This window comes from Quercus lobata, chromosome 5 (assembly GCF_001633185.2).
Source record: "Quercus lobata isolate SW786 chromosome 5, ValleyOak3.0 Primary Assembly, whole genome shotgun sequence".
Taxonomy (NCBI): Eukaryota; Viridiplantae; Streptophyta; class Magnoliopsida; order Fagales; family Fagaceae; genus Quercus; species Quercus lobata.
The window spans coordinates 256,440-328,528 of record NC_044908.1 but is presented as its reverse complement, the minus strand read 5'-3'; the positions used below and the strand labels follow the sequence as shown (position 1 = coordinate 328,528).

The following is a 72,089-nucleotide window of genomic DNA, read 5'->3' as shown; positions in this document are numbered from 1 at the left end:
GTCTTACCGGCCTTGGGAGAGCAAAAACCTTGCAAAAAGAATGGACGAAAACGACAAAAATTTGAGATTAAGCCTTGACCGAGTCGTATGGAGAGAGAAAAGGTAAAGAACTTTTTGAAAAAGTGTTTGTCTCAACTGAAAATCAGTTTTTAAAAAACTTCCCTTACGATTTTCGATTGATCGAAGTATTAGGTTTGATCGATCAAAACAAACAGAGGCTCACCTAAATTTTTAAAACCAATTTCGATTGATCAAAAAACAGACTCGATCAATCGAAACAGACAGAGACTCACAAATTTTTGAGAAAACACAGTTTTTGAAAAAGTTTTAGAAACATCTCAAAGCATTGAAATTAAGGAACAAAATGCATGAGTATGTGATGATATGATTTTCAAAAACAAGAATTGAAGCCCAATTTTCCCAAATTTAAAATTTCTTACATTCTCCATAAATTTTCAAGCATCAAATCAGTTTTGCATAAAACTCAAAGTATTTGCAAAAAAACTCAAAGTACTTGCAAACTTGGTTGGTCAGACCAAAGACACACACAATAACATGTACAATGTTTAGCAAAGAGTAACTTGTGTAGTGTGTGCAACTAGCAAAAGCTTGAGATACATGTGAGGTGATACGTAAATAGAAATCAATTACAAAGTCTACAAAATTCATCACATTGAATTTAAAAGAGACTATCACCTAAAGAGTTACATCATACAACTCCCACATCTCCTAGATCATAATCTTGCAATCATATAAGTTTCTTGAGTTTGCCTCATATTGTACACACAAATTTTAATTATTCAGAAACTTATTAAAATAGCCGGGATAATGTACACACCAATTTTAGTTGATAGATGTAATCATTAAGTCCAATAATGTACACACCAATTTTACCATTTAAACCGAGACTACACCTTATGTTCTTTTTGTGCATGTGCTACACTTTATCGAGCACAAAATCTTACAATATGTACTAAGGTGTTCATGATTAGCTAGTGAACAGTGGTGAGATTGTTATTTATGCCTTTCTCTAAAAGTTCAAGTTCGACAGTCAAAAAACATGTGACTTCAAGATCAAGACAAAGTGATCAAAACCATAAACATCTTTCCCACACAACATGCACTACAAAGCTTCAACTAGTAAAGTGCAATAAGTAAGCTCATCAAAACTAAACAAGATACAAAAGACATGATATGTGAAAATAAATTGATCAACCTTGTTCTCAAAAACCAAGAAAATAGTGCAAAACACAATTTGCTTCCTTTTTATTCTCCTTTTTTTTTTTTAATTAAAAAAAACACCTAGAATGAAATGCATGAATGTTATGCAATGCAAATCATAGAAATAAAGAAGAAAAAAACACAGAACCAAAGAACAAAAGATCACAAAGAGTAGAGTAACGAAGCACAAGGACCAGTAAGACTCAATTAGTTCAAGTCTTTTACATCCAAAACCTTTTAGATGCACCATGAGCATTGGAGTTCTTATTTACTTGGGAATGATTACCAACTCTAGGATTGGAATAAAGGTTTAAAGCCTTTACCAATTCACCAATGAGTACCATAGGATCTTGTGCTTGAGGCACAGGTACTTTTGGTTTGTTTGCTCTCTTTGCAGCTTGTAGCTTGCAGCTTGTAACAGTTTGGACGAATGTGTCCAGACTTTCCACAAAAATGACAAACCCATGCAGGTTTATCATGTGACTTGTCCTTAGACAGGGTTGGCTTCTTAGGTTTAGACTCTTTCAGATCAACCCTAATCTTCCTAGATGGTGAAACTTCTACGGGTTTGACAACCTCACTCACAGGGGGTTTGACAGTTTCACACAAAATCTCACTCACAGAAGGTTCATTATAAGATGAAGGGACAAAGTTTGTGGAATGGGGAGCAGTCACAGAGATGCTTTCAACAAAACCTAATCCAGATTGGTCAGAAGGAGATTTTTGAACACTCAGCATTTGATCAAGTTTAGAACTAGCAGATCTAGCAACAGATAAATCAAGTTCCAAAGATTTAACTTTATCAAGTAATAGCATATTCTCAGTTTTCACATTGTTCAAAAGTATTTGCATCAAACAGTTTTACAAGCAAATTCTTCTTATCAAGCTCAAGAGATTCAATTTTCTTCAGGCCAAGTTCAATATTCATAGCATCCTTTGCAGCAATTTTCCAAAGTTTATTGTAGGTCTCTTGAAGATTTGTATCCTCAGAGAGTTCCCCATCAGAAGGGTTCTTTTCAGCAGATATGCTTTCATTGACTACAGCCGTAGCAGTGAAAGCAATGAAGTTTCTATCCTCGTCACAATTAGACTTATCATCAGAAACTTCACCATCACTAAGGGTTACGGCCATAGCCTTACCCTTAGACTTCAAATAGGTAGGACATTCAGATTTCATGTGACCATCCCCTTGACAACCAAAACACTGAGGACCCATAGAATTATTTGAAGATTGACCTACTTTTTCTCTAGGTTTATCATTATTGTTAACCTTAGTGAGATCATTCTTCCTAAAGTTTCTAGGTTCAACAGTGTTCGTACCTCTTGCCTTTCTATTACTATTCCTGAGAAAGTTTCTAAAATTCTTGGTAAGGTAAGTAATCTCTGTAGCAGAGAGCTCATCATCAAATCCACCAATCTCAAGATCATCAACTGACTTAAGAGCCATTGATTTGGATTTGTTAGTTTTGGGTAGGTCCAACTCATAAGATTGAAGTGATCCTACAAGTTCATCAACAGGGATGGAGTCCACATCCTTACTCTCAGTAATAGCAGTCACCTTGGGTTTAAAGTCTTCAGTTAACGATCTAAGAATCGTCCTAACAATTTTAGGTTGATCATAAATTTCATCCAAGTTAAATGTAAAATTAACAATATCATTAAGTTTAGCATAGAATTCATCAAAAGATTCATTATCAAACATCCTAATGCTTTCAAACTTAGAAGTTAACTGCTACAATTTGTTGATTTTGACAGCCTTTGTGCCTTCATGCACAGTCTAGAGGATATTCCAAGCAGTATGAGCAACCTCAACATTAGAGATTCTCTTAAATTCCTCCATAGAAACATTGTTAAAGATAGCATTCATAGCCTTGCTATTGAATGCGGCTGCTTCTTTTTGAGAAGTTTGCCACTCACTAACAGGAGTAGTGGGCTTCTCCCATTCGTATTCAACGGAGTTCCAGACTCTCTCATCAATCGATTTCAGGAATCCTTTCATCCTTAATTTTCAATAAGCATAATTATTCCCATCAAAGTGAGGAGGAATAACAAGAAAGTGTCCGTGTTCCATGACAACAGGGGTCAAGGATTAGCTCAGTGATCAACAGATCAACAACAAGAGAGCAACCTGCTTTGATACCACTTGATAGTTTTTAGACCCCTTAAAAACTCAATTGGATTAACCTAGGTAATTAGCCAAGTTGTTACTTAGTCCAATTTAACAAATCTAGGTTATCACAATCACAACAATCATATCATGCATAGCAGCGGAAAGATAAATAACACAAAGCTATGATCACCCAGGAAACCAAACCGGTAAAAACCTGGAGAGAATTTAACCTAGCTATCCTCAAGGTAAACCTGAATCCACTATCTGGAAAGAATCGAAGTTCATACAATAAGAATTACAAGCCCCCATGCTCGACTTCTTATAGCTACCCACCAGTAGAACTTACTGACACGACCACGTGCAAGCTCCGAATCCACAGACTCCTTCTTTCTTGGATTCACCACCAGATACAGGCACACCTGCTTGTGTTTCTTTAAACTTCAATGGTAGCAACTAAATTGATAATCAAGGTGTAGATAATATCTCTTCCTTGAAAACCCTAAGTTTGTGTAAAGGAAAGTTCTTCTAGATCTCACAAGAGATTTACACAAACAGCAATATGAGCAACACTAAAATGTGGTTAGGGTTTGCCTTTTATACCTAGGACAAATTTAAAAACCCTAAACGTTTTAAACAAACTAGGGCTAAGTTGGAACTTTGCAGAAAAACGCCTCTGACCCAATTTTCAATTGATTGAGCCTAAGCTTCAATCGATCGAATCAGGCCGAGAAGCTTAAATGGTTCCTGCATCAACTTATTCCAACTTTACATAAGCAAACCAACTTTGAGCAAGTCTAAACATGACTAAACATATTGTTTTGATCATGGTTTGCCAACAATACACATTAGAGTTCTAAATACATAAAAACCTAAGTCTTTAGAACCTAACAGAAGTCGTTAATAGAGATGAAAGTTGGCAAATACAAGTAGTTACTAAACTGGTGTTAAAGTATATGATAAATTATTGTGGGAAAAAAAAATAACCAATAATGGAAAAGGTCCTCAGTAAGCTGACGAGAGTGTACAATGAGAACTTGTTAACTTATGAGAGTGTACAAAGAGATGAAGAGCTTAACTAGTGACTTACTATCTCATGGCTTTGAGATCAAGAGTGCAACTTCTTAGATGGGTTGCCAATTATCCAAGTTCCCTCTATGTGAAGCCACTTTGACACTAAGCCCCTCTTTTATACATGCATAAAAAAACAAATAACAATAACAATAACAATATTAATATCAATAAAAATAATAATAATAATAGTAATAGTAGTTGTAAGAACAAAGTTTGGCTACAAATTTGGCTGCAGCTTAAGGCTACAACTTCACCTAATATCTTTCTATTTTATGTGAATTCTAACAAATCCACCATTGTTTTACATTTTTTTCTTTTATCTTCCATACTTACAAAAATTCCAAAAGATCAAACATCCATAGTTATGTCATTAATTAAATGTTTAAATTTCAAGTTTTTGTAGTCTAAAATTATGTATAAAAAATAAGTTTATAAATTGAATAACAAAATAATATCCGATTGATACAAAATTTGATATGTGTGTTAACAACATTAAAAAAAAAAAAAAAATGCAATCTAATGGTTATATTTTCAAAATATGTATTTATGTTAATTTTTTTAGTGGGTTACAATTAAGTTTGTAGTTAAACTTTGTCCTAATAATAAAATGATTATATTGTCTTTATCTTCCTTTAATTACAAATAAAAAAACAAACAATAAAATTAACCCAAAAGAAAAGTTAAATGACGTATAAATTCTTTAGATTGCACGATCCATAGTTCACTGTCATCAGAAAAGAATGAAAAATAAACTATGTCATGGACCATAATTATATATTTACTAGTCGCTAACCCGTGTATTGCACGGGAAAGTTTTTAGTAACTATAAGATTTTAGCAAATCAAATACTTTAAAATTTGAAAATCTTAAAGAACTTATATTAGCACTCATCAATTTGTTTACAAAGCCAACACTAAATAGATCTACAAATTGTATTCTCATATCCTCTATCATTTGTAAGGTGACAGGACTCTTTTCATTACTGTTTGCATCCTTCTATCCTTCAAAAACTTTAAGAAGTGCCATGTGGTCACTACATAAGAATGTGTATAAGGTTATACAAAATTCTGTCATTATAATCAACATCCTAAAGCTAATATCCAATCCAAAATTTGCACATAGATTCTTTAAATTGTATATCAAATTAGAAGGAAGAAATTACATTTAAAAGCCAATTCAATAGAGAGATCTATCACACACAGTGATCAATAGTTTTTTTTTAAAAAAGCCTTGTAATGTATCTGCCGTATAGTGTAATCATAGAAATATTGTAAGGTTGAATTTAATCAACCATGTGTTGGCTTTATTCCATGACAAATTTGCTTGTAATATAACACTTAGAAACCTTGTATTTAGGTGGGAATCATGTAAGGGTAGTGTGTGAGAGAGTGTGAAGAAATGCTCAAGACAGTGCAGTGAAGCAGAGACTCGCGGCTAGGACTCGCGGGTGGCTCGCGGCTTGCAAGCCGCCAAAAGTTGCTCACGTGCTGAGCATGCAGGGGAGCTGAACAGTCACGCCACCTGGAGCACTACACGACAAAAATCCAGACTGGCCATTAAGTTAGCTCGCGACTTGAACTCGCGACTCAGTCAAGTCGCCAGCCAGCCCTGTTTTTGGAAAAACTGACTCTTCGTATTCCATTCTCACACCAGTATAAATACCCCTCATTCCCACAAGATATGTGTGGCTATTCAGAAAGAAAAACCCTAAGAGAGGTTTCTTCAAAACACCCACCCAATTAGAGAGAGCTACTCATTCTTAGAGAGAAATCTTTGTAGTCTCTTCTCATTCCCTCTCTCATTGTCATATGTATTGAGAGGAGATTTCTATCCAAACACTACCCACACCCATTTAGAGTGTTGAGTGTTCTTGGAGTTTTGGGAAGCATTGGAAGATGCCAAGGATGGCGGATGCTATGGTTTAGTAGCGGAATCCGGTAAGCTAGAAAAGAAAAAGGTTCGGCGCAACCTCGTTGGAGCAAGAAGCTTGGAGGGCTTAGGTGCACTGGGTAGATTAGGCTTGGAGGGTCTATTGCTGTCCTTGTATCCCAACTATATTTTCTAGTGGATTGATTACCGCTTGGAGGGCGGCGGAGAGGTTTTTCGCCGAGGGCTTCGGTTTCCTCTTCGATAACACATCGCGTGCTGTCTTTGTGTTTGCATCTTCCTTCCTCTCTATCTTTGCCTTTTTATTTATCTGCTGTGGATATTAATCTGTTATGGCTTAGATAGTATTTAATCAATTTCGTTTGATAGCATATGTTAAGTTTCCGCACACTAGTTGTTTGACATATTGCTTGAATTGATTAAATTGTTATTTGGGGGTCTAAACGTTCAAAGGTGTTTTTGTACACGTTTTTGAACTTTCAATTGGTATCAGAGCGGGTACACTTGTTGTGGTTTAAATACCTAAGTGTGATCCTTGACCCCTTGTGTTTATTTGCCATGGATTGTGCTTTGTATGACTCTTTGCATGATTTGGTTGGTGATGAATGTAACATGCCACGTGTTTGTGAAAATGCCTCTATGAGTGTTAATCCTCATAAGTGTGATGACATGTTATTTGAATCTATGGGTGTTGTTGACAAACTCTTAAAGAAAAATGCTAAGAAGTTTCAAAAGAATTTGAGCAAGTTATTTTGTGAAAATGATGATTTGATTGCTAAGCTCAATGAATCCAACAAATTGGTTGAGAAATATAAAAAACTTGTTGAAATTTCTCATGAAAAGCTTCAATCTTATGTAATCATTTTCTTGTGGGAGGTCATATATGTTCATTTCTATAATTGAGATAGACCACTTGACTTAGTACTAGTTGTGTATGACTTGATTGAATTGATCATTGAAGCTTCACTCTAGACTAAGGACTATTCCACATTTGATACACACACACAACACACATGTCTAATGTTCAATGAATGTCTTATTCATTTGTTAGATTGTACTTGTCTAAATGTGATGTGTGTGTGCTCAATCTTATATGGATTAATCCAAAAAGTTTTTTGATCATTTTATATGTTTTTGGAAGTGATTTTTATCACTCTTTGTGTTCATGTTTAGTGTTTACTTTGTTTTTCAATGTTTAAACATGTTCTGGTTTGAAAAACAAGTGTCAGATTTTTTGGCCACTCATTTTGGCTACTTGCGTGAGCTGCCAGCAAGCTGCCAGTTTTGGCTACTCGGTTTGGCGGCTTGCAAGCCGCGAGTCTAAGCCGCGAGTTCATACAGAGAGGTTTCACGGCTCACTCGCGACTTGGCTCGCGACTCGCCAGTCGCGAGTCGCCCAGAATCAACTTTTTAAAGAGCTTTTTCGTGGGAAACTTGTTTTAAACCTCTCCCATCCTCTCTAAAACCCCTCTTTCAATATTTTTACATCAAAACCCAACCAATTTGAATGGTTTTTCAATCCATTAACATTTCTAAGGTAATTATAAACTCTTTTAATTGATTTTGATCCTTAGATTATGTTTTGGAGAGTTTTGTGCTCTTGGTTGGGATTTTCATCATAGGGGTTGGGAAAACTTATTTTTTTGTCAATTTTCTTCATGGGATTAGTTTCTTTTGTTGATATGCATTGGATGTTGGCCCCTTGTGGCAGAAAGAACATGTATTAAGGGTGGATTTCATGATGTTCATGCATTGTATCACATTTTTATTCATAGTGTGCATGCTAGGTGTTTGATAAAATGCCTCTTAGACATTTTCTCGCTTGTTTGGACTCCAATGAGTATCAAACTTTGGGGTTTCTCATGTTTCCTCATTAGGAACATGTTTAGTTCATTGGTTGTGTATTTTGCACACTTTGCCCCACATGTGCATTTTTCATGCATTGGTCATGCATTGCACTTAGCCACCTCTTGCACACACTTTTGCTACCCTTGTCATGCATTGGTCTAGACCTTACTTCTTCATCCTAGCATGTCATGTTTATCTTATACTTTGTAGCATTTTACTTTGTCTTAGGTTTGAGCTTCATTTTCTCATTTATCTTGCACCCCTCATGCATCATTAGCATTGTTCATACCTTCATCTCTTGCCCTCGTTTCTTCTTGACCCTTTGTCTATTCCTGACAAAAAGGGGGAGAGTATATTCTAGAGTATGTTTCAGAGTATTTTGTCATTTCTATATGACTGTTGTGCACATCCTTAGGGGGAGAAATTCTATTTCTCATGCACATTTGTAGGGGGAGAGATATTCCATAGGGGAGATGCATATACCAAGGGGGAGAAGACATTGTGTTAACTAGAAAACCTTGTTCTGTTTGTTTTCTTGTTGGCTTTATGGTGCTTTGTGTTATGCTTTGGTGTTCTCATTGCATCATGTTTGTGCTTTGGACATGCATGTATCCCTATGTTACTATGCTTCATTGAATGCATGTTCAGATGATCATTTGCTTTGCTATGTGATCATTGTAGTCATTTCTATACTTGTTATATTATACTTGTCATTTATTACTTGCTTTACCTTGAGGGTCTAATGTGTTTTGTGCAAGTGTTTCAGGGTACATGTATATATATGTTCCAAGTGCATCATAGCTTCTCATCACTTTGAAGGGGAGAAATTTTAAGCACTTTTAGTTTATATTGTTTAAATTTTTATTCAATATAATGTGTTTGTACCCATGTGCTTTTGTAAGCTTTTAGGGTTTTGTTTTTATGCATATCTGTAGGCTTTATGGTTTGTACCATGCTTTATGCAGCCTTTAATGTTTTGTTCAAATCAGTACTTCTATCTAAATGTCTTGCATTTTCTTTTAAGTACTGTCACTCTTGTGCCCTTGTAGGATTGTTCCTAGATGCATATACTTAGTATATTATGCATTGGTTGAGTGTTTGGCATGCAAGAGACTTGCATTGAGCTTGTTAGCTTGTATGTCCTAGTGTTCATTCCAAGTGTGAATGAGCATTGTGGTCACTACCTTGTAGTGATTACTTCGTTGATCAAGTCATGATTTGTTTCTTAACTCCATCTTTGCTTGATCACATATTGCTTGCTTCATATGCATTTCATACTTTTCTGCATACAATGATCATGGTGTATTGTTGTGTTTCAGGAGATTCATGTTCATATGATTCAAGAGCTGCACTGCTTCTAGATTTAGGTGTGAGTGAGTTTTGCCATTGTTCCCAAACTCACGTTTAAGTCTAGAGTCTGTTTTAGGGTGTTTTGTCATGGAATAGCCAAAGGGGGAGATTGTAAGGTTGAATTTAATCAACCATGTGTTGGCTTTATTCCATGACAAATTTGCTTGTAATATAACACTTAGAAACCTTGTATTTAGGTGGGAATCATGTAAGGGTAGTGTGTGAGAGAGTGTGAAGAAATGCTCAAGACAGTGCAGTGAAGCAGAGACTCGCGGCTAGGACTCGCGGGTGGCTCGCGGCTTGCAAGCCGCCAAAAGTTGCTCACGTGCTGAGCATGCAGGGGAGCTGAACAGTCACGCCACCTGGAGCACTACACGACAAAAATCCAGACTGGCCATTAAGTTAGCTCGCGACTTGAACTCGCGACTCAGTCAAGTCGCCAGCCAGCCCTGTTTTTGGAAAAACTGACTCTTCGTATTCCATTCTCACACCAGTATAAATACCCCTCATTCCCACAAGATATGTGTGGCTATTCAGAAAGAAAAACCCTAAGAGAGGTTTCTTCAAAACACCCACCCAATTAGAGAGAGCTACTCATTCTTAGAGAGAAATCTTTGTAGTCTCTTCTCATTCCCTCTCTCATTGTCATATCTATTGAGAGGAGATTTCTATCCAAACACTACCCACACCCATTTAGAGTGTTGAGTGTTCTTGGAGTTTTGGGAAGCATTGGAAGATGCCAAGGATGGCGGATGCTATGGTTTAGTAGCGGAATCCGGGAAGCTAGAAAAGAAAAAGGTTCGGCGCAACCTCGTTGGAGCAAGAAGCTTGGAGGGCTTAGGTGCACTGGGTAGATTAGGCTTGGAGGGTCTATTGCTGTCCTTGTATCCCAACTATATTTTCTAGTGGATTGATTACCGCTTGGAGGGCGGCGGAGAGGTTTTTCGCCGAGGGCTTCGGTTTCCTCTTCGATAACACATCGCGTGTTGTCTTTGTGTTTGCATCTTCCTTCCTCTCTATCTTTGCCTTTTTATTTATCTGCTGTGGATATTAATCTGTTATGGCTTAGATAGTATTTAATCAATTTCGTTTGATAGCATATGTTAAGTTTCCGCACACTAGTTGTTTGACATATTGCTTGAATTGATTAAGTTGTTATTTGGGGGTCTAAACGTTCAAAGGTGTTTTTGTACACGTTTTTGAACTTTCATGTGCTTATCTAAGAATATTTCCATAACATAATTACCCTTATTTGAATTTGAAGAAGAGTGTGATCTTTTTGCCACTCAATTATTCAACCACATAAAAAACCATAATCATAATAGCAAAACTGGTCACTGTATTAAAATCCTATTTTTAGCTTCAAACCACCTTGCATCCCTAGTCCATCTCTCATTTCTGACCAATTTTTTCAGCATAGTCCAATTCAAAATGTTTTTCTTCTTCTATTCTTTTTATTTTATAAGTACTCCAATTTTCACTACAGTCCAATTAAACTATAATTAACTCAAAGATCATACGTTGACTACAAAATTGGTTCTACAAATACAAAATTTGTTATTAAAGCAACATAAAAGACAATTCAAGCCAAATGAAACAGTCAAAACTAACACAGTAAGAGGCTAGAGCTATTAAAGATGCAATTCAAAAGCTATAAACTGATCTGATTCAGGTAATAAAGAAGTTAAAGCATAAAGCTGGTGGTTTATAATCTATACAAAATTATAATAAACCAAGTGGGCCTTGGCAAATCTCTCACGTATTAGAATAACATACCTTAGATCTTTAGAACTCAAGCATTACACAATACATTATTCACACACACACACACACACAACTCAAGCATTACACAATACATTATTCACACGCACACACACACACACGCACACACACACACACACACACACACACACACACACACATAAACAGTAAAGGGATTCATACTTTGATCTTAATCAATTATTATTTAATACTGCATCAATTCGAGGGGATTCTAAAGTAGGAAGCAATTTGACACCCATTGATTTTAAAACTCCAAAAGCTGTTTAGGTAGCTTCCCTAGTGAATTAGGCTGCAATGACCTGCACAAACTGGCCTTGATACCAATTGTGCTTTTAGTGTTAGATGCTCAGGTCTTTTTGAGAAATTACACTGCCTCTTTTAGGTTTTTAACTTTGATGTAAATCTTTCTTCTTCTTTTTATTTTATTTATTTATTTTTTTATTTTTATAAATAATTACGATAGGATTTTTTTATTTAAAATTATGACATTAGTTTCATGATTATAACCCTTATCATCAGGCCAAGATATCAATTAATTTTTTGTTTAGGTAGGATTTGAATTCAAGTTCCTTGTCTAAGGACTAAAAAATTATGAGTTGAATTAATGGGAGCCCACAACTTTGATCTAAAAGTTATTTTAGAACAATAGAAACTAAAAGACAGAAGAAAAACAGAAGCTTTCTTCTCCATTTTCTGACAGAATTAGGCCCATGTAAAGGTTCTTTTGCCTTCTTCAGCTTGGAACAATTTGGTAATCTACCATTAAGGCTGAAGAGCTTACAATTTAGAGACATCCTAACCAAGACCCACCTATATATCTTCACAAAGAGGCTTGAAAGCTTGAGAAAAACCCTAGCTCTAGCAGCCTCAACACCTAAATTTTCTCCCCCAGTCCCTCTTCACCAACAAAAGATAAACATAATAAAAGTTTTCTGTTTTCAATTAAGTCTTTTTGGGCCCCATACCAGCTCCCACTCCAAAATTTTCAAATTCACAAATAATAATAAAAATTTCCAACCAAATTCAAAATTATAAAATCTACAGGGCATTCAATAATCAAATAGAAAATAAAAAACTAAATCTGAGTTTCTAGCTAGTTATACAACTTCTTAATTGGATGCTTACATAATAATTCAGCCAAAATACTTTGTATTTCAAACAATTGGATGATTTCTCATGTAGTTCAAAATGGTTTTTTGTCTTCAAGGATTGGGTGCATAATTACTTATAAAGAGAAATAGAAAAAAGAAATGAACTTGCCTTTAAAAGTCTTGACAATCAAACATGTAGCTATTATGATAAAAGGGCCTGGATTTTCAGTAAAGAAGCTCTCAACTTGATTTGCAACTGATCCCCAAAGTGTAAGCTTTATTTCATTTCCTCTATTCAATTTTTCCAATGTTACAGTGTAAATTCATATAATATAAGTGCATGTATTGGCTTATCAAAAAAAAAAAAAAAAAAACACATGTATTGAAAATATATATGTATTTATATATATATATATATATATATTTATTTATTTATTTAAAAGACATACTCTATAGTCATGACATTTATGTTTCTCATCGAGACATTTGATTCTTTGATCATTTTGACTTTTACAAAACCATCTCAAGCAAGGTGGTTCCAACAATTTTCTTGACTTTCTCATGAATCTAGTTGCTAAGATAGGATGGTATTAGACATCCAATTAAATGAGCAAAAACCCAAAATCAGTGTCATTGTCAACATGAATTACCAAGAATTATAAAAACTCACCAAAAAATTAAGATTATTTAAATAGGTAACTGATTTAGTGATATATTCTAAATGCGTTTTTGCTTATGTTCACTTACAGAGAAATTATAATCAACATTAACAGTTGTAAAGACAAAATAATAAACCAAAACTACATCAAATAGAATGGAATGATGCAAGGAAAGCCACGCGCATAAAATTGTAGAGATAACAGTTGATGATCAAGAGAGAAATCTGCTCCTGTCAGCACCACTTCAAACACAGTTTTTTGAGGCATCAATCAAGAAATTTGCACTTGAGAAAGAACTCCAATTTCTCCTTTCACTTACAAAGTACAATATGTACCTTCCAAAATGTACATAAGGTTATCAACGTGATATTGAAACAGATGTTCTCAATTCTATTACTACAATATTCAAATACCCTACTTGTTTGATCTTAATTCTTCCTTTCTTTTTTAATCTCCTTCATATCATCAAACAATTTGATTGTGAGAGCAGGCAACTTACCCTCATAAAAAAAATGAGAACTCTTCCTATATATGTTATTTTCTTCAAGAATTAAAGAGATTAGCATAAAAATTTCAATGTTTCTATCCAATGAAAAAACAATCACCTGCATCACCATAGTTGCTGCTTTCAACTAACTTCAACTCATGTTTTCCATAGTGACCATTAATTTATAGAGGCAAAGGAACCCAAATATTAAAAGCAAAAGCCTAAACTAAATCCTCTAATTGATTTAAGAATTCCATTTTGTTTTACGCAGTTACTTTCAGTTATAGTCTTGCAGCCTTGCAAGTATTTGAATGTATCTTATCTAATCAATGTGTCAGCTGCATCATACCTTGCATGTCCATACGTTCATGTGTTTGAAGACAAAAATAATGTTGTTGAGCAATATAATATTCAAATCTGAAAAACTAAACAACACTGTGCTCAAGGGCATTTCTAAAATTTTAACAATGTTAAGCTACACTCTACAATTTTCTGTTTGTGTTGAAAATTATTTTAAACACTTGGGTCACATGGGCTACAAAAAATCTACCCACACCAATTTCGCTAAGGTAGCATAGCATCCTCAACATATAAAATTTAGATTGTGTTGCAACACACAATTTGAACAATGTAATGAATGTCTAACCTCAACGTACTCCACACCAATTTCGCTAAGATTATCAAGAATGTTGTGTGATGAAAGCAAGCTGATAACTCCACCAGAGCCAAAAATGTACTCCACACCAATTCAATCAACTCTAGAATACAAAACAGAACTCAATGAAGCTGTGTTACTCTAAAACTGTGACTTAGAATAGCTAAAAAATTCAATCAATGAAGCTATGTTTCAAACCCATAGCTCAGTTTCCATAAAGAAAAAAAAAATTCAATGAAGCTGGGGTAAAAAATGAAGCTGTGTTTCTACAGATACATAGCTCCACAGCTAAAAAATTCTACAGATACAAAGAGAAACACAGCTAAAACTACAATTCAATCAACTCTAGAATACAAAACAGAAATCAATGAAGCTAGGGTAAAAAATCTTAGAAGGGTTGGCTACATGGGTTTGCTAAACCATGAAGCTGTATTTTTTTTGCGAAAACTGATATAACTACACTAAAATTCAAAAAAAGTTAAGAAATCCAAACTATTCTAAGTCACAGTCACAACATAAACCATGAAGCTGTATTTTTTCTACAAAAACTAATATAAGTACACTAAAATTCAAAAAAAAAAAAATTATTTATACATGATAAGTTACAATTCAAATTGAGTTTCATGAGTTCTTTAAATGTAAAGAGAACACTAAAATAGTTAGAAATTAGATGTACATAGATTATCACAGAGGCAAACGTTACACCAAATGTAACTTCAACTAAGTTTTAATACCTACCAAATAATTTTAATGTTTACCAAACTTAAGAGTAGCATTATGTACAAGATTAGATCACATAATTATCCAGTAAATTTTCTCTCCAAAAAGAAAATTTTCAAATAAATTAATGAACTACTATATCATCAGAATAGCTTGCTTGCAAACTCTTCAATGGCCTCCTCCCCATTTCTTGAAGAAGATAATGCAGCAAGATGCTTGAGTTCTGAAAGACTCCTGCCAAGCTGTAGTGCCACCTTTATCTTAAATAGTTCCCCGTTCTCTCTTCTCTCAACTTCTCTCAAACTTATATTTGATTCTATAATCTCTTGCATGAGCCTAAAGAAACCAGCATTGCTCCTATACATCTCAAACACCATCCCAACTTGCCATCCATGCTCCAATGTGTTTACCACGCTTGCCAAAACTCCTGCAATGACTGCAAGCATCACAGCCCATGCCCCATGAGTAGTGCCCAAAAAACTAGACCCCAAACCCGCAAGGCCAGTCAATAAAGGGCCAGAAATTGCTAAGATCTTGTTAACTTTCAAGGCTTTTTGACTCAACCTCAAGTACTCAGCCGCATCCTTCCTCTTCAAAACCTCAACAATCTCTCTCATTTCCTCTTCTGACTTTCCATCCCAGCCATTCCCATCTATTTCTTCACCAAGTCTCTCTAATCTTCTGTGTCTTTTTGGAGGCCACCACACTGTAGGTTCCACAGTTTTTGGAAATTTCTCAATCATCGCACCTAGTAAAGGAAGTGGGTATGCCTTATCTAATGCCAAAACTTTCTCCATTGCTTCATTGATCACATCTATATTAGTCACCTTGTAGAGAGACATAGTTGTTTGCATCTCTCTATAAAGCTGCTTAAATAATCTAGCAGCATTGCGCTGTTCTTCACCTAGTTGTGAAGGCTGTATCTTGTTCATCACCACTGACATGGCAGTGGCTGATAAATATAGCAGGGTAGAAGATACCTTTAGTGCCACAAGAGGTGCACCAGTGCCCCCAGTTGTTGCTAGTCCAGCCATGGTTGCAGCAGTCAGAGTTATTGAATTTATAGATGTTAGCAACAGGTGGTTCCAGTTGTCACGTTGTGCTCCAATATTCTTATGCATCTCCACTCTATCAGCAACAACATCCATGATTGCATAAAACTTAGCAACCACCAATGCTTCCGGAGGACTCATCTGGGTTTTGGGTGCATTGGCTGTGGCTCTAATACTTCTTCTACAACTACATGGTGAAAATGGACCCGTTGAGTACAAGAATATTGGAGCTTGAAGGATTGACATGCTCACAATCTAATAATGGTCTTTTATTGAGTTCTTCTCCAGGCTTTGATGGTGTTGTGAATGGTTTTGACTAGCGGATGAATATGGTGAATTGGGGTGGAGTTGTCCTTTGGCCTTGTTATATATAAAGATTAAAGAGCATTATACAATTTTTTTCACAACTTGTTAAGATGACAGGTGTGGACGACTAAATTTCTAGTTTGAAATAGAGTCAAAGAAGTAAAAATAGTTTCACAAATGCGAATTTGTTTTGATGAATATGTGGTATAATTCTCTGTGATTACAAAAGAGTGATCCCTTGATTCGATCCCCTTGAAAGATTTGTTAATTGGAATTGTGGTGATGTGATTTTGATTTGAACACAAGATATCCTTCAATTTGGCTAAGGAATGGATCGAAGATCTTTGAAACGGAATTATATTGAATCTCTGACTATGAGCTTGTTAGAAATTCTTTGTTCTTCACGTTCTTCGTGCGTTCTTCTTTTTTGAAGGTTTGTGATGGAAGTTCTTTGGTGCTTTAGAGGCTTAAATTCGTAGAACTTCGCTGATTTATGGTTTGTTGAGGTTTCTGGAGGCTTTCGAGCTTGATTCCTGTGAATTTCGAGATTTAGGAAGATGATTTGGATGATTCCTCTTCGAATGTTCTTCGTATTCGAAGGTTTGTAGTGGAAGTTCTTCGGGGCTTTGGAGACTTGAATCTGTAGAGTTTCACCAATTTGTGGTTTCTTGAAGTTTCTGAAGGCTTTTGGGCTTGATTTCAGCAAACTTTAAGATCTAGGCAAGTAGTTTGGATGATTCTGCTACGAATGTTCTTCACATTCGAGGTTGAAGTTCTTGAAGTTCTTGGATGCTTCAGGGCTTGATTCCAGCAGAGCTTCTGTACTTCTAAATCTTCTTTGATGTCTTCTTGGTCCTTCCTAAGATGTCTTGGTGTGTGTAGAAATGCCTTAGGAAGACTTCTATTTATAGGAGCTTAGGGGGTGGGTGACACGTGGCAAAACTTGATTGGTGACATGTGTCAATCTGATTGGAGGAGCTTTAAGACTTTTTCTCCAAGACATGTGGCATCTTTTGATTGGCCGAAATGTTTTGATTTTCAAGGTGACACATGTCAACACCCGATTGGATTGCATGCGTCATCGCTTACACGTGCCGGGTTGCTTACGTCATCGCTTACACATGCTGGACTGCTTACGTCATCGCTTACACATGCTGGACTGCTTACGTAATCGCTTACACGCGCTGATGTGCGATTAGTATTTTGTATGCTTTTCATGTTTTTACCTTAATGAAACTTGGCAAATTTCTCGTAACTGTACATGATGCTTTGTAATTAGGTATACTTTGTGGACTTGGTAACATGATGTTTTAGCTTGTGATAAGTCAGGAATTTTCCCTCTCTACAAATGCCCCCTCGAGACTTGTTCACGCACACAGTTTCGAGTGTGGTGCAGGAATGAGTTTCGAAAAAGGATTTTTACACTTGACTCTTCAAGTGAAATAGTTGAAGGTGGTGAAGCTTTCAACAGGATGAAGTAATTTCAGAAGAGTAGACCCACCCATATGAAAGGCTTTGATGAGACCGAAAAGGGGTCTGCAAGTATTTGGATGTACTTGCATGACCGAGCCTTCTTAGCAGAGGTTAAGTTGAAGTAATTTCAAAAGAGTGTTCCATGGTATTTGAAATGAGTCAGTGGGACAAAAAGTCATTTTCAAGTAATTGAATGTACTTGGTGATTGAATCATATCGGCAGGGATTAAGCTGAGGTAATTTCAGATGAGTATTTTGGGTCATTGGTGGCGATCACAAGGTATAGAAGATGGGGAAGAGGCAAGGATGTTGGCTGGGTATAGCATGCAGAGCTAAGGGGCTAGCCTCGTGTTTTAAAGAACTCCTGGTGAAGTTATCTCAGAAGAATATACTTTGGATTACGAAGGGGACATGTGGGAAAGTGGTTGAGTGTGCGTGTGTCATTGTATCGCTCAAGTTAAGTTGAGGTAATTTTAGAAGCTTATGGATTTTTGGTCTACTAGTGGTGCTTGTAAAGAAGATGGAGATGAAGCAAAGTGAATGGGTGAAACATACAACACCCCTGTACGTCGGGGACTTTCTGGTGTAGATGTTTCTGGGGAGTATACTTTGGAATACGGGACTGATTGCATGTTGAATGAGGTCCGGTGGCAAGTTGTCAAATGTGCCTATGTGATGGGACCATGCCGACGGAAGTTAAGTTGAGGTAATTTCAGAAGAGTACTTTCTGAAATACATCAAACATAATTTAAGTTGGAGTAATTCCAAAAAAGTGTGTTCTGAGGTACCAGCAATGATGACCTTTGGGTCCCACACTGGTGGGAACATGGAATGAGGCTTTGGCGACCATTTACCGACACCAGAGGCTGATTTCTGATGAGTTGGGACCGGGAAGATTGCTATGAGTGTTGGATGGGAGAAAAGTTTTAGGATGCTCTAACACCTTTCATGTTGGGCTTTGTGGAGCCTAGTTTTGTTTGATCCGGTTTGATAACCCAACCCGACCCGAATAATATTGCGTGGTTTTTTAACGAGAAGTTTACTGAGGCTTAGTCCATGGAGCGGAGGCTTGGGCCTCCGGAGTGCTCATGGACAAGCCTCTTGGGGGTTCGAGGGCAACGCCCTCGTGAAAATTTTTTTGGCCAGTTTAGCCCATTATGGAACCGCCTTTTGTAATTAGGGTTTTTTAGTGTGGTGTTGTTGCCGTGTTTTATATAGAGAGAAAATATTGTAGCCACAAGTTGTACTCTGTATTCTTCCTTGATAATAGTGAAATCCCTGCAACTCCATAGACGTAGGCAAATTGCCGAACCACGTAAATATTGTCTTGTGCATTTGATTGCTTTCTTTGGCGTGTGTTTTCTCTATTTTTTGTTTCTCATAGGTTGGGATTTCGGCTTAATTCCCTTCATTTCATCCCTTAACCAACGAAACTTGTTGAAAGATATGAACAAAGTCAGGAGGTCAGCTGAGAGATATGGAGTTCTAGTCTTGCAACAAGTTGGAAAAGCACAGAAAATGAAAGATGGAGCTAACTTGTGATCTTGGTTTTAGAAACCAGTCAAGTTGCTGTTTGTTCCGAACCTCTGCTTCCGTAGTAAGACCAAGGAATTGGAGAGACACTATGAGGTCCTCAAAGCAATTAGGAGGCTTCTTGAGCTTAGAAACAAGCGATTTAGTTGGCCTTAGATCTTCTAGCTAGGTAGATCTGAGGCTGCACAAGGTCATGATGTGGCTTAGGTTATGTGAAATTTTATGGACAAATGTGGTCATTAAGTGGAGAAACAAAGTTTGTTTGGATCTCAAAACTACAATGATGTTGTGAAAAGGGTTTCTATTGAATCATGAGAAGGCTAAGTTCAAGCTGATTATGAAGCAATATTGGTTGCTACGTATTGAGAATGATGCAGCTATAGCGAGAAATGGCCGTGAGAAGGAGGATTTGAAAATTTGAAATAAGCAAATCTTCATTTCATGATTCAGTGTGTTTTTCTTGATGAGCTTCAATGAACCCAAACCTTCTATTTATAGTGGGGAGATGAAGAATGGTAGATGGGTATGTTAGATGAGAATGGCGGATGAGAATTTTATTTTTGGTGAGAATGGTAGATTAGAATGGTAGGCATCGAACGAGAATGGTGGATTGAACTAGTAATCCAATGTAATTTCAAGTTTAAGGCACACTTGTGAGAGTTCATCTGTTCTTTGAAAGGAAAGCTTTTACGAAGTCTGGAGGATAACCTTGAGAGAATTCAAACTAAATGGATGAATCTCAAATTTTGATTTTGGGAGCTTGAGTTTTGGACACTGCCAATACTTTGGAGAAGTAGGTCAAATGGGTGGTTTCCAAGTCCTAAACAAATAAATGGATTTCAAAATCAGAATCTTCGTGAAAAATTGAGTGGGACAAGCTTTGCTCAGACATAGGGGTGTGCGCGGTTCGGTCGGTACGGTTTTTTTCCAAATTTATTATTAAACCGATAGAAATCGGTTTTTTCATAGTTGGAACCGAAGCACACCGCCTAGGGTCGGTTTTTCGACCTATAGCGGTGCGGTTTTTTGCGGTCGGTTTAGTCGGTTTGGTCAGTTTGAAATATTAAAAAAAAAACTGTTTTTTTTAATAATAAAAAAATTGGGCTTTCAAGCCCAATATCAATATATCAACCTGTTCAAGATTTCAAGTAAATACAAACAATTTTTTTTATTTAGCAAGCCATCAAAAATCTAGTCTCACATAAACTAGAAGCAAAAGAAAAGTCAAATAAAAATTAAAAAAGTAAAAATGCCCAATAATATTTTTCTACATCCAGCCAACACCCAAAAGCATATTCCAACTCATACTTATACCATAATTACTCATTACTCAATCAGACACTAACAATATACATTACTCAATCTCAATATATATCAACTCAATAGAGAGGTAGAACCTAAACAACTAAAATCAGAATGTAATGCAAAAAAAATTAATATCGACTTCCATGTAAAAATAAATAAATCAATAATTTTTTTGACCAAAGAAATGCTTTACAATGAACATATATCATAACAAATAAACAAAAGCCAATGCCTAATAGGTAGTATGGCAGTACCATAGTAGTTCCACTAAGTAGCTCAAAATCCCCAAGTCAAAAAATATAAAAATAAAAATGCAAAAATACTGAAAAGAAAAATATTGAAAATACTAAGCAATATTTTGAATCATTAGTGATTATAGCTCAAAATCCTTCTCAGTGAATGATTGAAGAGTGATAGCTCTCTCAGTCTCCCTCAAAATCAAATTGTTGGAAAAAAAAAATAAATAAAAAAGGATGTCAGTACTCGTGGACTTAGAGTATAGAGAGAGAGAAGAAACGAATTAATTGTTTGTGACTATGAAACTCACCAACAGTATTGCGGCGGACTGGCAGGGGGTGAGCATGAGCAGCATCTTCAGTGTTGCAGTAGCAAGGAGGCGAGAGAGAAAGAGAGAGTTAAAGGATTCTAAGACAAAAAGAATGAATTTATACTAGTTGCAGAATCTGAAAACCTAGCATAAAACGCACCATTTTGCTTCTTTTTTTTTTTTTTTTTTTTTTTTTTTTAACCCCCCATATGACGGCGTTTATTAATAAAAAAAAAAAAAAAAAAAAATCAGAACATGTACCAATTACCAAACTTGGGGAGAGAACGAAGAACTTTTTTTGACTGAAAGGGTAGAGGGAGAACGAAGAACTGAAGAACGTATAGCTTAGCTGCCCTTAATCGGTTCGGTTCGGCATATATCGATTTCGGATTTCTAGCTCCGACAACTGCACCGCACCAGCATCGGAACTACCTTTGCGCTCCGATCGCCGACATCAGCTTCGTCGGTCGGTTGCAGTGGCGGTGCAGGACGATCGGTGCCGATTGGTTGGATCGGTACCGGTGACTTTCTACTCACCCCTACTCGGACATCTTGATTCTTAGTCAAAGTTCATATCAAAGTCAACAGCTGTAGAATCACACTATTTGAGCACTTTTGGATTCTCAAATGAAAAAATAGATCTCAAAATTGGAATCTACTCGAAAAATTGAGCAAGACAGGTCCTTGAAAATTTTGACTTTCGATCAAGATTTATGCAAAAGTTAACTTTCTGAAACTTTGATGTTTGCGCAATTTTTGAGTTTTGGATGAAGAAACGGATCCCAAAATCGGGATGTACTCGAAAAACTAAGTGAAACAGGTCCGTTTTGAAAATTTTGACTTTTTAGTCAAAGTCAAAGTTCAACCATGGTCAAAGACTCAAAGCTTTTTTCTTTTTTTTTTTTTTTTTTTTTTTTTACAGGAGGTTCGGATCCGGGTCAAGATGAACGGGTCCAACCAGGTCTACCAGCACAAACGAGTCAAACCACGGTAGTGAGAGATGACGTCATGGCACTGAAGGGCGCAAGTCAGCGGTTGGCGCGTGTAAAGGCGTGAGGGAATGCCGGCGCGTGTGAGAGCGTGGGTAGTTAAATGGCGCGTGCTTTTGAAGGCAGTGACGTCGAATTTTCTAGCGGCGCGTGGGTGTTATTTTGGACCCAAAATTTTCAGGTTTTGCGGATCGGGGCCTTCTGGATCGACTGGTAATGCCACTTTCTTGAACTGACGTATGGATTTGTACGAATATGAAAGAGTAGGCCGCGATCTCCGAAGTTTTAGCGGCGCGTGAAGGAGCGTGGTGGCTCCGTTGAGACCGACTTTTCTGGGTAATGGAGGTCGAAGTCCGTTTAAGATCATTGTGGGTTCATTTTTGTGAAATGATGTCAGGATTTTTACAAATCTGAAAGAGAAGGCCGTAGGTGACCATTTGTCTTGTATTGGCTTTTCTAGTTGGACTTATGCCCTTCTAGTCTACTTTGGCTGTGGCCGTTCTGTCAGGGCGGCACCTGAGTTTAGAGTTGTAGGTCATGAGGTGGATGATGAGCCACAGGGCCGGGAGGCCCCAAAATTTTAGAAAAAAAAATGGTTGAAGATGAATCTAACAAAATCCGGAACATGCTTATGACAAAAAAACAAAATTTCTGTTATACCCAGTTAAACAGCAAAAAAAAAAAAAAAAAATGTTCTAAATAAAATTAATTGTCCCAAAAATAACATTATCATCTTCTAGATAAACTAAAATTCAACAAGATAAACTATAAATTCGGTTTAAGAAATTAATCACAAAACAATCAATAATCAAAACAAATAAAAAAACCTTAAATCTCTAAAAATTTTACCGTCTCTTTCTCATTTTTCTTTCTCTCAACTCTTGCTCTCCGCCTCTCTCATTCTCTCTCCACTGTTGTTGGGCCTGGCTGCCTGGCTCAAGCTTCATTTCCTCCGATCTAATCTAGATCATCCGACTGCCTGGCTGCTGGCTCAAGCTTCCTTTCCTCCGCCGACTGCCTTTTTTTTTTTTCGCTGTAGCCGTTAGTGCCGTGCTGCGTTTTGATTCTGGCTGGGTAATGGGTAATGGGTTTTGATTCTGGCGCGTGAAGGCTTAGGCTTGCTTTCTATTCTACTTTAGATTTGTTAAGAGGGTTGGGCCGTGCTGCTGCTTTTTTTTTTTGGTTATAGGTGTAAATGTAATAGGATTTGTTTTATGTTTTGTATGGGTGGTTCTTGGCTGGGCTGGGCTTGTTTTTGTTATGGCTGTGATTTTTTTTTTTTTTTTTTAAATTTTAATCTTGTGTTTTTATATATATATTTTAGTGATCGGTAATATAATGAATAAATTTTTATTTATGTAGGTTGAGATTGCTAAAATCTTATTATTATTCGGTGAAACTACAACAATACTTTTTATATAAATTATGTTATATTTCTCATTTGCTCTACACTTGAAAGTTATTTTTTATTTTAGTCTTTATAAATATATTGTTTGATTAAAAATGTCTATTAGAAAATATGCATCTGGATATGAAAAACTTTTAAAAAAAAATTAATTGAGTCTAAAAAATGATCAATAGATAAATTTGTTATTAGTAATAAATAAAATATAACACAAAATTTAGATAAAAGTATCACAAATGAACAAGAAATTCACCAAAAAGAGTTAGAAGATAATGAAATGATACAATTGCAAGATAACAATGATGTTCAATTTTGCAATACAACAAATCTTAATAATGAACTTCAAAAGAATTTAGAAGAAAATGAAAATAATGATGAAAATGTCACAAATGAATAAGTTCACCATAATGATGTTCAACTAGAAGAAAATGAAAATAATAATGACATGTTGAATCATATTCCTTCAAATATTTATGATCCAGGTAATTGGAAAAACATTGAAGAACAAGTTCTTATGTTCTTAGATCTGTAATTTTTTGTTTTTAATTTTTTTTATTTAATTAAAATTAATTTAGGGTTATCAACTTTCCCCATGTCTTCTAGTTGCTTGCATTCTGGTAGTTCAATTAGCTTCATTTGCAGTAGTTGGACATACCTTATTTGGATATAGACTATTGTAGTTCATTTTTTGTCATTTCTAAAAAATAAAGGTAGGATATTTAACCCAAGGTGAGATTTTATTCCTCAATTTTCTTCTTTCTAAACCCTAGAACCTGCACCTTTTATGGTTTCTAGACCTTTCCCTTCCCTTTAAAAGACCCAATTCTTGCTTTAACTCTCTGCATCTTTATTTATTTATTTAGGGTTGTTTTTTAGTTTGGAAGACCACACAGATTTTCACTTTTTTTTCCCTTTTGGATAGTTTTTTTGTTTGGAAGACTGCATAAATTTTGACAACACTACCAAGCCACAAAGCCTTTTTGAACTGCAATCAAGCATGCCTTTAGTTTTTGTAAGGACACGATTTGGTGACGAACCTAAACAGTATTGGGTTCGTACGTAAAAGGCCCAGACAATATGATTTGTAGAGCGTGGGTGTAAAGAGCTAGGTTAACTGTGGTATCTACCTCCAAGATTTTCTCTCAAACCCATACCATGTTTTCCTTCTTTTTTGTTGGTATAATCAACGTCTTTTCTTAAGTCCCTAGTGTTACTCTCTCTCTCTCTCTTCTTCCTTCTTTCTCTTCAGTTTTATGTGTGTTCTCCTTTTTTCTCCATCCCCTTCTTCATGTTCCTCTTTTAGTTTATATACTCCCCTTCGCGATCCATCTTCACCGAACACGTGTAGATTGTGTCTGGGGGATTTCTTTCTGTCCCATCTGGCGCCTCCTGGAACTTCCTATGGGCAGCTGTAAGGCTGCTTCCCTACTGCTCAGGTATCACCTCCACATTAATGCGGCCAGAAAGTTGGTTGAGAGGTCATTAATGCGGAGGCAGCTATAGTTTCAGATATTTGTTTGCCTTATCTCTTTCATCTTTAGTCGGCTACTCTACCCCTTGAGATGACCTACTTCTGAGATCTGATCGTGGTGATACCACGTCCTGGTCGTCTTCGGACGCGATCGTCCTCGGACGCATACTGCCGAGGAGCATGGCGTCCTCGGACGGGTGCACGACCTCGGATGGGCCACTGGCCCAACAATCCTCAACCGATTCTGAATCCTATGGGCCTATCAACCGAATGATCCCCACAGTTTTGGTATGGCATAAACTTGAAACAAATGCCATAAATATCTAGATTTTTGGCTTTTGTATTCTTAATGTTTGAATAAAACCATATAGTACAATTTAAACATGTTCCACCTTAGCACAATTCGTACTGGTATTTTATTTATAACTTGGATATATTGAAGTTTTTTTGTGTGTGAATAATCTATTTATAACTTATTTTCATGAAGATTATAGAAATGTTGAACTTTTTCAATAATTCAATAGTTGGGGTGGGGTTATTATGAAATTTATTGACATTAAGAGTGTTTGGTTTTGCATTGTAAATCTTTGATGAATTGGTATAATTTAGTATTATACTTGATACTAATTTGGCGAAAAATTAAGTAGCTTGAAGAAGTTGAGAAAAGAAAAGAGCCTACGAAAGGGAGGAAATACATTCTTGAAAAGTATTTGATAAAGCTTGAAGACGTAAGCACAATTGTATATTTATTCTATTTACTGGTTTTTTTGTAATACTTATTAAACCAAATGTAAAAGCACATTATGATTATTGTAATATATTACTTCATAATATTTGTATTTATCTCATTTTTAATATTACTTCATAATATTACATGTTTCATCTTATATTAGAGCCAATTTAGCTTTCAATAATTAAATTTGAGAAATGTTTAAACTTGAACATGTTAACATTTGATTTAAAACAATCACGTGCAATGCACGAGTTAACGACTAGTATTATATATATATATATATATATATATGCATGGGTTGGACCTCAAAATCAATGAAGAGAGCTTCCCTTAACTAAGGCAATCCACACTCTGAATAAAATATTTAAATCTTATTCTTCTTGCTAGTCTCGGTACCAGTAGTCCAAGCTAGGCTAAACAGGATTTGTTCTTTTTATTGACAATGCATTGCCCTTTCTGCTATAGAAAATTTGGTTTGATAAGTAGGTGATTATAACGGTTCCTTTTATCACTGACTGTGGAAAGCTAAAAGCTCCTCTGCTTTTGGAGTTTTTTTGAAAGTGGACTGACTTTTATTAAATTTTAAGCATATCCAGATACAAAGCTTCCCGTGCAGGAGGAGGGGATTCCTCCAGCCAAACACTCTCATCAACTAACCCTCTAGCATGCTTTGCCAAACAATAAGCCACTTCATTGGTTGTACGGCTAACCCACTCAACAGACACAACACATAGACCAGCACACAAACATTTTATATCTTCATACAAGTGCCCAAGCCATGACCCATTAGGCTGAGACCGTAAAATCCTCTGCATAACTGAGACATTATCTCCCTCTACCAGCAGCTCGGTGAAACCCGCATCCACAGCGAACTCCAAGGCGTTGCGGCATGCCAGCACCTCAGCCTCCTCACTACCCGAGACCGGTGGTCCTTTCGCTGCCATGGCTGCCATTACTTCTCCTTCCCCATTGCGAATTACTGCTCCGAAACCCGTCGCATTTAGTTCATCGAAAATGGCTGCATCAAAGTTTAGTTTAAACCCATTTCTTGGCGATGGCCTCCACTGAACTTCTCTGGCAACTTGTCTTCGTGTAACCAAGTGTTGTTGGGCTTCTCTAAATTCTTTCAAGAAGTCAGCTGCTCTCTTGTTTAGCCGAGATGGGTCCTGCAAGCAGGGCCGGCTCAATGAATTTGGGGGCCCTAGGCGAATACTTTAAATGGGGCCTTTTATTTAATTTAATTATAAATTGATATATTTTTTTCAATTAAAATTTATTTTTCTTGCTTTTTGAGAGGCAAAATTACTAATTAAATTTTTGTATTCAAGTTCCGCTAACATTTCCTTTTCAATTGATAATATGGCTAATCCACTTAATCTTTCTTGTGACATAGTTGATCTTAAATAGGATTTTATTAGTTTTAATTTTGAAAAACTTCTTTCTGCAGAAGCAACTGTAATAGGTATAGTTAGTAATATTCTAAAAGCAATACATGCATTTGGAAAAGATTCTAACTTCTTTATATAATTTAGTACATTAATTGGAGAGTTATCATTTATTTGCAAAACTTCTTTTAAAACTTTTAGTTCTGAAAATAAATCTAAGCCATCAATATCTGAATAAGTTTCATGTGTAAGAAAACATTCAAGATTAAGACAATTTTTTTTCAAACTATCATTATCTAGTGATTTTAGTTTTTCAAAATTAAATAAAAAACCAAAAATATTTTCATATATTTGAAATTGTTCAAACCTACTTTCAATTGAAGAAATAGCTTGATCTACTATATATAAAAAATAATTAATTCTAAAATATTCTTCAACGGATTGTGTTGTCTCATCATTGAAATTCTCATCAAACTGTTTCTTCCTACGAATTATACGTTTTTCACGAAATATAGGCTCTATTTCCATTTTAGTTGCAATTTCTTTGGATGAATTCATAGCAGATGTAAATCCATCTTCTCTATATTTTTTTAGAAAAGACATGAGACCTTTTAATTGATCTATAGCAACATCAATATGCATGTCTTTCGATTGTAAATTTTTACTAACAGAGTTAACAGCAAATAATACGTCATACCAAATAGTCATAGCTAGCAAAAACTCAAAACTTTCAATCTCATATGTTGCTAAACAATTAGCTTCACTTTTTGTTTTTGGATCTTCACTTGTGTTTGCCAATTGTAACAAAGCATCTCTTATTTCTAGAACTTGAAATTTTATTGCTTTCACACTTTCAATTCGACTTTCCCAACGCGTTTGTGACAATGGCTTAAGAGTTAAACCTGTCACATTATCTTGTAAAATTTTCCATCGCTTTGTGGAAGAAGAAAATAGTGTGTATATACGTTGTACTACTCCAAAAAAAGATATAGCTTTAGGACAAGAATTAGCCATATCACATAAGACAAGGTTGAGATTATGACAACCACATCATGTGTAAAATGCTTTAGGATTTATATCAAGAATTCTTTTTTGTACCCCTTGTTTTTTCCCTTTCATATTAGACCCATTATCATATCCTTGTCCACGTACATCATTAATATCAAGTTCAAGATTTTCTATTGCACTTATAATTTCATTGAAAAGACCTTTTCCAGAAGTATCATCTACCTTTAAAAATTCCACAAAATGTTCATCTATTTTTATCGGACTTACTGAAATATCCACACATCTTAGTATGAGAGTCATTTGTTCTTGATGACTTACATCGGGGGTACAATCAAGTATAATTGAAAAGTATTTTGCTTCTTTAATCTTTTTTATAATTTTACTTTTAATTTCATTTGCTAATAATTGTATCACTTCATTTTGTATATTATGTCCAAGATAATGATTATGGATTGCACCATGTTGAATACGATGAACATGTTCTTGCATTATTGGATCAAATTCTGCAATCATTTCAATTATACTTAAAAAATTTCCATTATTTTCTTGATAGATCTTTTCATTTTTTCCTCGGAATGCCAAATTATTTCTACCAAGATTTTTTACCACCGCTATTATTCTTAGTAACACTTTTTTCCAATGATCTTTCTCTTTCTTAATTTGTTCTTGGACATTTTTATCAATTGTTTTATTCTTCAATAATCTTAGTTCTAAATCAATCCAAGTATTCATATTAGTAATATGCTCATTGGTTGTTTCGTGATTTTTAAGAATAGAACTAATATTTTTCCAATCCTTAGTTCCTCCATTAGCTAGTTGATTTGTATTAGATTTTGAATTAAACAACTTGCAACAAAAACAAAATACTTTATCTAGATCTTTCGAATACACTAACCATTTTCTATCATGTTTCTCTCCATTTGGTAATTTTCGAATATAATGCGTAGTAGAAAAATGTCTAGAGTTCTTATCTATAGGAAAGTTTAGATCATCAACTCTTATTGGACCATTTTCTACTAACAAATCTCTCAATTTTATATCAATAGTTTTCCATTGACTTGGATCAAAAATATTTGTAGGAATATAATTAGGTTGATCATTAATATTTTCACTCTCCTCTAAATTATTTTGAGCTTCATTATCAAGAATGGTAACATTACATGTTTGAACATTATCATGACTATATTGGTTATTATCATTTTGTTGTATATTTTCATTATCTTCCAACTCTTTTTGATGAATTTCTTGTTCATTTATGAAACCTTCACTCAAATTTTCTACAAAATTTTGTTTTTTACTAGTAATAAATTTGTCCATAGCTCCTTTTTGAGATTCAATTAATTCTTCTCTTTGTCTTTTTTTTTTTAGTTTTTCATATCCAGATGGATATTTTCTAGTAGACATTTGTAATTAAAAAATATTTATGAATAAATGAAACACAATCTATAATAAAAAAAAATAACAATTTAACTAGAATAATATAAATTTAATGTATAAAACAATAGAACCTGGTTTATCAAAAGCACAATTGTAGCTCTACTTAATATGATCACTTTACAATTTAAACCTGCATAAAAAAAAAAGATTAAAATTAATATTAATACAAAGTAAATTATTCTAAATTTATAATTTTGTTATCACTTATCAATACTCTTTTTTTGTGTAGCATTAAACTTTTTTTTTTGCAAAAGATTGAATCTATTAAGACCAACCCACTAGCAAAATGTGTAAAACCCAACTTGATCCACGCTAAAACTGAGACCATCCTACTATCCTAGAGCCCACTATCCCTCATGGTTCCATCCCACTAAATCTGATTTCTTAAAAAAAAAAAAAAAAAAAAAAAGGTGTAAAGCCAAAAAGAAGAATAGAACAAAACGTGTAAAGCAAAAGCAAAAAAAGCAAAGCAAAAGCAAATACCTGATTTCTTAAAAAAAAAAAAAAAAAAAAACGTGTAAAGCCAAAAAAAGAATAAAACAAAACGTGTAAAGCCAAAAGCTTTCTATCCCTCTACCTTATCAAAAGCTAGAGACCACTATCCCTCTGCCTTAGTCTTTCTTTTAATGTATCCGTTTGACCAAAAAAAAAGAAAGCAAAACAATACTTCACATCTTTAAGGGCTCTGACCCTTCCATAGAGAGATAGGTTTCTAGAGAAATCTGTAGCCAAAAAGAAAGAGCAAAAACCCAGCAGCTTCTCTTCCAAAAAAAAAACTCAGACACCCATCAGCTGAAGAAGATCTAAAGCCAAAAAGAAAGAGCAAAAACCCAGCCTGGTTACCCAGCCGCTCCTCTTCAAAAAAAAAAAAAAACTCAGACACCCATCAGCTAAAGAAGATCTAAAGCAAAAAAAGAAAGAGTAAAACCCAGCAGCTCCTCAAAAAAAAAAAAAAAAAATACTCAAACACCCAGCAGCTGAAGAAGACGAAAGAGGCAAAGGAAGAGAAAGCAGAAAAGAACCTGAAATGAAGCTCTTTGAACACACCAAGTCTATTGCTAACACCGATTGATGAGTAAGTTAACTAAAAACAGTGTTTTTTTTTTAGAATCAAGATGGAGAGAGAGTCAGAGAGTGAGAGTTTTTTTTTTTTCTTCTTTCTTTTTTCTGCCTTTTCTTATCTGTTTCTTCTTTCTGCGGATTTGCTTATAAGCTAAAGATTTCTGCCATTTGCAATCTTTTTTTCTGCAAGCAAAAGATTTGGGAATGGGAATAGTGTCACTTCAGTGTGAGAAACGGCACTTTTTTTTATTTATTTTTATTTTTTTCAGATGATGGGAATTGGGATTGTCAGTTCATTGTGAGAAACGGCTATTGGGATTAGCCTTCACGTCAATTCACAGGCCTCTTTTTTTTTTTTTTTTTTTAATGGGAGCTGGGATTAGCATTCAATCTTCACAGGCTCCTTCTTTTTTTTTTTTTTTTTTTTGCCTTCATGTTAGGTTCAGAGTGAGAAACGGGGCCATTTAAAAAAAAATGAGAAATTAATATTATATAATATATTATATTACTATTTGGGGGCCCTATTAGAAGTTGGGGCCTTAGGCGGTTGCCTAGCTCGCCTATAGCTTCAGCCGGCCCTGCCTGCAAGCTCCCCCCGTGGAAAACTGTATTCCGTTGGTTCCAAATCATCCAAGCCTGGACGAAGAAAAACTCGAGCTCCTCGGTATTTAATTTTTCCATTAGCTTCTCCACAAGCTGCAGCATATCAAACTGTACTCTCCCACATTTTTGCAACCGTCTCGCACACCCCGCCCACACGTCCTGAGCCACACTACACTCCCACAAGGCATGGATTGCAGATTCCAAGCCTCTTTTGCAAAGTCTACACCTGCCATCGATGACAATTTGACGTCGAGCTAGCTTCTCACAAGTTGGCAGGATATCATGGCAAGCTCGCCATGCAAAAATCCGGACCTTATTTGGTATATGGAGTTTCCAGAGCTTGCCCCACACCTTGCTGCACTCCCCCGACGAAGAACTCTCTCCATTTACATCATGCTCCCTTCTAAGCTCTCTAGCCAAATGGTACCCTGTTTTGACCGAATATTCCCCCTCTGTTGAGTGTAGCCAAAACAGAGTATCATCATTTTGTCTACGGCTCAATGGAATCCGAAGTATAGCATCCGCATCTTCATGGTGAAAACTCCTCTCAATTAAGCCTCTATCCCACAACTTGAGTGACCAGTCAATTAACTCCGAAACACGCCATTCCCATTCTTCTTCCTCTGGTGGATGCAACACCCTATTTGTGGGGTGGTTCGGAATCCATTTGTCTTTAAGCACCCGAATTCCAGAACCATCACCCACCCTCCAGCAGCAACCTTTCTTCAGAATTGGTTGAGCCGCAATAATGCTCTTCCACACATAAGAGCTATTATTCACGTCCCTTGCCTCCAAAAAATTACACCGTGGGAAGTACTTTGCTTTGAAACACCTGTAGAGCAGAGTATCCTTTTCCTTCAGTAACCTCCATCCTTGCTTGGCCAGCATCGCCAAATTAAAACACCGGATATCCCTAAAGCCCATACCACCTTCCTTCTTTGGTTTAGATAGTGAGTCCCAACTCTTCCAATGAATCTTCCTCTCATTACCCACCTGCCCCCACCAAAACCTTGCGCACATGGCATTAAGCTCATCACAAAGCTTTACAGGAAGCTGAAACACTCCCATAGTATAAGTCGGTAGAGATTGAGCAACGGCCTTTATCAATACCTCCTTTCCGGCTCTAGATAACATAATCCCCTTCCACCCTTGTAGCTTTTTCCAGACTTTATCCTTTAGAACAGCAAATGCTTGATATTTAGAGCGCCCAATCAGAGTTGGTAGTCCCAAATAATTCTCAAACCGGTCCACTTCCTTAACCTTCAGCCAAGTTTTAATCCAATTTCGTTGTCCACCATCCGTATTGCTACTGAAGTAAATGGAAGATTTGTCAAGGTTTATGAGCTGCCCCGAAGCCGAGGCATAGAGCTGTAAAATATCTGCTAATGCATGAACTTCATCCTGAGTTGCTCTGCAAAATAGTAGGGAATCGTCTGCAAATAGCAAGTGGGATATACTAGGAGCTCTCCTACATATAGACACACCATGCAACCTATTCTCCGCCTCAGCTTTTGCAAGTAGAGAGGAAAAACCCTCTGCACATAAAAGAAACAAATAAGGAGATAAAGGGTCTCCTTGTCGGAGCCCTCTGGATGGAGTGATATTACCAAAAGATTTCCTGTTAATACGGATAGAAAACGATGGTGTAGAGACACAACACATGACCCGCTCAATCCACACCCCAGGAAAGCCCAATTTTGTCATGATACCTTTTAGGAAAGCCCACTCAACCCGATCATAAGCTTTACTAACATCAAGTTTCAAAGCAAGGGAACCTCTTCTACCTTTCTTCCTACAATGCATGGCATGTAACGACTCATATGCAACAAGAAAATTATCAGTGATGAGACGACCAGGAACAAAAGCACTTTGGGAAGTGGAAATCAAGTTTGGGAGGATTTGCTTCTATTTGTTTGCCAGGACCTTTGAGATAATTTTATAAATGACATTACAAAGGCTAATGGGTCTGTAATCAGTTATTTTTTCCGGTGATTTTATTTTAGGAATGAGAACAATATGTGTATAGTTAAAATCAGGTTCCATAATGCCATTATTCAGAAAATCCAACATTGCACTAATCACATCATCTCCAACAATATGCCAAAATTTTTGGTAGAAGAGAGCATTCATACCGTCCAAAATTTTTGGTAGAAGAGAGCATTCATATCGTCCAAAATTTTTGGTAGAAGAGAGCATTCATACCGTCTGGTCCAGGAGCCTTTGTTGGTCCCATTTGGAACAACGCCGCTTTGATTTCCTTTGGACTGTATTCACTGGACAAAATATCCCGCATATCAGTAGAAACCTTAGGCTGTACTGCAACTAGGCACTCCTCCAATCTGTCACAATCACCGGCCTTGAAAATATTCTCAAAATAATTGGTAGCCACATCTGCTATTTCTTCCACTTCCTCGACCCATCTATCGGCCTGATTCTTTATCCCTTGAATAAAATTCCTCCGTCTTCGTTGTGAGGTCTTTGAATGAAAGAACTTTGTATTCTTATCTCCATGTTTAAGCCAAGAGATTCGAGAGCGTTGTATCCAATAAATCTCCTGCTTAAGCAAAAGGTCATCCAACTCCTTACTAACCACTAGAAACTCAGCTTTATTTTCTTCAATACACTCACCCCTATTCAACCCCTCAATCTTCCTTTGGAGTGCCTTTATTTTTTCGGTGTTGGGCTGTGTTTTAGATGCACCCCATGCATGTAACTCCCTACCACACCCCTTAATCTTCTCTTTCACTTTTGCCATAGCAGAAACCATGCCGTCCCTTTTATTCCAACCTTCTTGGACCACGGCCTCACAATCCTCCCATAATAGCCAAGCTTCTTCAAATTTAAACCCCATATTGCTTCTAGATATGCGGTGCTTGGCTGGCTTGGTTTGGAGAATGATTGGTAAATGGTATGATACGTGGGATGACAGGTGTGTGACTTTACTCTGTGGGAACTTAGATTTCCATTCCTCATTGGCAACAGCTCGATCAAGATGCTCCTTTGTATTGGCGAGTCCAGGTCGCTTGTTATTCCATGTGAATGGATAACCATGAAAACCCAGATCTGATAAGGAGCATTGTTCCAAAGCTTCACGAAACTCATCCATCTGTTTGTAAGGAGGCGGCCTATTACTGAGCTTCTTGGTGGAGTGCAATATCGCATTAAAATCTCCAATGCACAACCAAGGACCATCCACAAACGAAGACAAATGCGATAACAGAGCCCATGATTTAGATTTTTGACTAGAGTCAGGCCACCCATAAAAACATGTAAGATGCCATGCAAACCCATCCTCTTCAACCACCTTTGCCAAAATGTGATTCTCAGTAAAATTAATCACCTCCATTGCAACATCCTTATTCCACAACAAGGCCAACCCCCCCCCCCTGAATCATGCTTCTTAACTATTAATTTATTTGCAAACTTTATCTCCCTACAGTGCTTCTCAAAACCTTTTTTATCAAGTCGCGTTTCCATTAAAAAACAAACTATGGGCACTTGATCCTTCAAGAGTTTTTGAAGGCCACGAACTATCCAAGGTTTCCCAAGCCCTTGGCAGTTCTAGCACAAAAGTCTCATTGTGACTGGCAAGGGTGTTTCGACACCCCTGCCACAAAAAAGTCATCTAACACATCTTGTACTTTCCCACGCTTTGATCCCTGAACCTCTAAACTTTCTGCGTTTTCCACCTCCCAGATCGTCGAAGCACTTCTTTTCCCCAGTGAAGTGGTTAAATCACCCTTATTTTCCACCCCAGGCCCGTACTCCATGCGTGTAAGCCTATTCCACTTGGGCCTAGGCTTTAAAGGCCCAGTATGAACTAAACCAGCCACCTGTTCCACATTGGACTGCTCTACTTCACTCATTTCAGCCTTACTTGGACCCACCGAATTAATAGCCATGCACGTTGAAGCCATAAAATTCGTAACCCCCTCATTCCTCTCCATCACGCCTGCATTAACTCCCACAATATCCGGACCAGTTGCTGAATTTTTGGTGCCCTCATTATTTCCTAAATCATGGGCATTAATTGCTGCTGAAACGTCTATCTTCGCTGCCGCTGTACTTCCTTCTTTCCCACTTCGGTCAGCCACCTCCTCTGCCGCTTCAGCACCTTGATTTGGCCGGCTCTGTCCACCCCTGTCTGGCTGCCATGAACGAGCCCCCAAAGATTTCAGCCACTCTCCATATTGACAGACCACTTCGCCCCCACTCTTAGATGCCGCAAAGAAGCCAGCACAGTGGCGGACATCATGTCCTAACAAGCCGCAGTAGTGACAAAGCATCGGAAGCCGTTCATATCTATAGGTAACCCAAGTGCGACCACCCTCAGAACCTGCAATGAATCCACCTCTCCGGATCGGTTTCGCGATTGGAAGCGCAACCTTGACCCTCATGAAGAGGTTTTGATGCTCTTGTTTTTGCCTCTTCTCAACCTCCTCCACAACCCCTAATCGCCTTCCCACTTCCATCGCCACCTTGGGAGAAACCATATCAAATGGGGCCCCCCAAATTTGGACCCATAATGAGACAATCTCAAATTTCACATTCTTGTCCGTCATACCTTTTTGCCATCTGCGTAACAACAGGGCTTGGTTATCAAAAGACCAAGGACCCCCATTGAGCACCCTCTCCATATCAAATTCCGTTTGAAATTTGAATTGGAAAAGATTTTGTCAACTTCCACAATCTTGACTCCATCATGTAGACCCCACGCCTTCTTGAGAGTGTTATGGACCGCCCTCTTATTGAAGGGTTTGCACGTAAGAAATTTCCCAAGAAGACTCTGCACACAGCTTTCAATCTCCTCCTTCCGTTCTTCATCTTTTACCACAATAACTTCTTCCTCCTCCGTTGTAAGTTTCATGTTCTCTAGACTATTGATCACGTCGTCTGCCATCACGCCCAACAAAGAAAATACAAACCCTCAGTTAGACCAAGGGAGGGAGTAACTCGTTAGGAAACGAGAGAGAGAGCTCCTACCTAGAGGAGAGACATCATCCTCTGCTTTTGGAGTTTTAATAATTTATATATACAACAATATAAAATATTGGCCCCAAAACTTTGGAGTCATTATGAATTTTCAACCTATCAATGGGATCCATCATGTAAATTCTTCTATGTTATTTTATTAAATTTATAACATATTGTCTATCACCTCTTCATTAAAATATCAATGTTTAATATTGAGTTGTGGGTTGGGCTTAGTGGGATATAAGTTGACAATATTATTTCACATATAGAAAAAAGAGTAACAATAACAATAATAATAATAATAATAATAATAATAATAATAATAATAATATGATTATGATTATGATTATGATTATATTGTTTTTATCTTCCTTTCAATATAAACAAGAGAAAAAAAAATTACCCAAAAATATATTTAAATAAGATATCAATTCTTAAGATTACAAAATTTAGTTCACTATCATCATAAAAGAATGGGAAAAAAAACTAAATGTTATGGACCATAATTTTTTTAGGTACCGTATATAATCACTATAAATACTAAATGTGCATGTAAAACTGTTAAGAATAAATATATTGTACTATCCTATCTAGATCTAATGTGAGAAAAAAAAAATCACTTTAAAATGTGTCAGATCGAGTTAGCCCATTTTTACTCCTGATAAAAATAATCCTTAGTCCAATTTGGTATTAATCTTTGGTTTATCGAGTTCGGTCCAATTTTTTAAAGTTTAGAAAACACATATACTTTTACAAGGTATTTAGTAGTACATTTGATTTAGCAAAATTCCTAATTTTTGAGATTTTCTCCTCTCTCCACGTTTGTGTGTGTTAAAAATACTCTATATTCTAAAAAAACAAATGCTATGTTTCTGATATTGTTAAATTGTTGTCATTGGCAGAGATAAAAGTGAGCAAATACAAGAAAATTATATTTTTGAAATTGTTAAAATTGAAGTCGTTAATAGAGATGAAAGTTAGCAAATGCAGGTAGTTACTAAACTGGCGTTAAGTATATGAGAAATTATTGTAAAAATATATATATATATATATATATATATATATATATATATATATATAAAGGCACCAATAATGGTAGTGGAAAAGGTGCTCAGTAAGTTGATGAGAGTGTACGATGAGAACTTACTAGCTGATGAGAGTGTACGAAGAGATGGAGAACTTAACTAGCGACTTACTATCTCGTGGCTTTGAGATCAAGAGTGCAACTTCTCAGATGGGTTGCCAATTATTCAAGTTCCCTCCATGTGAACTGTGAAGCCACTTTGACACTAAGCCCCTCTTTTATACATGCATAAAAAAACAAATAACAATAACAATATCAATATCAAAAAAATAATAATTATAATACTAATAATAGTAGTAAGAACAAAGTTTTGCTACAAACTTTGCTGCATCCTAAGACTACAACTCCACTTTATATCTTTTTATTTTATGTAAATTCTAACAAATCCATTATTGTTTTACATTTTTTTTTTTTTTTTTTGTATCCTCCATACTTGCAAAATTTCTAAAAGATCAAACATCCATAGTTATGTCATCAATTAAGTGTTAAAATTTCAAGTTTTTGTAGTCTAAAATTATGTATAAAAAATAAGTTTATAAATTAAATAATAAATAATATCCGATTGACACGAAATTTGATATATGTGTTAACAACATTAAAAAAAAACATGCAATCTAATAGTTATATTTTCAAAATATGTATTTATGTTAATTTTTTTAGAGGGTTAAATTAAGTTTGTAGCTAAACTTTGTCCTAATAATAAAATGATTATATTGTCTTTATCTTCCTTTAATTACAAATAAAAAAAACAAATAATAAAATTAACCCAAAAGAAAAGTTAAATGACGTATAAATTCTTTAGATTGCACAATCCATAGTTCACTGTCATCAGAAAAGAATGAGAAATAAACTATATGTCATGAACCATAATTATATATTTATAAGGGATTTTTTAAAACATTATATATATGGAATTTGTTTAAATTGTTTTGCCAACTGTATATAGAGGGATTATGGGCTAAAGAATGGGTAGTTATTTACTTTTAGGTTCTTTGTATCAAATTTCTAAAGATTAAATTTAAATTTTAGGAAGGCCAAAATATTAGGGGAGCCAGTAAGTAAATTTTAGAAAAATGTTATGTTCACAATATTTTCACAACAAATCATACATGGTTAGGTGTTATTGGTTCTAATTTAAACATATCATTGAAATTACTTTTTTACCCTACTAATAACAACCTTCCACTTAGAATTTATTTTGAAAATGTTGTGAAAATATTATGGACATAGTATTTCTCTAAATTTTAATACTAATTATAATGTTATTACTATTTTTAATGGAAATTTTAAAAAAGTCAAGGGGGCCAACCAGCTTTGCCCCAGTCGCCACCATATAATAGCCTACCACCAATGATGACAATGGTAGAGGTGCTTAGTAAACTGATGAGAACTTGTTGGCTCATTATATCAGTGAAGACATGGAGATCAGCTTAACTGGTGACTTACCATCCCATGGCATCGAGATCGAGAAAGCAACTTCTCACATGGGCTGCCAATTATTCAAGTTCCCTCCCAATAAAGTCTCTGCCACCATATAATAGCTTGTCACATATGAAGTAATCCCAGATACCCTACGCCAGGTTGGTTTTTCAATCATATTTTCTATTATTGTAATTAAGTAGAATAACTTTGTTTGGATGCTGAGTTTTAGAGGTGAGGCCGCGTTAGAGTCCCATAGATATGGAAAATGATGAGTTTATGTAATGGTGAAACCTCTCCTAATAACTTAAAGCTTCTACCATTATTAAGATAAAACTATATATGAATAATACATTGGCTCGTCTTAAATTTAGAAACTGATATTATTGAATTTGTAGAAAGCTTCCTATAAATTTTTTGAAAAAAGAATTAGAAATAATTGGTCTTGCAGTTGCCTGCAGAAACCGGTAGTAAACAAGAAGAAATGATGGTGCAATAGGTTTCAAGCAAGAACGGAGAGGTTGAATACATTTCTATTTATGTTTGTAAGTGTAACGTATTGCAACTATTCTTATTAGTAGATTGGTTGGTGCTATAGCCTATAGGCCCTTTAGAGTTTTTTTGCCCAATTTTGACTTTTTCTTTCCGTAGACACTTTGAGGTGTTTGGGTGCTTATGTTTGCTATTGGGATTTGCTATTGTAATTGTGTATCTATATATATGCTAATTGGCTAACCAAATTAAAAATGGGCTTAAAATTGGAATTGGGGTCTAAAGTTTTAATTTCTCACAAGTAGTCATATCATATGGGATGAAAATAAAGGTCAATCCCCAGCCTTCTGAATGACAATTAATTGCATAGAAGAAAACGTATTATCCTTGTTTGATTTTGGCCACGGCCAATTATAGGCACTGTCTAAAATTATATGCGTGTGTTGGACCTTAAAATCAGTAAAGAGAGATTCCCTCAACTATAGCAATCTACACTCTGAATAAAATGGTTAAATCTTACTCTTCTTGTTGGTCCCCGTAGGCCGGTACCAGTAGTCCAAGTTAGGCTAATTGGATTATATTTGTTCTTTTGTTTGGCAATGCTTTGCCTTTTCTGCTATGTAAAATTTGATTTGATAAGTAGGTGATTAACCAGATCCATTAATAATTAATGACTGTGGTAAGCTAAAAGCTTAAAAGAGAAAAGGTATTGTCAACCAAAAGAACGAATCACCTAGAAAGTTAGCCTAACTTGAACTACTGGTATTGGGACCAACAAGAAGAGTGTGGATTGCCTTAGTTGAGAGAAGCTATTTCAAATTTTTGTTTTTCAAATATAAAAAAGAAACAGAAGAGAACCTATCTTCGGTTATTTTAAGGTGAAAAACTAATAGTTTCAATACACAAATTATATAAATAAAGTCTATATAAGTGACCTAAAAATTTTCGCTAATGTTTTTCTTAATAATTCAAGTAACATGTAGTTGATGCATAAGTTAAAATAATATATTATGATAGAATAATATAAAAGTGACTCGACATCACATATAACTTGAAACCAATAAATTGTGAAAAATATTGGGTCTCTCACATGATTTTTATTTTGGTAATTAACCATTTTTTGCAAATACACAATCTTTTTATTCCATTTCCATGTAACATTTCATTTTTTATTCCCTATCTTTCAACTAAAACCACTCAAATGAGAGAGAGCGAGAGATAGCGACCAAACTTCTCTACGCAGGTTGGGTTCTCACATCAATCTTCACCTAGACCATTTAATTGAAGCCCTATAGCCACATATCACCTTCATCCCCATCCTTTCCTCCATTAATGGCCATGGTCTACAACCATGTTGCTGAAGTAGTGAAATCCTAATGCAGACTTTCAAATATTTGGAATGCACGTCTTGGGAAAGTTTAGAGAGGGAGAGATGGCGACCTAACTTCACTAATCGCACAAGGCTAGTGCTAGGTAGTCGTATCACTCTTCATAAACCATTTGATTGACGCCTAAACTAGCAATCCAGAAAACAATTTTTTAGTTGAGTTATCATTAAAAAAAAATAAAATAAAATAAAATAAAATAAAATAAAAAACCTGTAAGTGTGAGGCAAGTGAAAGCAAGATTTAGGTGGAAGAGTTGAATCGGTATTATCAGTGTAAGCGTTAGAAGACATTGAAGAAGCTAAAAGCTCAAAAGTTGAAGAAAAAGCAAAAGAAAAAATAACAAGAAGGTCCTAGAGAGTGTTGGACAGAACAAGAAATATCTAAAATGGTTAATGATTCTCTTATACTAACCATACCAAATTGACAGAATATTTCATTATTAGCTGACATGAATAATTCTGTTATAGGAAGTAGTTAGTTATTTTTTTAACTCATCTGGTGATCCCACTATTGTTGTACTATGATTTACACGTGTGGATCTTTGTTCATACTTGCAAGCTATACTGTTCCTTAATTAGCTTTGCTTAATTGGCTTGTAACAACACGTTGTCGTTTCCAATTACTTGCGGCTTGTGTATCACTAAACTGCGTTGTTTCATCATTCTTCTTAACTTGAACCTCTAATATTTATATACCTATGATACCAAGTTAAATTCATAAGTAATATTATACCGTTAATAATTTGTCGTTAATTTTTTTTTTTTTTTTCCAACATCACACTCTTAGATTACAGTTTTGGATTAGAATCCAGCATTGTTATTGTACCGGGTGCAATTAAACCCAATCATTCTTACAAATTTTTTTCACTTCTTATTTTTCTTAACTTTTTTTAATCAATGGCTGAGATTGAAAGTTGCTTTTTTAAACATTGAATCTCAACCATTGAGAGGAATTGCATCCGGTCTAGGGTATTGCACTTGATTTCACTCCACATATTTTATATGTTCTTAACATGTATGTCAATTTTCATGACTAATTAAATATTATTTACTATTAAATTCATAAACTCATCTTTTATATATTATTTTGAACTACCAAAACTTGAATTTAAATAATTGATTGATGATATGACTTGAAATTTTGCATGCATGTAGAGTAAAAAAAAAAAAAAAGTCTAATTCAAGTGTGAATTTGTTAAAATTCACATCTAATAAAAAAAATATTAAATAATATAACATAATTTAAAGTTACACCAAATATAACTTGAACTAATTTTCAATGCCTACCAAATAATTTTAATGTTTACCAAACTTAAGAGTAGCATTATGTACAAGATTAGATCACATAATTATCAAGTAAATTTTCTCTCCATAAAAAAAAATTCAAATAAATTAATGAACTACTATATCATCAGAATAGCTTGCTTGCAAACTCTTCAATGGCCTCCTCCCCTTTTTTTGAAGAAGATAATGCAGCAAGATGCTTGAGTTCTGAAAGACTCCTGCCAAGCTGTAGTGCCACCTTTATCTTAAATAGTTCTCCGTTCTCTCTTCTCTCAAACTTATATTTGATTCTATAATCTCTTGCATGAGCCTAAAGAAACCAGCATTGCTCCTATACATCTCAAACACCATCCCAACTTTCCCTCCATGCTCCAATGTGTTTACCACGCTTGCCAAAGCTCCAGCAATGACTGCAAGCATCACAGCCCATGCCCCATGAGTAGTGCCCAAAAAACAAGACCCTAAAGCCGCAAGGCCAGTCAATAAAGGGCCAGAAATTGCTAAGATCTTGTTAACTTTCAAGGCTTTTTGACTCAACCTCAAGTACTCAGCCACATCCTTCCTCTTCAAAACCCCAACAATCTCTCTCATTTCCTCTTCCAACTTTCCATCCCAGCCATTCCCATCTATTTCTTCACCAAGTCTCTCTAATCTTCTTTGTCTTTTTGGAGGCCACCACACTGTAGGTTCCACAGTTTTTGGAAATCTCTCAATCATCGCACCTAGTAAAGGAAGTGGATATGCCTTATCTAATGCCAAAACTTTCTCCATTGCTTCATTGATCACATCTATATTAGTCAACTTGTAGAGAGACATAGTTGTTTGCATCTCTCTATAAAGCTGCTTAAATAATCTAGCAGCGTTGCGCTGTTCTTCACCTAGTTGTGAAGGCTGTATCTTGTTCATCACCACCAAAATGACTGTGGCTGCTAAATATAGCAAGGTAGAAGATACCTTTAGTGCCACAAGAGGTGTACCAGTACCTCCAATTGCTGCTAGTCCAGCCATAATAGCAGCAGACAGAGTTATTGAATTAATAGATGTTAGCAACAGGTGGTTCCAGTTGTCACGTTGTGCTCCGATATTCTTATGCATCTCCACTCTATCAGCAACAGCCTCCATGATTGCATAAAACTTAGCAACCACCAATGCTTCCGGAGGATTTGTGCTCTGCCTCTTACAAGTATTGAGATTGATCACAGAGTTGTGATCCTTCTCCAGCTCCTCAGCCAAGCCTCTACTAAAGATTGTCGGTATAAAAAGAGGACTCATCTGGGTTTTGGGTGCATTGGCTGTGGCTCTAATACTTCTTCTACAACTACATGATGAAAATGGACCCGTTGAGTACAAGAATATTGGAATTTGAAGGATTGACATGCTCACAATCTAATAATGGTCTTTTATTGAGTTCTTCACCAGGCTTCGATGGTGTTGTGAATGTTTTTGACTTAGCGGATGAGTATGGTGAATTGGGGTGGAGTTGTCCTTTGGCTTTGTTACATATAAAGACTAAAGAGCATTATGTAAGAGACTGCAATCTTTTCCACAACTTGTTAAGGTGACAGATTATAACTCGAGTAATATTACTTTCACACTACTTTTATTACTGTACACAAACACAACAAACAACCCTTTAAATCTCTTGTTCCGTAAATGTAGACCGTGTAGTTGAACCCCTTAAAACATGGGTTTGGAGCTTTCTACACATGGCTTTAGAAATTAGACCACCACTTACCGTATAATCTGGGTTTGGGAGATTGCAGTATTGCACTGTTCGTACAGTTTGGTTTGCTCAGAGTTGAGGTCTTTTATGTTGACTTTGTAACACCGATAACGAGTAGAAACTTAAAACATCCAACGACTTAAAGACAAAAAACTGTCGCCTCAACCATTCTATATTTGAAATAAATATAAAGAGTTCAATGAGAATTAGACCACTTGCATTTAATTATTAATCCAATATAATATATTTATTATATAAAAAGAATGCATGGAAATCACGAATCACTGGTGACATAATTTTATTTCAACATATTTCTCCACCATTCACATGTGTTCCCTTTTTTGTTTTCTTCGAGCTATCTCCACTTTTTATAGGGAATATGTCAGGAGAATGAAATACCAATAAATATAAACAAATCTTATCCAAAATTTGTTTGAGACATTGAGCTAAACGTTCTATAAGGACTGAAATTGGATTGGACCTAATATAGGATTTGGTTGTAACTCAAGATGCTCAAACAATAAATTTGTAGAGCGTGGACGAAAGAACTAGATATACTCTAAAAGAAAGACGATAAAATTGGCTAATTTGAGGCTATTAAACACATATAAGACAAGAAAGTTTGTCCTCGGTTTGGCCTGAGGAGCTTATATTATATTATCTTGTTTTTCAACAAAGTTATAAGAGTTCACAGTCTTATCGTAAAAATTGCTTGATTTCTTCTCCGATCCTCTTTTTAGTATATCTTCTTATGCTATATACTACAATCTTGGTATCATCCCTACCATACACGTGTAGGTTAGATTCTGGAGACTCTTTCCTGTCTCATCTAACACCTCTTAGAACCAGCAACTAGTAGCTGTAAGGCTGCTTGACCACTATTCAGGTATCACCTCCACATTAATGCGGTCAGAGGGTTAGTTGGGAGGTATTTAATGCGGAGGTAACAGTTTTTTGAAGATATTTGTTGCCCTTCTCCTTTCTTACCCCTTGTCCAATGTCCAACTCTTAGTTGTGATGTAACTTCGAAGAAAGTCCATGATGATATGGCACTCTTACTAACCTCGGACCCTTGTTGACGAGATGACTTTTCTCCTCGGACATTCGTAGGACTTATCTCATATTATCTCTACTTTTCTCTTTACTCCGTTCCCCTTATAATTTTTTCTGGATATCCTCGGATTGACTAATGTCTTCAAATTGGGTCATAGGCCCAGTTAGTACAGTCTTAACAGTACCTCCTGATTAACTGACCCCCACACGTTTTTTGGCATATCTCTCTCAAAACTTTAAAAAAAAAAAAAAAAAAAAAAAAAAACTCATAAATATATATATATATATATATAGAATTTCAACTTATGGTGTCCATTCTTGATGAGTGCTCTTTATTATCATACCAAGACACCAATCGGTTTTTAGTGTAGACAGAAATTGAACTTGAAATCTCTTATTCAACTATAAAAAATTTTACTAGTTGAGTTAACTGGAACTCACAACTCATATATAATAGTTTACTTAAAAAAAAAAAAAAACTCATATATTATATTAACATGATTTTCTTTTTTCTTTTTATATAACATGGATTTGCTTGAATAATCATTGATTTTGTTCAAAAGGCATTTTGTTTCTTGAGCATATTGATTTTTTAATTCTAGTACAAAAACAAATGAAGAAAATAGAACACTCAGATATCCCCAAAAAGTTTTGCACATCTTTTCTGAAAGTCTTGAACATCCAGTACATTGTCAATCCACAAATCTTGAATATCTGTAACTCTGAATTACGAACATATATTTAATAAACAGTAACTACATATCCTTCTAATTTTTTTTTCCCTTTTTTTAATACCACCTTTGTGGCGCACATAAAATGCACACCACTTTCACATGTCCAGGATAATTCATCTTGTTTGTTCATTAAAAACGATTAAACCCCACACTTGGTACCCGATGCCAAACAATTCCAGAAAAAGAATCAACCACCCATATTACCAAGACAGTTTGGCAATTTTCGGACTCAGTTTGCAATGAATGTTATAGACTCTTCTAAGCAGGCCCTGCTCTTAGGTGTTGATGAGCTTATGGACATAATGTTTTATGGTCTTTATGTTATATTTAAACCTCAACTATATAAGGTGAGTCCCAGAGTTCGATCAACATTCAAAACTCAAGGTGGTATATTATCAACATCATGCAAGTATATGCAAGAGGGACCTAAGTGTATATGTGAATTTTACATAAATTTGATAGAAATGCTGCATACAACAATAGTAAATTTAAGAATTTATTGATTCACATGTTTTTTATTTCTTGGGACTGTCACTCTCACATGCTTTTGTGGGCTCGCTAGCAGGCAAGAACTTACCTCGGAATGGAAGCAAAGCAATCTTTGACATATCCTTGGTTGTTGAAATTGACATAAACTTGTAGCAATCCAATTGTCAATTCTCTTGTTTGCACACTCCCATGAAAAAATTTTAAAATGACAAATGACAAATGCTTAGTGAAGCATGAAATCATTGATAAATAATCCACGGATACCACACAGAGAGTCAGGATTGATATTCAATTATTTAAAAATACATGAATGCTTAGACATCATCTTTGAGCCACAAAGAATAAGCTAGCACAAACTGTGCATTTGTCCCATCTGAAGACTCAATTTCCTTGTTTTCATTTCGCCTTTGTCAATGCCATGGATCTTGCTCGTAGATTCAGAAATATTCCCCTAAAAAATTTATTAAAAAAAAAAAAAGGAAAACACCAGCGAAACACCACTTTCATTTTGGCAATTAACAGAAATGAAAAGTAATTAAGACAAAAAATTCATGCACATAAGTAGAGCAGAAGGGAGTTATAGGTACCAGCCAAATGCAATGAAGCTATGGAAAATGACACGAAACTGCAACGGCACATACTGGTGATTCACCCACCCAACAACTGGCCAGAACTGTTCAAAATGGTTAAGGTAACATTAGGATACAATTCATGTTTTCACGAAATGTATTACAAGAATTCATAATGAGAACAGAGCAATACCGTCCAAGCTGTAAGCTGCACTGATGGATAATCCTTCTTAATTTTAGTTTTCACATGCGTCCAGGGTCTTCCTGCATTCACATTCCTTTTTCCAATTATTACAAGCAGTAAATTGTACAACTTTATAGTATGCTACATGATAGTTCATATGTAACTTAGATGCTTCTTTCAGGCTGATTGTTTTTGAAAACTTGAGAGATGTTTGACAATTAAATTTATTTAAGAGTTGACACCAGAAAAAATCCTAATATATATTGTAGTTGCACGAATTTCCTGGCCCAAATTCGATTGATCAGGCCCTGGCCCAAAGCGCAATCCACAATAAATATTTGTAGAGGATGGGTCAAAGAACTTGGTTTCAGTGAGTCTGTTCGGTCTGATACATGGAAAGCATTGTTACAAAAAAAATAAAAACACCAGAATGGATCTCTCACGTATAAGTTTGTTTCTTTAGTTCCTCATACAGAAATTTTCGTCCCCTTCTCTAAGGGACTCCACTACATTATATAGTTCCCTTCTCTCATCTCAACCCTACACTTGTTGACTATCTAAGCACCTACTTGAGTGGCTGTCCCATCAGACGCCTTCATCTCTCCCCATGTGAGTTGCAGAGGCCAAGGCGGTACTGTTCAGGGGTCATTTCCTCATTAATGCGGCCAAGAGGGTGGTTGGGGCGCAATTAATGTGGTGGTAGCTCTCCATGGGATATTTTGAATTTTATTCATTTTATATGTTGGGAGGATGAACTGAAGTGGCTGGGGAGAGTTCCTCGTCTGGGCTTCGTGATGTCCGAGGAGGAGTTACTCCTCGGACATGTTTCCCTGGCGTTTATGGGTTTGAGTAATGCTTCATACGTGGTTTCTCTTCGGACAGGACGCTCCTCGGACGGGCCTGAATTTGGAATAGCCCATTATTTCTGGGCCGGGCCCCACATATATATATATATATATATTCTTAAGGCTGATTGTTTTTGAAAACTTGGTAGTTGTTTTGACATTAAATTTATTTAAGAGCTGACAATAGAAACAATCCTATATATATATTGCATGCACCTGGCATGTCTTTCCATACCAACCTCCCCCCCTCCCAACCAAGAAAAAGAAATACTGCATACATTAAGGAAGGACCCAGGGAAGAAATTACATTTGATTACTCTAAAAACAATTACGAATAATCTGTTATTGGCTCCACTAATATGTCTCGGTGTCTGGATTCTTTATATAACACTTATATGTGATAGACTTACCCTCAATAACCAACCCATAGTAAACCATAAAGAGCAAGTTGTTCCAAGGTGAAGATGTCAACTGTTCCAGCACCACCTGAAATAATTTGACAAGGCAGTTTAGATTAACCTCTTTGTTCTTCTTCAAGGCTAGGATGACTTAATAGATTAAATGACCAGTGGCTGCTTACTCAGGCTCTGAGTACTAACTCCTAATTTCAAGATAATCAGTACCTGATTAACCTCATACAGTCTTGGATATATAAATAGGAAAGCAAACTTCTGTTTAAAATGAACATCAAGGAAAAGTGGCATATAGTTGTGAAGATAAAAACCAAATAATTGAGAATTTGAAATTTTTTCAGTATTTTGGTTTGCAATGATTATGCTAAAATTCCAGATAGCTATTCATCACTTCTGCCCACTCAGTAATCAACCAGAGCATGAGGGTGGGTAGCATACCTTCTTGGCTACTGTTTTTGAGTCCCTCTTGCCCTTGAAAATTTTGTCCAGTACAATATACAGGAAATGCCCAAAAGGTCCAAGATATAAGACTCCAAAAAGCTGCAGATAGCTATGTTAGAAATTAGGAAGTAAGACTGGAAAGATAGATGAAACAGTAGATAGAAACATGAAAATCAAAATATAAGTAGTTGACATATATACAACTCCATGAAATTAGCATCTTTAAATTTTTAGTACATTAATATTGTCAGGTAAAACAAATAGTGCATTCAAACACATCCAAACAATTTTAATCAACCTTTTTTTTAACAGTTTTAACTTTTAAACAGAGACATAAATTGTCACCTAATAATAATTGCACTTTATTTATTTATTTATTTATTTATAAGTAATGAAATTTCATTCATTAGAAGGGAAACACTCGTGTACACCGGGGGTGTACTCAGGAGTAGTACAATCACTCTTTCAAATTACAATGTTCAAGCATTTCTAATAATTTAGAGCAGTGGAGGGCTTTAAAAGCTACACTCCAATCCAGTAAAGTGTAAAAAAAGAGAGATTTAATCCCAAGAATAGACTGTTCAAATCCCATCTCACATTTCTTTCCTGCCAAAGACACCACATAATGCAATATTGCAATACAGCACAACCCTCCAAAAAGCTATATTATGGTGCATACCAAAGGCACCTTGCCAAGCTGCTAACAAATCAAGAACCCTCTGTGGCCTATACCAAAGAAGACCAAACAAACTCCAAACCATTGACCATAGCCCATATGCTATGGGAGAATGAAGAAGGAGATGGTCCACTAACTCCCCACTCTACTAACACATATAGCACCAATCAACAATGATAATAACTTTCTTCCATATATAATAAGAAGACAAAATCTTCCCTAAGGCAGCAGTCCACAAGAAGAAAGCTACCCTAGGATGAACCTTCGAAAGCCAAGCCAACTTCCAAGGAAATAACATGCCAATAGTAGAAGAGAGGGAAAGGTAGTACCCACGCACTTCAAAACCCTGGCTCTTGGCTAGTCTCCAACAGAGAGTATCAAATACTCCAATTCCTAATCTTGGACTGATCTAAAGAACTACACATCCCAATGAAGCTTTCCATTTGGGAAATGCATAACCTCCACTATAGAGACTGCTTATCACAACTAATTCTATATTAACTCCTAGAAGGCCTCTTTAAGTGGACAATCACCACACCACAAATCATGCCAGAATTTTACTCTAGTACCATTGCCTACCTCGAATTGTATAAACTGAGAAAAAGTCAATCACTCCTGTCTTATGGATTTCCAGAGACTTAACGCCATAAGGACCTGACACCCCTTCTGTACACCAATCAACCCCATTCACTCCCATACTTTACCTCTATGACCCTCCTTCATAGATGATTTCTCTCAGTCCCATATCTCCACAAACATTTCCCTAATAATGCTTGGTCTCAGATTCTGAACACTCAATCCGCCAAACTGAAGCTGTTCACAAATCTAAACCCAACTAACCAGATGGAATTTAGGTTCCTCACCAATACCACTCCATAAGAAATCCCTTTGAAGCTTCTCCATACAGTTGGCCAGCTCCGCCAGAATGGGAAAGAGAGAATAATTGCACTTATAATTCTTATATTGAAATCAATCATGAGCATCGCAAGCAAGCATGACTTGCAATTCATGCCATGCATTTTCCATTAGGGTGGCATGCTTTTGGTGTGATCCATCCACCTCACAACTAGGTTTGGTGATTATATAGTTCTCCAGACTGCATGCCCAAATACCAAAAGCCTGCTTGAGGGATTGATTTTCCAACAGGTCTTGAAGAACCAAATTTATGCCATGCCATTAATTTATATTGAACCTAAAGGTCCCAAACCCCATTCCCTCATTGTAATTTGAGGTTATCGGGCATCCAAACTAATGAAACAATTCCACAATTATCCACATTCATTTGGTACTCACATCATCTGAAGTTAGTATGCAAGTCCTAATAAGGGATAGGTAAAGATATAGAGCATGAAGCCATGAACTTTACATTCCAACACACTCACACCAAGTTTCAGAGGAGGAAATAAAAAAACAAAAATAAAATAAATCCCCCAATCCTCAACCAAGTACTTAAATTTCGGTGCTGCATCATGTGGTAGTACAAATGATCGAAGAACTTGGAAAAAGTGATACCAAGATTTTCTAACAGTAGCAATTAGGGGAACTACTTCCTGAGAACTTGCTCTTCTTAGGTGTATTTATTTTTCAGTCCAAAAGTAATTCAAGATATCTTGCCTATGGTTGAACAGGGCAAATTAAAATGTTAGTATTTTGGGTAAATTTTCCTGCATTCCAGAACATACCAGGTCTATATATTCATTGCACTATATATAAATTATGGTCATTGGTCAATGATAAATCATAACTTTCTCAGGCATAAATATCGACATAACTTATAAGATATTACAATTACAGACCACTGATATCAAAATTTCTCTTTCTTTTTAACACTAGCACCGACCTAGTTCACATTAGCATCTACCACAAATATTTGCCAAGATTTTAGCATTACTAACTACAAAGAGCATCTTCTGAATTCTGATTATTCTAAAGACGATAAATGGTACCCTACTTAATGCCACAACTAATGTTGCAGAGTATCATATCAACGCACCAACTGAAATCATACTCACTAAAGCCACTACTTACTGTCCTCCCATCCTCTACATTCACTTCATTATTTTTTCATGTTCAAATTAGGAACAGACTCAATCTCCCGGTGTCAAAACACAGAGCACCAACAGGTTTGGTTTGAGATTTTAGCATCAATTTAGGCCAAAGGGTCCTCAAAATCCAATATCAAAAAAAGAAAAAAAAAAATGCATACGTGCACATGTACAATAAGAAGCTTTATACTATACAATATAACTATCTTCAATTGAATTGACAACATAAGTAATTTTGCTATAAATTGAATTGAGAAAGAGCTTTACCACTTTGAGAACAAGCCTTCTCAGTTGAATCTTCTGTATCCCAGTGAGCTTCTGCGAAACCAAGTCACTGATCCCCGACAACACCCCTGCTGTAATTGCCTGATTTAAATAACAAATTGCACACTGATTAATCGCAGAGAAAAAGTAAAACCCAATTTATAGCCGTTAAAAATACATATATAATTCACTTTCAGCACAGAAATAATACAAGAAAATTAAATTTGACATTTTTCCTGATTCAGCTGAATGTTCGTGTCATATAATTCCAAACCCAGAAAAGAAAAACAATGGAAAAGATTCAAACTTTCATGTTTCTTCTATTTCCTCTTCATTTCTCAGCAACCAAACATGGGTCAAACGAAAAATTAAGCAAAATCAAAACTTCAAACGAACCCAGATAACCAAAAAGAAAAGAAAAAAAAGAACAAAAATTATGTGTTGTTTTGTTGAGTGAGACCTTGGTTCTCAGTGGATGATGCTGAAGCTGCAACAAGTACTGGTTCAACAAACCCTTCTTTGCCATTGACCCAGAGCTCGATTTTTGCTTCCAACTCCTTGAGATTTTGCGAGTGAATTATTATTAACAAACTGCTCTCTCACTCCTGTGTTATTATTGGTCCAAGTAGTCTAGTACTAAATAATGCTGTACTGTCATTCAGCCAAAAAAAGAAAAAATTAATGCTATACTGTCATTGAAAAATAATGCCATACTGTCATTGACTGACAGACCATGAGAGCAATTTACAATGCCTCTCTGTTCCAAAATATCTTTTGTTTGGACAATGTTTTGAGTGTTGGGCCGACAGGCCCAGCCAGCATTGGTATTTTCGTCCAAAATCTATTGGAAATCATCCTTTAAATCAGAATTGTGCTAAGCATATACTCGTGTTTCCTTTTGTTTTTTGGCTAAATATATTCTTGTTTTTCTGGTTGGTTTTTTACTAAGGAAAAGTTAACCGATGTTGTTTTTTAAGTGTTAAATTACAATTAACAAAAAAGTTTAAACTATTAGAATATAATAAATTTAATTATTTAATTATGCAATTTTAATACTCGTCTTCACATGTAGACTGTAGCTCCTTCTTTTACTTTAATATCAAATTAAATTACTAATTGTTCCAAAAGTTTAAGGTATTAAGAAGAGGTAAATTCTATCATTTTATTATATAATTCTAACATTAAAGACAAGACAAAATTTAGTTACAAAATTAATTGTAGTATAAAGTTACAACCTTACTTAATAAAATAAACATTAATACATATTTTTTGGAAATCTAACCGTTGAATTGAATGTTCTTTTTACTCTTAATACACATATCAAATTTTGTGTCAATTGAATATTCTTTACTTTATAATCTATAAGTTTATATTTTATGGATACTTTTAAACTATAAAAACTTACAATTTAAATAATTTATTAATAATATGGCTATTGATCTATAATTTTCTAGAAATTTTGCAAGTATGGAAAATATAAAAAGAAGATGTGATCCAATGGTGAATTTGTCAAAATTTATTTCCAATAAAAAGATATTGAGTACGGTTGTACCTTAAAACTATAACAAATTTTGTAGTTAAACTTTGCCCGATATTGGTTTTTGAAATATTTTTTGAAACTTTTTATAAGAAAAAAAAAAGCAAAAAAACTGAATTTTTTTGACAGTTTTATATATTTTTCATGAAAGTGATATTAAAATTTTCTTAAAATAGTTTATTAACAAAGAGTAATGTCATAGTCACAAACTATTTTACAATATTTTTATAAACTATTGATGCGGCAAATTCTTATTAATTCTAATATGGGTCCACCACTAACATCACATTTATATTTATTAATAATTATTTAAAAATTACCAAAACCACATCAACAGTTTGTAAAAATATAGTAAAATAATTTGTGTTTGTAGCATTAATGCTCTAAAAACACTATTACTAATTCTATTATAATTTGGTAGAACTCTTTTACTAATTCTATTAACAAATGCTCTTAAAACACTGTTACTATTTTTTTTTTTTTTTTTGGTTAGAAATCTTTTACTAATTCTAGTGCTTAATAAAATGGGGTTGGGGTTTGGGGTTTGAGGATTGAGTTGCAGTGGACTTTGTTGAATGGGTTTGGCTGTTGGCGAGACCTTTGAAAGTCAAACCCAACCTATTTGTAGTTTGTAATACCTTTTCAAGTCTATTTTGAAAGCCCATTTTGGTTGAAGCGGAAAATTCAAAAGAAACTGGTTAGTACAATTTCCACTTTCTACGTCCTACGCGCATACAAATTTTCATGATATATTATTCATAACTATTTACATATTACTTTAAAAATATTTAGTATTCTAAAAAAAAAAATGATATATTTTTCATAACTATTTACATATTACGTTAATTTTGGTGTCATTCAAAATTTTAAATAGTATTATTGATAATATCATGAAAATAATACTAACACATCAACTTCTTTCAAAGTCATTATGTTGTGATTCATATAAATATCTATACCTATCATTTAAATAAGTTATATCACTTATTAAACAGGTTATGTAAAACTAAAAATATAGTGTGGGAGCCAGGCTCAAGAGGAAGGATTTAAACCTAGATAGTTTCGATGGAAATAATAGGAAGTACCAACCTAATTACATGTCCAAATCTAAAAGAAAAAATATTGGAATAGGTAGGGATTTTTTTGAATCCATGAAAAAAAGTGTTGACTTAAACCTGACCCATTAAAATGTTGGCTGGAGTCGACCCACTAGTCACACAAGTTGAATACTTTTTTTTCGAAGATAAATTTTTTATCATTTTCTTTTACCATTTTTTGGCTTTCTAACTTAGTGTAACATTCACATTTTGCTCTTATTTATTTCCTTTCTTTCTAAGTTCTTTTCTTCTCACAAATATTCATATATTATTTCTTAATGAGGTTGAGGCTTGAAGGCTTCACCTTAGACGGTATAAACTTAAGAATTTATGTATTATTTAACTTTTATTTATGAATATCTTCTTTTCGTTTTTTTTTTTTTTTTTTTTGTTCTCTTATTTGTATTGAAAAGAAAATAAAAGACAATATATCAAAACAATTTTTTTTTTTTTTTCATGTAAAAAAAATAAGGATCATATTAAGTTGACCTGATCTTCGAAAAGATCATATTAGAGTCATAGGTTTTACCATCCATTTAGGACGTCGTTCCATTTTTTTATCTGAATTTAATTGGACTGAACCCAAACACTACGTTATGTCCTGTTTTTCAAGTCTAGATAAGGTGTTGTGGACATAAGTTCTAAAATATGGCAGAAACACAAACTTAAGAGTCCTTTCACAAATTTTTCTATTGTGACCATAATAAATATACTTATGCAAGGAAAGACCATGTCAAGAATTATAAAACTAGGACTTAGCAAAAAACAAATATAAAACTTGGATCAAACCAGTCTCCTATAGAGATGGGGACATAACTCTTAACTGATTAAATTCAATTAAAAGTAATGTTCTAGTCAATGGCAGTTCTCATGAAATCATCAATACTTGGCAAGAAATTAATCTGAAGGCGAAGGGTATTATCTATGATATTTAGAATGCAAGTAATCTATGATTTGGCTGAGTGGAAATGTAGTATGAAAAAGCCGTATATAGCAGTAAGACATGCTTTCGACTTGGAGATGTTGACCCCTTATAGTAGACTCAGTAGAGCCAGATTGCATTATACGTAATAGAAGAAGTTAAGCAACCAAGGGTTTTAGTAATTAATAGCTTCCAAGTTTTACCACGTCGCATGAGAGACCCAAGACAAGGGGGGAAGATTTTGAATTTGAATGTTATGAATTAAGGAATGGGTTAGCCAATGGACCTAAGCCAAAGAGAAAGAAAGGAAAAAAATATAGTCAGCCAATAGGTTGGGAGTCATCCACCTCAAAAGTCACAACTGGGTTTTATGATGATAGACTATTCTTCAGAATACATGCATGCCCAAATACTGAAACCCTGCTTGAGGGATTGATCTTTAGGCAGGTCTCTTAAAAGAACCAAATGCATGTGTGCCATGCCATATAGTACTTACTGGAACTGAATCCAATTCCCACATATATAGTAATTTGAGGTTTTCAGTCACTCAATCTAGTGAATCAATTCCACAAATAGCTACATTCTTCATCCAATACTCACCTAATTAATCTGAAGCTACTCTACAAGAACCAATCGAGGACGGGGAAAGATAAAGGGGCAAGAAGCCATGAATTTGCATATGTTCCTTGAAACATTTTGGGAGAAATTAAGTTTTACCATCTTATATTATATATTTTTTATTATACTTTACATCCTAAACTTTTTCAAATGCATGTTTTACACCATAAACTATGACATTTGTTAAACTTTGTACTCTAACGTCAAAATAAAAGAAAAATTATACTTTATCACCCTAAACTATACTTCTTATTACACTTTGCATCCTAAACTTTGAATTTTCATCCAAACTAACATCAAACTTTATGTTAGAGTGCAAAGTGTTACAAATATCATAGTTTATGGTGCAAAACATGAATTCAAAAATTTAGGATGTAAAGTATAATTTAGGGTACAGTTTAAGGGGGTAAAGTGTAATTTTCCCAATATTTTTCTTTCTGTCTCATATTTTATCAAATAAGTTACAAAACTAGTTTTTTCTTCTTCTTTTTTTTATAAATAAAAAATTAAACTTTTCTTTCTTTCTTTTTTTGTCTTGGTACGTTTGATGAATAAGCTATAAAAAACGTGTCTTGGTATGTTTAACAAATAAGCTATCAGAAACTATAGAAAGTCAAACTTTCTGAGCACCAAATTTTAGAACAGGAAATAAACCCTAAAAGTACCTCTACAACCCCACCAACCCAAAAAGAAAAAAAAAAAATATATATATATATATATATATATATATACACACATACATGTGGGTTGAGTCCAAGTTATATTTGATGTAATTCTAAGCAATATTACACTATTTAATATTTTTTAATTGGATGCAAATTTTGACAAATCTACTATTAGATTACATTATCTTCGTATATTTGCAATACTTGCAAAATTTTAAGGTGATCAAAGATTAATAGCCATATCATCAATCAATTTTTTAAATTCAAGTTTTTGTAGTTTAAAATAATGCATAAAAGATGAATTTATAGATCAAATGGTAAATAACATCCAATTGACATGAAAATTGGTATGATTGTTAAGAACATATAGAATATGTAATTTAACGGTAGGATTTTCAAAATATAAATTCTATAACAAGTTATTGGATTTTGTAATATGACTTAGAGTTATACCAAGTGTAATTTGAAGGCTTGCATTTTTGCCTGAGATTTTGATAAAAATCAGCAATATAATTGAGAGATCCTAGAAACCTTTGAAGCTGGGTTTTGTCTAGGATGTCATTGGGAAACTTATCAGCAAACTGGATGGCTCTGTCTATGGGTTTGATAACACCATAACGAATATCAAAACTTAAGAACCGAACACTAGTTTGGAAAAGTTTAATCTTTGGGGTTGAGACAACCAGACCATTGGACTTGATGGTATGGGGAAATGTTCGGAGGTGTTTCCAATGTTGTGCTAGGAAATCTGAAAATATGAGTACATCATCAATGTATACAATAATGTGACTAGAGAAGGGATTGAAGATCTCATTCATGATGTTCTGGAATTCAGAAGGTGCATTTTTGAGACCAAAAGGCATTACATTCCATTCGTAATGACCAAAGGGTGTGGTAAAGGCTGTCTTGTACCTATCAGATTCTTGGTTCACTCGTGTCAGCCGAGAGAGAGGCGTTTTAGGGTGTTAGCATTGTGGAGAGTTTGTGGCAGTAAGAGGTTGTAGTTAGCTTGAGAGAAGGCATTGGATAACATATTCAAAATAATGAATAATGCACAAAATAATGGATAACTATGGCAGTTGAACCGGCCAACTTGATTGAATATAAACAGTAACTTACAACTTATTATCGGCCAAACTTGGCTCTGATACCAAAAGGGGGTAAGTTACAGACAAAGGGGGTAAGGGCCGACTGAGGCCGTTAGGGGGCGGAAGCATAAATAAAATGTTACACTTGTAACGCTATAGTCATAGCCTTCACAACTATAACCTTTTATTTATGCTTCCGCCCCTTGACGGCCTCAGTCAGCCCTCACCCCCTTTGTCTGTAACTTACCCCCTTTTGGTATCAAAGCCAAGTTTGGCCGATAATAAGTTGTAAGTTACTGTTTATATTCAATCAAGTTGGCCGGTTCAACCGCCATAGTTATCCATTATTGACCCATTTCAGGACTCTCAAGATCCTTATGATGGTTATAACTTGGACAGCGATTAGGCAATTCAGAACAGCTCCAAAAGCCCCAAAACAGCTCAAGAACCACCTTTGCAACCCGGTTACTATTCCAGAACAGTATCCGCACCAGCAAAGTTGCAGACAAACTACTATTCATCCACAGTCCCAGAACACTTTACATGATCACTATTCAGAAAAGTAAGGGGACAAATCACTATTCATGAACAGTGACCGTTACTGTTCATCAAACAGTGCCCCGACAGAATCATCCAGTTTACTGTTTACTTTCGGCTGAAAAGATTTTCACCCAGAGTAAAAGCAATTCACCCTCCATGATTCCAGCAATCTCCTGAAAGAATCCAAGGCTTCCTCCAGCTATTTAAGGAATCCTTTGCTTCAGTCTTCAGCAGGTCCAATTAGCAGTCTCCATTCCAAAGATTAGAAACCTCCCTTCTCTTTACTTTGTAAACAAATGGCTTTTTCAATTTATTTTCAAGTTTACACTTGTAACGCTATAGTCATAACCTTCACAACTGTAACCTTTTATTTATGCTTCCGCCCCCAGACGGCCTCAGTCGGCCCTCACCCCTTTTGTCTGTAACTTACTCCCATAGGAAGAAAACAAAGCGATTGTAACTCTCCATTTTGGAAGGAGAAGTTCATCAATGGTTTAACCACATTATTTGGACAAAAGGTCAAAGAAACTCTTGCTAGCCCTTTAGGTGTCATAGATTATGATAACCTAACCTATGGAGACATCTCTAGCACAATCCGAAATGAAGGAATGAAGATGTGTAGAGATCTCAAGATCCAAAGTCAAGCCAACAAGAGCAAAGCCAAGTACGAAATAGGAAATTTTTGTACTCAATATGGCTTACCTTTAGCTATTCACAAAAGAAAATCTAAACACAGAGGAAAAGAACCCTCTGAGAAATCCCATAGGAAGAAAATAGCCTCTAAGTACTATAGAAAACAGAAGTTCAAAACTGATGATTTCTATAAGAAAGGAAAGTCCAAATCCATAAGAAAGTTCATACCTAAAACATCAGAAAAATGTTTTAAGTGTGGAAAAAGAGGTCACTTCCAGAAAGAGTGTAAAGTTAAGGCCAAATCCCTTATCAATACCCTCATCACTGACCAAACCAGTAAAGAAGAAATCTTCAAACTCTTAGAACTTGACCGCTCAGATAGTGAGTCTTCAAATAATTCTAGTGAAAAAGAGAAACACTAGTTGTATAGGTCATCTTCTTGTTGACACCCTATTTTGCAACCCGTATTTAACCTCACATGAAGGGTAAAAGGGTAATTTCACATTGGAAATATGCATCTTGATTCTGGTCATTAGATCCTCAATCTCATTTCACCAAAATAATCTTGATGTTGTAACGATCAAATCGACTGGTCATGAGTCCTAATCGAACCATTAGATTGAAAGTTATCATCAAATCAAGTTTTAATGGTTGAGATACACTATCACAAATTGAGTCCGACTATATGGGATTATGAACAATTGATTTCAATTGGTTATAATTATAATCAATTTGAGATCGATGATGTGTCATAATTTGGTTGGTTAGGACTACATTTTATGGTAAGGTTGCACACACCTAATTAACTAGATAGTTAAACATTAATTATTCAATGAGTAATTTGTTCAATTATCTTTTAATTAGAGTAAATTTAGAACCAATTAAGTCTGAAATGGAAGTGATTGGAGCCATTTAATGTTAATTGGGAGCTAATTTGGGGACCTATTAATATTAATTATGCTGAAACCATTTTCTAACAAATGACCTCTGCTTACCATTTCATTGATATCTCTCAGAATATTTTGAATCTGTGAATGAGGTTATTTTTCCCAGAAACTAGACATCCGGGGCTTCAATTTGAGCACAAGAATGAAACAATTCCGATCAGAATTGAGGCAGATATGATTTTTCAAAGTTGGCTCTATAGGTTATGACAGCAGCTACGGGAAAACCGAATTTTGGCTTGCTCCTCACTCCCACCAATCTTTCCATTTAATGCACCAGATTTTCCCAAAGGCTAAAATGAGGTCCAAGTTCATGATTCCTTGTCAACTCTCATTAAATGGCCTTCCATTCATATTTCCTCCACCACTACTATATAAACCCCCCCTCTCCTTCATTCCAAAGACGAACAAAAAATCCCCCTCTCTTCTCTTCTCTTGAGTTCTAGTGAAGTTGAGTAGTCTTGTCATATCTTGGTCTTCCTGAGACTCAAGGTATTGAGTGAGACTCACTCTCCCTCTCTTAGTTCTTCTTTTCCTCCACCCTCAAGACCTCCATCAAGAATCTCCTCCTCCATTACATGGATCTTGCATGAAGGTATAATCCCCTTCCCTAACTGTTTGCTTATATTGTCATGATAAGAATTTAAGATTAAAGCATGATAATTCTCTTGAATGTGTTTGAATGTTCTTAATTGTTTTTATGTGTTCTTCACATGTTCTTAGTTGTTCATCACATGTTCATGCATATCACTAGATTTAATCTTAAATCCACATCAAAAATATGAAAAACATGTTTGTTTAGTAATTCTTTCAAATCCTTGAATCTAGGTTATCACTATCCACACACATTCACTAGAGTTTATTTTTCAATCCAAATGCCATGCTTAATAAATTGAATTAGGGTTTATCACATTGCACACACATTAAATTCAACATACAAATTGATTGACATATTGGATGATGTGATATGAATGTTGGCCACCATAGTCTAGAAGACCGGTTTCACCGGGCAAGGTGGGTGCCTAACACCTTCCCACCTTGTAACATAGCCTCCGAGCTTAGATCAAGGATTAGTAGATCAAATGCTTATCCATGTACTTTTTGATTTTTAGATTGTAACTAGGAAACAAGGCAATGTACTTTATCTTAGATTGTATCTAGGACCAAAGCCATGTAATTTTCCTATGATTCATGTAAATTCAATTTCAAATTAATAAAATGAGGAATTTTTCATTCATGGTTTTCTTATTTTTCCAATAATTAAATAAGTGGCGACTCCATTGTAAAACCCTTAATCTAAAGGGGAAAATATAACTAGTCGAACCTCCATTTTGAGAGGCAATAACACGACTCCACCCATTCATGTGGGTTTGGCCCAAAAACATCATCATAAAAACGGGCCGGGGGCGCGGTCTCTCACAGTGGCGACTCCACTGGGGATATTGAGGGCTAAGCTTCAATTAGGTTATGGTGGCCAACCATGTCATTGTTTGTTTATTGCTTTTTGTATATACTATGTCTAATATGTCATTATATTGCATTTCATGCATCATTTGCTTGAATGAAATTTATTTTATTTGTGTGCTAGCCCGGAAGCCCGGTAGTATTAGCCGTGGATTGTGGTCTTCCTGAGACTCACATACCCAGCGGTGAACCTACCACCCACCGCGACAAGGATCATCATGGTTATGCCATGGTGGTTCATAGGGACAAACTGTACCGTTCGGACCAACGCGGCGCTCCTGGCGTCACAAGTTGGGAGGTACGACGTCCTAGCTTGTGGGGACCTTTAACCTACCTTCTACCCATGTTGTAATGACCCATAGAACCTACCTTTAGGTCGGTCCATGTAAATTGCATTTCATTATGCATTTCTTTGGCCGTTGTTTGAACCATGATGACTCTAGTCCAACGCTTGAGCCCATTATGATTGTTTGAACATTGTATGTTGTGAATGAACTCAAACCTAAAAGCCTAAGATTGAACTCTACTTGAAATTGAAACCCAATTTGTTTCTTGAATGAGTCTAAGCCCAACACTTGAGCCCATCGAAGGTGTATACGCATGATCAACATCAAAGGCCAAAAGCTCACAAGATGCATGCCTTCCAAGTGTAAGCCCAAGCCATTTCAAGCAGATACCAAGAGATCATAATCAAGGTTCAAGCCTTCCAAGTGAAAGCCCAAGTCATTTCATCATAATCAAGGTTCAAGCACACCAAGCCTCAAGCATCCTAAATGGACCAAGAGGAAGCAAGTGGCCTAACTTTGCCTCACTCTACATTTGGTTTGCAGCATCATGGTTAAGCTTAGAGTTTGATTGTTTATTCCATGTTTCTATGTTTCTTTGAATTCAAATTCTTCATGTAGCATTTAATGAGCTTTGTTTGTGTATATATATAATAATAATAAAAAAATTCAAAAAAAAAAAATTCAAGATTTCCAAATTTCCCAAAAAAAGAGAAAAATTTTCAAATGAAAAAAAAGCTTTTGGACAAGGGGCATTGAGCCCTTAAGTCATTTAAAAAAAAAAATCCTTGAACTAGGGGCATTGAACTTCCTAGTGACTTTTTTAAAAAAGACCCAATTTTTTTTTTTCTTTCTTTCAAGATTAAAAAAAAAAAAAAAAAAGAAAAAAAAAAAAAAAAAGAAGTCTCCTTTTCAAAATGGTACATGAGGATCCCTTGGACAAAATATTTTTAGAATCTTGATGTTTAAAAGCTTGAGCAATCAACTTGTACCAAGGAATGATTAATTTCATTTGATCCATGTAAAGACTTTTGCTACTTGACTTAGAATATAAGAAGAAATGGTCTTAAAAGGCAATCAAAAAATCCATTCATCAAAAAATCTCGGGAATCCATGCACTTGATCCAATTTTCAAAAGTCTTTTGTTTCACATCATTAGAGCATTCATACTTTTTCTTTTAAGATGAATTTATTAAAAGAGCTTGAATCACTGTGCCTACAAGCAAGCATTACTAGGGATAGGAGGCCATCTTTGGTTAAACCAAATTATTTCCTATGACCTAGAATGTTCATCATCCATTGCTAGCCCATTTGAGCCTTCAAACATTTAGCCTTTTTTTTGCATAAACCCACTAAAATCTAAACCTAGGGTGGGAAAGTTCAAAGTATGCATGCTTAAATCTCATGTTGAGGAGGAGTTGACCTTGTAGTTTTGAAGCTAATTGATGAAGCTCTCCTAGAAGACATGAAAGACAAGTAGAGAATTCATTAAGCTATAAGAGATCATCAAAGTAAAAGGAGTTTTTACTCAATCAAGGAAGGAGAAATGAAATTCCATCAATGTGAGAGAAAACAAAATGTGCATCAAGTTTGAAGAACCTAAAATTCATCATGCCAAGAAGAGTAGAAGGTTCATCCAAAAGAAAGTTCATCAAAAAGGAAAAGATTCATCAAGCACAAAAAGGTGCAAGTCCATTGAGGTAAGAAAGAAGTCTATAGAGTGCATCAAAATGACCAAAAATCATTAAGTTGAGAAATACAAGGAAGAAAAAAGGTCCCCAAAAGTTAATTCAATCAAAAGATGAAAGACCCAAAAAAAAAATAAAAAAAGAAAGAAAAAAAAAGAAAGCCCGCTAGGCTGAAAACCCAAAAGGGCGGCCTAGGCAAAAGTTAGGGCCAAAGAAAAGAAAGAAAAAAAAAAAAGGAAAAATCCTAGCAAATTGGAAACTTGAAGATATAATCTAAAAAGAAAAGGATTTTACAAGATGAAAGTCTAGAGGTATGATTCAAGATGAATGAGCATAAAAGCAAATGTTGAGACAAGTGACCAATGAAGACTAGTGAGAAGATGACAAAGAAGAAATGGGACAACTCCTCTAATACTTGATTTTTGAGTAATGCATACTTGGGGGAAACATCATAGGGAATTTTGAGTCTTTTATATCTTTCATTTCATAAGCCAAACCCAGCCTACATTACAACCCATGAGTAAAGACCTCCTTGAAGTCTTGCTAGTTGTAGGTGCATCTTAAACTCTAATAATATTTTTCTCTTGAATTAAAAAGGAAAAATGCTTAAAATTGTCAAATCCCACAAGATGATATGTCCAAGGACAAATTTTCTCAAATTCTCAAATCCTCAAAATAACTCAAAAGAACTTCCAAACCTGGAGCACTCTCCTTGTTTGCACCCAATAATGTGATTCATAAATATTATCACATTTCATTTCTTGATTGCCTTTGGAGACTTAATCTGATGATGTTCAAAAGGAAGAGGCAAATTTGATTACATGAGTTTAATGATCCTGATCCTTCCTAATCAAAGAGATTTGTTTGACTCTTAAACACTTTGATTTGCCAAAATGGTTGTTCAAAGAATCACCTCTTGTTCATAATTTAAAAAAAAAAAAAAATCATTCTTTTTCAAAATCCGGTTCTCTTGAACTACGTCTTGACCTGATCCTCTATGACAGAGGTACGTAGGCAGCCTTGCAGAGGCCCGGTCCCATTCACCCAAACAACCTTGGAGAACAAAGTCAAAATAATGTGACAAAATTGTTTGGGTGCATGTTAGGTTAAGCCCATTTGTTTGCATTAAGCATGTTTAAACTTAGAGCATTGGCCTATTTATATTGTATGCAAGTTTTCATGATAATTGGTTTCTAACAAGTTAGAGAAAGAAAGCCTTTTTGCAGGAACCAATGATGACGGACCGTGATCTTCTTTCATGTTCCCCAATTGTCGCAACATCAAATGAACTCAACTTCAATTCAAGCATGGAATATGCCTCAAACTAGGGGCATTGGGTAAATACTTCCAATTCATTTCAATGAATAAATCCATTGCTAATTGAAATTATCTTTTTGCAGAAATTAAGCAAGGACTTATCCAGCAATCTGCATCAACTCCCAACCAAAGTTGTTCTCATTCAAAGGATAGGTTTTTCAAAAAACATCATCATGAATAAATCTTCATCACTTTTACTCCATCTTCATCTTCCTCACTTTTTGATAATGAACAAATCTTCATATTTCAAAAAAAAAATAAACAAAAAAAAAAAAAAGACAAGACAAAAGACAAAATTTTCAAAAAAAAAAAAAAATCAATTCTTTCTAATTCTTTCAAAAAAAAAGAAGAAGGAAATTTTCAAAAAGGGCCTTGGGACTAGGGGCATTGGGCTCGTACTTCTTAGGTTGCTTTCAAAAAGAAAAAAAAAAATCATCAATCAAAATTTTCAATTCCTTGAAAAAATTCAAGATTTCCAAATTTTTCAAAAAAAAAAAATTCAATTCTTTCTAATTCTTTCAAAAAAAAAAATCATCAATCAAATTTTCAATTCCTTGAAAAAATTCAAAATTTCCAAATTTTCCCAAAAAAAAAAAAAATCTTCATTAAATTCTTCTTCAGGAACAGAAAGCTATGATCCTCTTCCATATTTTCCAATGATGCAACATCAAGTCAACTGTCCACCCTCAACATTCATCGAAGCATGGAATATGTCCCAAACTAGGGGCATTTGCCAGGTATGCCAAATTCTTTTCAATGAATAACTCTGTTACTAATTGAAAACGTTTATTTTGCAGGTACTAGTGTAAAAGGCCACACACATCGGCATGAGCTAAGATCCATAAATCCTTGGTCCTCTGAAAAATATGAGCCAAGATCCAAAAATCCTAGGCCTCTGAAAACATGAGCCAGGATCCAGAACCTTTGGTCCTCTGAAAACATGAGCCAAAGCCCAAAAAACCCTTGGTCCTCTGAAAACATGAGCCAAGATCCAAAAATCCTAAGCCTCTGAAAACATGAGCCAGGATCCAGAACCTTTGGTCCTCTGAAAGCATGAGCCAAAGCCCAAAAAACCCTTGGTCCTCTGAAAACATTAGCCAAGATCCAAAAATCCTAGGCCTCTGAAAACATGAGCCAGGATCTAGAACCTTTGGTCCTCTGAAAACATGAGTCAAAACCCAAAAACCCTTGGTCCTCTGAAAACATGAGCCAAGATCCAAAAATCCTAGGTCTCTGAAAACATGAACCAGGATCTGGAACCTTTGGTCCTCTGAAAGCATGAGCCAAAGCCCAAAAACCCTTGGTCCTCTGAAAACATGAGCCAAGATCCAAAAATCCTAGGCCTCTGAAAACATGAGCCAGGATCCAGAACCTTTGGTCCTCTGAAAGCATGAGCCAAAGCCCAAATCCGTTGTCCTCCAGGTAAGCATATCTTGTACTCATACAAAAAAAAAAAAAAAAAAAAATTTATGTATGCATGAACTACGTTTAGACCTGATCCTCCCACTAAGAGGTACGTAAGCAATCTCTCTCGAGATTCGGTCCACATTTTGACCCAGAACATGACCGTCTACATTTTTATTTACATGCATCATACATTCACCACGGTTAAATACTGATTGCAAAGTTAGGTGTCTCTTTCATACATTGGCATTCGCTTTTCAAGCTCTTCCAATGAGGGGCATTCTGTTGATACCCTATTTTGCAACCCATATTTAACCTCACATGAAGGGTAAAAGGGTAATTTCACATTGGAAATATGCATCTTGATTCTGGTCATTAGATCCTTAATCTCATTTCACCAAAATGATCTTGATGTTGTAACGATCAAATCGACTGGTCATGAGCCCTAATCGGACCATTAGATTGAAAGTTATCATCAAATCAAATTTTAATGGCTGAGATGCACTATTACAAATTGAGTCTGACTATATATGATTATGAACAATTTATTTCAATTGGTTATAAATATAATCAACTTGAGATCGATGATGTGTCATAATTTGATTGGTTAGGACTACATTTTATGGTAGAGTTGCATACACCTAATTAACTAGATAGTTAAACATTAATTATTCAATGAGTAATTTGTGCAATTATATTTTAATTAGAGTAAATTTAGAGCCAATTAAGTCTGAAATGGGAGTGATTGGAGCCATTTAATGTTAATTGGGAACTAATTTGGGGACCTATTAATGTTAATTGTGCTAAAACCATTTTCTAACAAATGACCTCTGATTACCATTTCATTGATATCTCTCATAATATTTTGAATCTATGAATGAGGTTATTTTTCCTAGAAACTAGACATCCGGGGCTTCAATTTGAGCACAAGAATGAGACAATTCCGATCATAATTGAGGCAGATATGATTTTTCAAAATTGGCTTTATAGGCTGTGACAGCAGCTACGGGAAAACCGAATTTTGGCTTGCTCCTCACTCCCACCAATCTTTCCATTTAATGCACCAGATTTTCCCAAATGCGAAAATGAGGTCTACGTTCATGATTCCTTGTCAACTCTCATTACATGGCCTTCCATTCATATTTCCTCCACCACTACCATATAAACCCCCCTCTCCTTCATTTAAAACACAAAAAACCCCACTCTCTTCTCTTTTCTTGAGTTCTAGTGAAGTTGAGTAGTCTTGTCATATCTTGGTCTTCTTGAGACTCAAGGTATTGAGTGAGACTCACTCTCTCTCTCCTAGCTCTTCTTTTCCTCCACCCTTAGGACCTCCATCAAGAATCCCCTCCTCCATTATATGGATCTTGCATGAAGGTATAATCACATTCCCTAACTGTTTGTTTATATTGCCATGATGAGAATTTAAGATTAAAGCATGATAATTCCCTTGAATATGTTTGAATGTTCTTATATGTTCTTCACATGTTCTTAGTTGTTCATCACATGTTCATGCATATCACTAGATTTAATCTTAAATCCACATCAAAAATATGAAAAACATGTTTGTTTAGTAATTCTTTCAAATCCTTGAATCTAGGTTATCACTATCCTTTATTTTTCAATCCAAATGCCATGCTTAATAAATTGAATTAGGGTTTATCACATGTACACACTTTAAATTCAACATACAAATTGATTGACATATTGGATGATGTGATATGAATGTTGGCCACCATAGTCTAGAAGACCGGTTTCACCGGGCAAGGTGGGTGCCTAACACCTTCCCATCTTGTAACATAGTCTCCGAGCTTAGATCAAGGGTTAGTAGATCAAATACTTATCCATGTAATTTTTGATTTTTAGATTGTAACTAGGAAACAAAGCCATGTACTTTTTCTTAGATTGTATCTAGGACCAAAGCCATGTAATTTTCCTATGATCAATGTAAATTCAATTTCAAATTAATAAAATGAGGAATTTTTATTCATGGTTTTCTTATTTTTCCAATAATTAAATAAGTGGCGACTCCATTGTAAAACCCTTAATCTAAAGGGAAAAATATAACTAGTCGAACCTCCATTTTGAGAGGCAATAACACGACTCCACCCATTCACGTGGGTTTGGCCCAACACATCATAAAAACGGGCCGGGGGCGCGGTCTCTCACACGCACACTAACATACATCTAAGCAAACAACGTGGCATTCATTTGAAAACCCTAGCATACATCTATCATGGCAATTCATTTCAAACCACATCCAAGGCAACAAGCAAATAAGTCAATGTCATCCTCAAGGCAGAAAAATAAACATGTAACAATCAAATGTGTTATAGACATTTCAACATCAAGAACGCATCATTCAACCAAGTATGTTCATCAACAAAAGGAACTGCATGTTCATGTGAGTGAATGACTTACCTCATTGTATCACAACACCCATACATCAATGCATGATCATGTGCATGTTCATGGCATATCGAAGGTTTAATTGAAAAGAAACCCTAATCTAACATGTCAAGGACAAACAAACAAACAGACAGATAAACAGAGACATATACATACGGGAACAAGCTAGAACAAAGGCATATTAAACAAAAGAAATAAAGAAACAGAAGCAGAAAAAGGTCAAATTAGGGTTTCTGGGCTTGAGTATGTTTGTGCATACACAAGGCCTGCGTACACAGCCTAGTTGTATGCATACACATACATGGCCTAAAAAACCCTAACCCAAAAACAGAAACACAATAACACAGAAAAGTAAATCTACCAACCAAACATGCTTTAGAATAGAAAGCTACTAAACCCTAAGCTACAAAACATATTAAAACATAAACAAAACAGATAAAAAGCAAAATTAAAATAGAGAAAAGAGAAGGAAAAGGTTAGAACTTAATACCTTAAAAGCAAAGCTTTCCAAATTTGATTTTGACCGTTCCCCTCAGTCAAATCTATTCACAATCAAATACAAAAGTGATTAGTAATTTTAAAACTCAAAGATTAAGGTCAAAAAAGGCCTAAGTTATAAAAATATTGACTTGAGGATGTTTTATGAAAAACTCCCTCTTTGATCCACTAATTCTAGTGAATCTTGTATTTTCCCTTAGGATTTTCTGTGTCATGAAAAGGTATCACGTATGGCTTTTATATTGAGAAAATAGGGGTTTAGAACAGCTCCTAGATGACGTGGGATTTATTCCAAATCTCAGCTTTAATGTAGAAAACTTGTCTTTTATAGTTTCTGGAACCCTAACATGCGTATGCACGCTCATGTATGCATACGCAAGCATAAAGCAAGCGTACGGAGGTTTGGAGCATGCGTGCGCATACACATGTATGCGTACACATGCCCTAGGGTTTTCATGACCTTTATTTTCCAAAAGTAGCTTTATTTTGTTCATAAAAGATTTATATTTTCCATAAATACATTCCTCAAGTCAATTTCAATCTAATCGAGCCCTAAACCAACCTTAGGCTTTAGAATTTACTATCATTGGGGAATGGAGGCCTGAGTCGTAAGGGATACAAAATGTGGTGTCTATAGTGCACCTTCAAGGGCCACCTTGCTGACGTCATCATGATGTAAGCTATTTTGTCTTTTTCTAGCTTTTCAGTTCCAACTTCGTTCGCTCATTTGAAGGCTTTTCCAAACTTCAATTAAGCTGATTCTAATGGCATTAGAAAGATATGGATGTTTAGTTTCCATAACACTTGACATTTTTGAATTCCAACAATCGAATAAAAAATTATGGCTTCAAGAAGCGATCTGATGTGTTTGTCATTATTTCAATGATATCTCAACCATTTTAACTCTAATTTCGACCCATGAGCAGTTGTTGGAAAGGGAATTTGATGCTCTTCATAATAAAGTTGGTTTCCAACCCATTCTAATGGTTAGATAAAAATTAGGCTTTCGGGCACTCCCAAGAGTCAACCTCAAGTCAAATTTGGTCAAAGTTGACAAAACTCCCTGATAAACTCGAATTTGATATGAAAACATGAAAATTGTTGTTTTGAGGTGGTTTTGACCAACTTTAACTTTTGGTCAACCCAAGGTTGACTAAAGGTATTTTGGTTAATTTGATCTAAAAGGGCACTTCGAGTGCTCCAATGCCTAAACGGGTTGAACCATGTCAATCTACATGTTCCCACAGTCCCGCAGTGAAAAATTAATATTTTTTGAATTTTCGGGGTCTAGAATGCAAATCGAGGGCAAATAAAATACAGTGTCTATAGTTGCCCTTTCTTTATTTAACATCTCAATTACAATGAGAGGTGTTGGATAAAGAACGTAATTCTGCATTTTGTTGCCACTAAGTTACGTGCACAAAATTGCACCATTTATAGGTCAAAACCGATCTTACCCTGATGAGGTTGAGTTATTGTAGAGGGTCTGAAAATCTTTTTCTTGGATCTGGCACCTTAGCACTGAGCAGAAACTCCCTTCTTTGTTTATTTTTGGCTGGTGTGGGCATAAGCACCCACGACAAGTTTGAGTTTCCACAAATTTGTGGGAAGTACTATAGCATGTGTCTGAAGTAGGTATGGGGATGAGAAAGTGTTAAGCACCCAACCCGACCCGACCCAACCCGACCCGTAGGTTGGCCTCCGCTCATTGTGTTCCAAATCCTAATTCCATCAAAGGGTTCCCTAATATGTTATTCTAAACTCACACACACTAACATGCATCTAATATCCAAACATGGCAAATGTCCCACACTTATTGATAACATAAAAACCCTAGCATTTATCTAGCAATATATATATATATATCCAAGGGCAGCAAGTATATCACAAGGCATTAAGATCAAGCATATCCCAAACATCCAAGCATAGCATCAAGTTCATCAACCAAATCAAATGTATGTTCATGTAATTATGCATGACTTACCTCACTTACCTCTCTACACCATAACACATCAGCACCTTTGCATCAATGCATGTTCAAGTTCTCATGAATGTTCACGTGATTCAACCAAAACAAAAACCCTAATTATTAATTTATTGATCCAAGCATGTGAAACATGTTATTCTACTAACCCTAATGCTAGACATGTGAAAACTAGACTCAACGAGACCTTAACATGTGATTAAAACAAATCAAAACAAACAAAATAGCAAGAACCCTAAATTTGCGTTTCTGGGCACGAGTATGCATATGCATACATAAGGCATGCACAAGCATACATGCCCAAAAACACAATTTTAAAGCAAGCAATAAACAAAAATCAAACAAATCCTAGCATGCTTCTAATATATTAATTCAATTCTTCACTCAAACATGGTGAGACACAACAAATCAATGCTAAACAAATCAAATAGGGAAGAGCCATAAAGAGAGACTCACCTTGCTTATGGAACACTTCTCATCCCCAATGCCTACACAACAATAATCAATGAGATATCAAGGAAATCAAAGGATTCAACAGTTCACAAGTAATCACAACTCAAAATAAAAAGATGTTCTTGAAAAAATTGTTTAAAAAATGTTTTGATTTGGATTAGAAAGTAGTTTTTGCCCTAATGAGTAGTGTAGAGAGTTTGTGAGGAACCATAAAACATGCTTAATGCTTGATGTGCAGAAAGTTCGGAGAAAGAAATAGTTTTGGAAGAGTTCTATTGAAAAAGAGTCTCTCTCAAACTAGGGTTTTAGTTTGGAGGCATAATGTTGTATTTATATGTTAAGACTAGGGTTTTCAGGGCCTTTTAGCCGTCTTTGGTCATTCCCAAGGGTCTAGGGGCCGGCAAACATCAAAGAATGATGTTTTGTGCCCCTAAAACTGAAGTTTATGAACCCAGAAAATTGGCCTGCATATGCATCTTTCAAGTGTGCGTACGCACACTTGATTCATGCATATGCATACTCCTTAAAAACCCTAATTCCTGACAACTTTGATATCTCAAATTCAAACGTCCATGACTCACTCAATATAAATCCAAATTAGGCAAAATGCACGTTCAAATTCAAGCCCAAGATGTCTTCTTTCCAATGAAGAAAATCTGACTCAAAAATTATTTGTGGATCAAAAGTTATGGTCAAAAGAGTTAGCAAAGGTCATTTTTCAGCATCGTTTTCAAAGCGATTTAAGCACTTTTAAGTTGTGATTACTTCCAAACTATCAAAATAACTTCAATTATGTTTTGTAGACATTTCAAGCTCATCATTGGGACTAGGGACAAAAGTTTATTAACTTGGTACAAAATAAGGTGTCTATAGCTGAACAATCGGTCAACGTTGACCCAATTAACGTTGCCCGGCGGCCCTTGAAGGTGCGCCAGGCAACCCGTCCATACAGACGGCTATAAATGGGTTCCCAAGCCCATTTCCCACCAATAAACCTCTTCCTCAAGGAATGTCTTGGTCTTGCGGGTCTAGTTCCCAAGTTCAACTTTCTGCTTTAAACTCCTATTCTTTATCTAAGGTAAGTGTCTATTTTCTTCTTTTTGCAAAAATGTTAGTAGCAATGCCACTAGGAACATGCTAGAATTTATTTTATTTTTGGCGTTTATATATATATATTATTGTTTATGCCATGATGATGTTGGGAAATATTTTTGTTCATATGCGTAAGTAGATTTGCAAACTTAAACATACTTGCATGCTTTGACATGTGCATACATG

General features: G+C 35.4%; 3 protein-coding genes and 1 pseudogene across 4 annotated transcripts; all 4 read right to left on the bottom strand.

Moving 5' to 3' along the window:
- Positions 1 to 13,097: 13,097 nt before the first annotated feature.
- On the bottom strand, positions 13,098 to 23,244 carry LOC115993047 (probable F-box protein At4g22030). Of its 2 annotated transcripts, XR_004092754.1 has the most exons (3): positions 22,936 to 23,019; positions 14,153 to 14,264; positions 13,098 to 13,354 (listed from the first exon to the last, which is right to left on the bottom strand). XR_004092754.1 is itself a non-coding variant. In XM_031117320.1 (2 exons), the coding sequence occupies exons 1-2, from the start codon at positions 23,031 to 23,033 to the stop codon at positions 15,025 to 15,027; spliced, it is 1,194 nt and encodes a 397-aa protein (XP_030973180.1). In that variant the 5' UTR covers positions 23,034 to 23,244; the 3' UTR covers positions 14,826 to 15,024. The 2 variants fall into 2 exon arrangements, 1 of the variants encoding a protein (XP_030973180.1); XM_031117320.1 differs by lacking the exons at positions 13,098 to 13,354; positions 14,153 to 14,264 and adding an exon at positions 14,826 to 16,120 and having other exon boundaries at positions 22,936 to 23,244.
- A 3,026-nt stretch (positions 23,245 to 26,270) lies between these two features.
- On the bottom strand, positions 26,271 to 34,536 carry LOC115988853. Its single transcript, XM_031112477.1, has 5 exons — positions 33,393 to 34,536; positions 31,097 to 32,725; positions 29,597 to 29,655; positions 28,179 to 28,310; positions 26,271 to 26,861 (listed from the first exon to the last, which is right to left on the bottom strand). Exons 1-5 carry the CDS (start codon positions 34,534 to 34,536, stop codon positions 26,271 to 26,273), a joined length of 3,555 nt encoding a protein of 1,184 aa, XP_030968337.1.
- A 7,421-nt stretch (positions 34,537 to 41,957) lies between these two features.
- LOC115988844 lies at positions 41,958 to 43,207 on the bottom strand (annotated as a pseudogene).
- Positions 43,208 to 45,775: 2,568 nt separating this feature from the next.
- LOC115988685 (peroxisomal membrane protein PMP22-like) lies at positions 45,776 to 51,922 on the bottom strand. Its single transcript, XM_031112285.1, has 7 exons — positions 51,727 to 51,922; positions 51,270 to 51,368; positions 48,279 to 48,380; positions 47,838 to 47,913; positions 46,592 to 46,662; positions 46,417 to 46,502; positions 45,776 to 46,280 (listed from the first exon to the last, which is right to left on the bottom strand). Exons 1-7 carry the CDS (start codon positions 51,790 to 51,792, stop codon positions 46,226 to 46,228), a joined length of 555 nt encoding a protein of 184 aa, XP_030968145.1. The 5' UTR covers positions 51,793 to 51,922; the 3' UTR covers positions 45,776 to 46,225.
- Positions 51,923 to 72,089: the final 20,167 nt, after the last annotated feature.

Coding starts and splice junctions, on each gene's coding strand:
- LOC115993047 (XM_031117320.1), bottom strand. CDS start 23,033: ATGAAGCTTGAGCCAGGCAGCCAGGCCCAACAACAGTGGAGAGAGAAT. Junction 16,121..22,935: donor AGAAAAATGAGAAAGAGACG/GTAAAATTTTTA, acceptor TTCACCATGTAG/TTGTAGAAGAAGTATTAGAG.
- LOC115988853 (XM_031112477.1), bottom strand. CDS start 34,536: ATGGAGGTGATTAATTTTACTGAGAATCACATTTTGGCAAAGGTGGTT. Junction 29,656..31,096: donor TCTAATAGGGCCCCCAAATA/GTAATATAATAT, acceptor TTTTTTATGCAG/GTTTAAATTGTAAAGTGATC. Junction 28,311..29,596: donor TTGTGCTTTTGATAAACCAG/GTTCTATTGTTT, acceptor GAATTTTTAAAG/GTAGATGATACTTCTGGAAA.
- LOC115988685 (XM_031112285.1), bottom strand. CDS start 51,792: ATGGCAAAGAAGGGTTTGTTGAACCAGTACTTGTTGCAGCTTCAGCAT. Junction 48,381..51,269: donor GAAGGCTTGTTCTCAAAGTG/GTAAAGCTCTTT, acceptor AGCTATCTGCAG/CTTTTTGGAGTCTTATATCT. Junction 47,914..48,278: donor CAAAAACAGTAGCCAAGAAG/GTATGCTACCCA, acceptor AAATTATTTCAG/GTGGTGCTGGAACAGTTGAC.